The following is a 52,233-nucleotide window of genomic DNA, read 5'->3' as shown; positions in this document are numbered from 1 at the left end:
CCTTCTCTTAGCTCTAGGTGTTCTATATTAATATATTAGTAGTTATTTTAAATTATATAATATCTAGTTAATAAAGGTAATATACTTATAGTAGTATACTACTTACTTCTTATATATATACAAGAAAGGTATAGTCTTCTTTATTCTATTATACACAGGAGAAAGTAGTATAAGTAGTTATCCTAAAGAGTAGTTCTTTAGCCCTCTTATAGTTAGGCACTATATAAACTAGATCTTTATATAAATTATAACTTATCTTAGTACAAAGGGTTATAATAAGGAGTAGTTCTTTAGCTCTTCTATAGTTAGATATTATATAAACTAACTCTTTATATAATATAGCTTAACTCTTTACTCTTACTAATCTATAATTACTATATAACTACTAATTAGTATTAAATAGGCTTTATATATATATATACTTAGTAAAACATAGAGGTAAATTAACTTCTTATTAGGTAACTAAAATAGGTCTACTTTACTATTATTATATAAAGTAGTTATATACTGCTTAAGTATAACTTAAGTTATTCTAGCTAACTAAAAGTATAATCCCCTCTTAATATAACTAAGGGCTAAATAACTAGTCTATACCCTTTAACCTTAAATTATAAACTATTTATAGTTAATTAACTAGGTGTTATATAATTATTAGTATTAATATTCTAATAGTTTATTATAATCTCTTAGTTAAAAAAGCTAGTTAGTAAATATATAAAGTAGACACCTTCTTAGACTTAGTAATCTACTTAAGCAGTAACTAGCTATATTTTAAAGATTATATATACTAGAATAATATTACTAAATATATTACTAGACCTAACTAGAGTATATAACTCTTAATTAGCTAAATCTATAACTTTAGGTAAGTAGTTATATTTTAGTAGCTACTTAAGGATTATAAGATAATAGCTATAGGCACTTAACTAGGTAGGGCTTAATAGTAGGTATTAGTGTATTATAAGACTTAAGCTTATAAAGCCTAGACAATAGGGGCTCTACTACTAGAAAACTAGATAGTAAGGTAGAGCGCTAGAGGCTTAGTAATCTATTACTAAGACCTATAGCTATTACTATAAATCCTATTATAATTACTTTTCTCCCCTTTAGACTTTGTCCTAAAGTTATTATATAACATCCTTTAAAGAAATAATAATAATATATAGTTATAGTCCTCTTCTTTGTTTAGAATAACCTTATAGACCTTTTTTATTACTTCTACTAAAGAGCCTTATTATTCTAGAATATAGTAACCTTATTATTATTATCTAGTTAGGTGTACTTTATATTTTTATTTAGTAATATATTAGTAAATAGTTACTAGGTTATAATTTACTAAATAAAATAGTTATATAAAGGTAAATATAATATAGCTAGTTATCTAGCTTATTTTCTTTTTACTTAGTAGTTACCTAAGTAAAAAGTTTTCTTTTACTAGTCTTTTATTTACTTTTCTTTTTTTTTCTTTTACTTAGTAACCTTTTAGTAAATTTTTATTATTATAAATCTATAATTTTTTACTATTATAATATCTTATAAGCTTTATTTTTTTTATCTTTAACTTTATTTTTTATTTATATTTTTTTTCTTTTACTAAGCCTTTACTAACTAATTACTTAAATATTAGTTATTTCTTATATATAGATAGTTATTAAGATAAAGTATAATCCTTATAAAGGTTTTAAGGATCTAAAAGGTAGTACTTTTTATATCTATTACTTTTCTAGTATATATTATAATATTACTAGCCTTATTTATATTACTAGCTATTATATTACTAAGTGTATTCTTTACTAAGTTAATAAAAAGAAGTGTTCTATAGTAAGTTATTTTTTATTAGTAAGCTTTTACTAAACGCTAATGTTTTCTTTAATAAGTCCCTTAGGAGCTCTATAGTATAGCCTAGTACTATTAGAATATAATAATTTATTACTACTGCCTAGAAGAGAAAGGTACCCTTAGTAGTATTAACTAAGGCTATATTTTACTAGCTTTTACCTACTATTTTACTACTTAAGAGTATATTACTAACTATATTATTAACCCTTTAGTAGGTAGTTATAAGGTCTACCTTAAGTAGGCTACCTTTTAGGAGCTTACTTTTAACTATAAGTATATTACTTTTTTAGTCTAGGTTTAGGTAAATTTAATAGTCCTTTAGTAATTATTTTATAACTAATTAATTTTAGCTTAAACTCTTTAATATCTTTAATAAGGATAAGATATATAACTACCTTTACTTATTTTAGTTAGCCTACTTATATAATAATACTTATATATTTACTTTATAAGTAGCTACTAATAACCTTAAGGAGTATAATTTAGTTATCTAGAAAGGTAATAAGCCTAAGTGTCTAGACTAGTTCCCTTAGTTTAAGAAGTTTTATAAGCTAGTTACTAAGTACTTAGTAAATAATATCCTAGCTTATATTATTACTATCTATAGTATTACCCTATTAGTTATAGTTATTAGACTATAACTTCTTATAAGACCTATACCTTAGAGACTACTTATATTTTATTAAAGAGACAAGTATATATTTAAGTTAAGCCTAATACTTTTAACTTTTCTTTAAGTATTATAGTAATATTACTATATTAGTAACTAGTTAGTAAACTACCTTACTTATAGTGCCTTTTACTAAATTAATACTAACTTTACTATAGTTACTTATAATACTATAGCTTTAACTAGCTTAGTTACCTTTTTTTACTAAGTAGTTAGTAGCCTTAGAACCCTCTATAGTCTCCTTAAAGCTACTAAGGCTAAGGCTAAGGCTTTTAGTAAAGACTAGGATAACTAAGAGTTTATATAAGCTTTTAGTAAGCTATAGATCTTTATTAATAATCCTATTACTACTAGTTCCTTTAGCCTTACTATTAGTAAAGGCTTAGTAAAGCCTTCTACTTTAGCTTAGCTTACTACTAATGCCTAGGCTACCCTTAATAGCTTTTTTACTAGCCCTTAAGGTAACCTTACTACTTCTATATATAATAAGTTTACTAAACACTTAGTAAATAATTATACTTTTATTAGCCTTAAAGGTAAAGCTATTACTAAGGCTAAAGGTAAAATAGTTATCTTTAACCTTATTACTAATATAAAGTAGGCTACCTATAATAAGTATATTAATCTTTATACTAATACCTTCTAGGCTACTTATAAAGCTAGTGTTCTCTTTATTAATCTTATAACCTTAATACTTAAGTATAAATCTATTACTAACCTCTTAGTAATAGTTTTATACTATTAATTCTTTATTTTAGATATTTATAGAGTATTTAGGTTAAATAAAATAGTTTTTAGATAGGTTTTACTAATAGATATATATTTAGTAAATAGTTACTAATAATATCCTAGTTATTTTATTTTTAGTAAACTTTTTCTTTTATTTCTTATACCTTTTAACTACTTCCTTTACCTTCTCTAGGTAGCTTAGTAGTTCTTATATATTATATTTTATAGGCTATTTAGCCTATTTTACTAGGTAATAAAGATTATCTTTGCTACCTTAGTAGCTAATAATCTTTTTTACTTCTTATATATTATCTTCTAGTTCTAATTTAAGAAGTCTTATTAAGTCTTTAGTAAGTAGTTACTAATCTCCCCCTATAGTTCTAGAAAGAAGACTAAGAATATATTATATAGGCACTAGTACTACTCTAGAAGATACACTTAGTATACCTAGCTACTAATTCTCTCTATAATAGCTACCTTAATATAGTATAGTACTAGCTTTTTATTCTTAAAGTATATATTCTTTATTAAAAGCCTAATAACCTTTCTATAATAAAACTTCTTATATAGGTGCCTTTTATTATAATAAGTAGCTTATAATTTAGTAGCCTTTGCCTATACCTTAGTTATTTACCTTTTTATTTAGTAATTCTCTTAATCTACTTTTCTACCTCTTGTATAGTAACCTTGTTACTAGGTATATACTTTATACTCCTAGGGTAGTACTTATATAGTACTATAAAGAGAGATACCTTAGTAGTAAAGTATTAGCTATTATTATAAGTAAACTTAGCCTTATTTAGCTATACTACCTATTTATTTAGTAACCTATTAGTATATAGCTATAAATACTTTTTTAATATTTAATAGGTCTATTTTATTTACTTATTAGTCTATAGGTAATATATAGTAAATAGTTAGTAATATATTACTTTTTTTTTATAAACTTTTCTAGAAAAGGCTTATAAATAGCTTTCCTTATTACTTATAATCCCCTTAGGTGTCCTAAATCTATACTTTACCCTCTTATAGAGGATTTTTACTATTTATACTACTTTAGTATCTTTTAAGTAAATATAAATATTATAAACTTAGTTATTTAATATAAGATAACTAGTATATAGTTATACTTAGTACTATTATTATAAGCACTTAGTAATAGCCTTATAATAAAGTCTATAAAAATCTCTTAGAATAGGTGTAATAGTAATAGTAGTAACTATAACTACCTATATAGCTTATACCTAAGGACTATAATACTAAGATAATACTTATATCTCTTAATATACTATTATATATCTTTTATAATTTTTTCTTAATAAAACTTTTTATAATAAGCTTAAGGGTCTTAGTAGCCTCTATATAACTTACCCTAGGGTTATTATAGTGTTAATAAAAGATCTTTACCTTTAGTAATTCTACCTATAATATTACTAGTTTTTTTTAAAGAATAAGGTACTTTTTTATTAATAGTATATACTTTTAACCTACTAGCTATACTATATACTTTTACTAATTATAATAAGTAAAACTTATTTTTAGCCTATAGTCTTCTAATAAGCTTTTTTATCTTAGTTATAAGGTCTAGTGTATATACTATTTTACTAGTTATAAGTTCTTTATAACTTAGTATAGGATATATTATTCTAGTATAATAACCTTAGCTTCTTTAGGTTCCTTAGTTACCTAGGTAACTCCTACTAAGTGTTCTTTAATTACCTTTTTACTTTTTAGCCTTAGGTAGTAATAGTAGTAATTATTACTAAATAGTTAAGGTACCTTATAGCCTACTACTAACTTAAAAGAAAAGATTCCTTATCCTAAGAACTATCTACTTTATAGCTAGGATTATTTAATAAAGCCTTTACTGCCTAAATATATATAGTTATAGTTTTACTTTTTTCTTTAAGGCCTATAATCCTTTAGTATATATTAAGTAGTAGCTTACTAATAAGCTATAGCTTTTTTACTAGTGTTAGTAGAATATCTATATATAGTACTTTTCCCTTTATATAGTCTAGCCTTTAAAATAGTCTATCTACTAGATTTATTTTTCTTAGTCTATACTCTAGGTTAAAGTTAAACACTAATAATTTATATACCTAGTAAGTAAGCTTTCTCTAAAGGTCTTATATAGGTGTACTAATAACGCCCTTTAACGCTTAGTAATCTATTAGGAATAAGAACTTCTTTAATAGCCCCTAAAGATAATAGGCCTAATGCTCTAATCCTTTTATAATAGCTAGTAGCTTTTACTACCTTATAGCCTATTATTACTTTATTTTACTAAGCTTTTATAACTAGTAAATAACTAGTTACTACTACTTCTTTACTTACTAAAAAGAATAGCTATAATAGCCTTAATTAATATATTTATTTTTATATATATAGCCTATTATAGGTTCTAATATATTAGTATAGTTACTAATAAGAAGGTAACCTTTAGTTAATTAAAGGCTATATTAGCCTTCTTTATTTATTTAAATATATAAAGAGCACTTATATACTCTTTTAATAAGGATATTATAGGTATAGTAATACCTATATACCTTAGTATAAACTTATAATAAAAATTATAGAACCCTAGGAATACTTAGATATCTTTTATAGACTCTAGTGCCTTCTAGTTAGTAATTATTTATACTTAGGACTTATTTATCTTAATCTTATCTAAGGTAATTATATACCCTAGGAATTTAACCCTCTGTTAATAAAATAAACACTTAGATAGCTTTATAAATAGTCTAAATATTTAAAGCCTTTAGAAGACTTTCTTAAGGTCCTTAGTGTATTACTTCCTTATAGTAGAGTAAATTATAAGGTTATCTATATATATAATATAATATATATTAAGTAGCTTACTAAGCGCCTAGTAAATAAACGCCTAGAATATTATAGGTATATTTATTAAGCTAAAGGGTATAACTATATATTTAAAGTAACTATATTTAGTCTAGAATACTGTTTTTTAATAGTCTTTTTTTTAATATTAATATAGTAATATATATTATAGATATTTACTTTTAAGATCTATTTTACTTTCTAAAGCTTATCTAATAGCTTACTAATTAATAGTAATGGATACTAATTCTTTATAGTAACCTTATTAAGGCTTTAATAATCTATATAAAGGCATATAGTACTATCTTTTTTTAGTATAAATAATATAGGTACTTTAGCCTTACTAGTAGATATAGTAATATATTTATTTACTAAGTTCTTAGTAAGATATTAGTAAAGCTTCTTTAGCTATTTTTTATTTAATAAATAGATTAGCCTAAATAGTAGCTTCTTCTTTAGCTTTAGGTTAATTATATATTCTGCCTTATTATAGACCTATAGTCCTATTACTAAACCTTTGTTAAAGGTTACTACTTTACTTTTAAGCTTCTTTAGAAGAATATTTACTAGTTTTATCTCTACTAGTTTACTAACCTTATAGAAAATATAAAGTATATATACTTACTTTTTATTTTTAACTATATTATAAGTAATTACCTTAGGCTTAGTAATAAAGATTACCTTATAATACTACTTATTAGTAGTTATATTAATCTAGATGCCTTTTTAGCCTATAGACTATCTAGATATAAGGATATTAAGTAGGTCTTTTCTTTTATCTATTTTAATAACTAGTTAGTAAATCTTTTATAGTTAACCTTAATTATTAATTAAAAAGAAGGTTAACTAATAAGCTTTTTTTTAACCTATTAGTTCTTTTATAAATACCTTAAGGGTTAGTATCTTTACTTTAGTTAGCTTAAGGCCTAGGTACTTTACTAGTCTACTACTAATAAGGTCTACCTTAGAGTATATATCTATTAATACTTTTATAACCTTCTTAATATCCCTTTATAGGATAATTACTATACTAGTTATAGTTACCTTAATAGGTACCTTTATTATCTAAGGTATAAGTAAGTTAAGTATATTACTTATACTTACTTGTTTTCTATAGGATTAAGCTTTTAAATTCTTAGGCCTATTATAATATACTATACTATAGTAGCTCCTTAGTCTAGTTAGTAATTAAATAGCCTACTATTATTATACTATTAAACTTTTTTTTAAGTATATAGTTATAAAATACTTCTTTTAGTTATAGATAAAATAGTGCTTAAACTTTAGCTAGCTTTTAGTAACTAACTACTATATAACTAACTACTACACTAGTTACCTTCTAGCTAGTAGTATATTATATTTACTAGCTTTTAGTCCTTAGGGCCTCTTTCTTTTAATCCTTTATTAAGGCATAGGCCTCTATAGGTGCTTATTAGTGTTCTAAGAGTACTTCTTATTATCTTTCTATAACCTTTTACTAAATTTCTAGTCCTTTAGTAACTATAATTAATTAACTTTATAGGCTATATTCTTTATATAGAGAATAAGTATCTTTTACTAGATTATTTTATTTTATAATAAGTAAAGTAACCTAAAGAAGTATTAGTAGGCCTTAGCCTTTAAGTCCTCTATATCTTTTATACTAAGGTTATAGTGTATTACTAACTACTTAGTAAAGTACTATAATAAGGTCTAGCTATTATATATTTATATTCTTTAAAGCTTTTACTAGTAGCCTTACTCCTAGGCCTCTAGGTTAATATACTTTTAGTAAATAAACACTAAGAAGTTATCTTAGACTAAGGGTTTAGTAAGCCTTTTCTTATAGTTATACTATTATATCTATAATAATAAAGATACCTTTAATAAGGCCTATTTAACTTATTACTTTATAGTACTCTTTAAATAAAGCCTATTAGCTACTTTTATAGTATTAATTTAATCTACTACTTAGGCACTTATAGATTCTTTTCCTAGAAGTCTATAGTTATAGAATAAAGGTTTCTTATATTCTTTTTTACTAGGTTACTACACTAGTTAGTTAGTAAGCTTTTATAGAAGGCACTTATAATACCTTTATTTTTCTTAGTGTTCCTTAACTATAGTCTTTATAGTTTCTTAGAAGTATAATATTATTACCTATATAAAATCTAGAACCTTTTAACTTTATATAATTATACTAATACTTTAACTACTTTATAACTATTTATTAATAAAGGTATTATTACTAACTATTAGTAAGTCTAGTATATCTAGGCCTTATAATAGTAACCTTCCTTATACTTCTTCTTTATTAGGTCCTTATATAAACTTTTCTAATAATAGTAGTTAGTTTTTACCCTTAATTAGGTATATTAGGTACTTAGCTATAAATAACTATAGCTTATTTATACTAGTAGTATATTAATAATAGGTTAATAAGTAATTAGTATATCTACTGTTATTTTAATTTATTTTACTTATACTAGTTACTTAAGAGAGATAAAAGCTTAAGAATTATAAGATAATAGCTATAGGCACTTAACTAGGTAAGGCTTAATAGTAGGTATTAGTGTATTATAAGACTTAAGCTTATAGAGCCTAGATAATAAGGGCTTTACTACTAGAAAACTAGATAGTAAGGTAAAGCACTAAAGGCTTAGTAATCTATTACTAAGACCTATAGCTATTACTATAAATCCTATTATAAGGATAATTATATATAGCTAGCTACTAAAGTAGCTAATCTAGCACCTAGATTTATTAGTGTTCTATATCTTAGATAAGCTAATATTATACTTATAAAAAGTAGCCTAGTACTAGGTAAAGAAGTCCTTTATTAAGGCTAAGTCTAACTTAGCCCCCTTTTAGTATAACTTAACTAGTTTAATAGTGCCTTTTTTCTAAAGCTCTAGATAGTTAGTAAGCTAGCTTTAGATAAAGTGCTTAGAGACTAGTAGTTAACCTTAAATACTATAGAGGTAGTTAGCTATTTCTTTAACCTAGAGTAGTAGGGCTAAAAAGCTAGATTTATAAAGCTATATAATAAAGGCACTAAGAGCTATATCTTTAGCCTCTATAAGCAACTAGGGCTAGCTAGGCTTATCTAGGCTAACGCAGAGGTTATAGCCTTCCTAAAAGGCCTAGAGGTACTTCTAAATTACTATATAAAATATACTATAATCCTAGGTAGCCTAGCGTATAAAGGGTATATTAGTTACTAGTTTACCTACCTATTAGTAAGTTACCTATTAATAAGTAATATATAGTATTTTAGCTACCTTTTTAGTAGTAGTTATATTCTTATTATATTAGTAGGGTATATTAAAAGGTTAAAGTAAGGTAAGTAGTTTAGTTACTATTAATATTTATTAATAATATATCTAAATAATTACTTGTTTTTAGTAAGAATATAATAAAAAGTAGGACTAGGTTAAGACAAGTAGTAACCCTATTTTCCTAGTAGTAACCTTATTTTTTTGCCCCCTCTGTAAGGAGGGGGTGTTTAGCTTTGACGAAGGCTGACTAATACCCTTGGGTAGCTGTCTTTGGTTAATTATTTGTTGGAGAAATTGCTGTACTAGTCTGCGCATCTGACTACAAAGAGCCATCAAGCGTCAATACAAGCAAGTATGTCACTGGCCCCACTCAGCGTTACGGATTAGTCTCAGACTTCGGACCGTCTGAATTTCTCGGTACATGTAGCCGGGCCCTGCCAGTGAAGGTTTGGTGGCCGCAAGACTACCAGATAAAGAGACAAAGGCGCCGACGGAATGCAAGGCTGTAATGATTAGTTATCCCATGCCTGCCATCTTGCGTAGGCCAAGGTGAGATATTCCATGTTGGCCCATTGTAAGAGGGCTTGAAACGCCGTTGCAGCCCCGTCCTCGTCTGGACTCTGCGACGATTGCCATCATTGTCACATCCCAGCAGCGGGACAGAGTGGTTGCCCTACGCTCAAAATCTTTGCGATTATGTCTCATTAATTCTGTACGTATCCAGTAAATGGCATTCGAAGCGAACGGAATATCCCCAAGGAGGTAATTCGGCATTGTAATCAATACGAATACCTATCTCGAACCGATCATTCTGAGCATACCTCTCTATCCCCAAGAATCATTTTACCCCACGATAATATCCGTCCCGAATGATGGCCAGAGCTACAGAGACGATATGTTCTTAATTGAGGGAACACCGTGGTCCGAAGCATGCCTGGAGCCCGCAGGAAACAGGCGTAAGGGAAGCCCCCTCAACCCAATTTTTCAACTTTGGAAGGAGCAGACATAGCAGCAGGCGCACACATACAATTCTGTGTAAAGGAACAGAGTTATGGTTCCTGAAGCTTATTGTTGTTTGACACAGCGGGTCGCTGTATTCTCCCAGTCTAGCGTCGAAAACGTTTGCACGCACGTTTCCTAAAACCCTGCTGTTTATCCTTCCACGCACGATTTGATACTCTGGGAAGAATATCTTCTATTAGTGCGAAAAAAGTCTATGGCAGAAGAGGAAAGACATAAAGAACGCGTACTCGTGTATAACCTTAAAATGTTTGATCTAGGAGTAAACCTCAGACTTTCCTGTGCTCTTTTTGTCTAAGTTCTTACTCAAACTTTGATTTGAACTTCGAGTCTTATGCCCCCCTCTAACCAGTTATTTCTCCCTCGACCCACCAGATCTCTCTCATGCTTATTCTCCATTCACAGTGCTGGACACATTATTTGACCTAACTCATATGAAAATTCTCCTTTTCCCTCTAATATTCTTTTTTCCCCTCCCTTCAACCATACAGCAATCATGTCTACTCCAATGAGAGCTTTGTTAGTCGCTGCACTGCTGACGATGGCCCAAGCCCAAGGTGTCATCCTCAAAGCACAGGGCCCTGCCGGTCCTGCGAGCCCTGGGATGTCAGGTACGGCCATGAGATAAACGGCTAATAGATGATGTAATGCTCACCCATAATAAACAGTCAACCAGAACCAGGCCGATGCAAATATCATTAATAGGAAAGAAATCGTTTCCAACGTCGTTAACGAATGCGGTAGAACCATACGCCAGGGAAACATTGACATTGGAGAGGAGACTGAGAACCACCTGGGAAATCAGACCGTCACGCAGGTCACGGCTGGGGCCACGGTTGATGTGATTATTGCCCAGGTCAGCGTCGACGGAGCCGGGCCATACACCTGCGACCTCGACTTAACTAGCAACTCAAATGGTGCATCAGGACAGACTAATCTTACGATTCTGGAATCTAAGCCACACAACGGACTAATCACGCTCAAAGTCAAGATGCCCACTGATATGGCTTGTGTAGGAGGTATGTCACACAGTCTAACATTTTCCTTGATTCCAAATTCTAACTTATTTGAATTATAGCATCAACTGGAAATGTTTGTACTGTCCGCTGCTTTAATAATAACGCAAAAGGCCCCTTCGGTGGCTGCTTCGCTGTTCAGCAGACCGACACAACACCTAAGGAAAACACACCAAGCAACATTCCAACCGCTGCCACACTTCAAGGTGTTGTCACCCAGGTACAGAAGGATATAGTTGACTTTCCTGCTGCTGTCAAATCCAACCAAGAGGCTGCGACACAGGACGATCAGGGTCTCACCGCCGTTAAGGAACTTCTTGCCAACTCAAACCAAAAGGCTGCCGGCCCGGCTGCCGCCGCTATTAAAGCCGGCAACAGCAACAACAACAACAACGGAAATGGAAACACCAATAATGCCGGCAATGCCAACACCGGCAGGCCTAGGGGCAAGGCTGGCGCTAAGGGCAAGGGTGCAGCGGGTTTTACTGCCTTGCTAGGTGGTGCTGGTGGCGGAGGCGGTAACCGCCAGAGCCCCCAACAAGCGAATAATAAGCGGGAGCAGCTCCTGAGCTCCCGTTTCGCAAGGAGGAACATCTTTGGCCGTGTTGAGTAAGGCAGCAAAGAGGGGGTCGAGGAAGCTCTAGTCATCTAAAACCCATCATTCCTACCTACAACTAGAGCGTCCAAGATAAGAAATATCAAACTTGTTACGGCTTATAGCCTTGTATTGTTTCTATTAAGCTTCTATAAGTAATATGCTCACTTGCTCTGTTACTTTACTAATAAACAGTATCAATAGTAAATGTTTGTCCAAGGATATCTATAGTCCTTTCTTGAGCGTGTTATTTATAAATGGACTATAATTTAGCGTTTTAATGTTCTCAGAACAATTAATGCTTCAGGCTGGATGATATGCTCGACGCAAATACAATTTGACTTCCATTGCCTCACATAGAGAAAGGCAAAGTCGTAGTACTAACGTCGTTCAGTCAATCATACAGTTAAGTCAGGATGTCTGGCTCATATGTTATACTCCATGCAGTGAACCTGTATCGTAGCCTAATATACCGCCCACTGCCATCAATTTACTTGTATATCACTCTCTTTGGCAGTTGTACCGCAATTACATCTTTCCCGGACGCAATTCGTACCCCTCATTTCCCGACTCGTTGTTTCGCTCCTTTCGTGAGAACGTCTCATCAATATAAACGTATGACTCGAAGCCCTTGAGTCTGTATTTGGCGGCAAGCGGGCCGAGCTCAATGAGTCCGGCAATGATTATGCCTATGCTGACCTCGACGGCGGACCAAGTGAAAACAGGGGCTGCGTCGTCTGTAATTCCAGGTTAAATTTCGAACGACCGATTGGGAAGGACGTCACATACAGAGCTGATCTTGGGACCTCGTAAGTTTGACGAGAGCCACGAGACGGATAATGTTTGCAATGGTTGCCCTGCTTTTGGTGAGTAGGGATAAGAGTGGAAACCAAAGAATGGACTCACAGTATTCCCAGCCCGAATATGCCATAAATGTATAGTTTTAGTCTCGAGTTCAGACCTCTACCTCTCATCATGATCCAGGGCGATATCAGCAACATTGCATCCAACATCGCCGTTACAATGCACAGCGCATATCCCAAGTACAGCTGGCCTTGGAGTGGTAGGCATTCCCCCTTGGCTGTCGGATCCAGCATCCTCCATGCATAATCAACTGGCTTACACTGAACGAGCAAATAGATGATAAAAACAGCGCTGATGAGTACATCCATAGCAATGGAAACCCAGAAAATGATAGTGAGAACCCTGGAGCGTGAAAGATGAATAAAGGTAAGAGCGATACTCCCTTTCATGGCGGAGGTGAGAACTACGTAAATTATCTCTAGAAAAAAAATCACCTTCAGCGAGAGCGCGAGTCCAGGGATAGTGGCTTGTAAAATATGGCCACCAATGCCGCCCTGAACTCCCAGAACAAGAAGAGCGTAAAGGGCTCCGTATGCGCCCTAGAGAAAGATTTTCAGTCAGATTGAGCAAAAAAAGAAAAAAAAAAGTAAACAAAAAGAAGCAAAAGAAACCGATATGGAATTTACGAACCAATGCAATCAAAAGCAACGCATCATTGACCTGGAATGCTTTCGTGACGAACGTCCGAGTGTATATGCGGGCACCGACAGAAATGGTGTTGAGGACCAGAAGGATGGCTCCTACCGCAATCATTTCCATACCCGCACTGGTGATCGCCATTGTGATAGCTGTGGAATAGAATGTATAAGGAGGAAATCTGCAAACGGAACGGAAACAACGGTGCTCAATATACACGAATGCCTAGTTTTTGTACAAGCCCTCAAAATTCGATGTGGGCGCTAGACCACCTAAATAAGCTGGATGCGAACGATAATGTCTTTGCTACAACTTAGATTGATTAACGTCTAGGATCCGACATAAATTCACCGCAAATCCATGCGATTGGCACATTGTAATTTTGTGTAAAAGTTTAGACAAATGTCTTACAGTTTCGTGGGTCGTTTTAAAAGCTTAAAACAGGAAACGAGTACGAAGCTTGGGATTCTTGTCCAGGTGCAGCTGGGATGGGCCGGCTACCTAAAACCTTCATCCATCCTTTTTCAGTCAATCACACAGACATACCGTATCCTCTGACTTAACTGAAAAACCGCATAGACCATACGCTAGACCCCTTATAGAAAGCGGTCAATCTATTTCTACACACACCCACCCATGTAACCCTAACCCTTGCCGCCTAACTTGCTGCTGACGTAAATGACTCCCTGTATTTGCCACATCTAGATCCCTATTTCTGCCACCACGCCAGCCCCTTTTCAGCAGCCCGCGGTCTGTGCGGATTTTCAGTTAAGTCAGAGGATACGGTACTTCGATCCGATGACATCATTAATAGCAGTAGGTAATCGAAAAGGCGGCCGCTGCATACGACCAATGCAGTGTCAACCAGGGAACATGCAGGATATACGGGCCGTTGTGATACTGTTGTAAGTCTTGTGTCGTTACCCACGTGGCGACCCCATGGCACTTCCAATTCGACCTTACTCTCATCGCAGCCACCAGAACTATGGTTGGCAATGTCAACGAGTATCAAGAGATACGTCCTATCTAATCAAGTCTGGATTCCAACTTGATCCGCCTGAAGCGGCTTTCATAGTTTTGATTTGAATACTCGTTGGGCCCCGAAAGGCAGCTTCAGCTGGACAGGAGGGATAACTGGCACTTGTTCATGAGCTGATTAATTCTGCCAAGTGAAACTTTGTTTGCAATGTGTACTTCTGTCACACTCGTGTTTGGCCCCTCACTTCACTGCCTTCCTCTATTAGCCTTTTAAACCATGTCAAAGTTACTACGAAGATCTACCAAACTTAGTAACGCGTAAGTCACCGTATCCACTGCTTTCATTCGAAATCTGCACTGGCCACGGGCTGCTGAAAATGGGCTAGCGTGCTATCAGAAACAGGGGTCTAGAAGGGCAAAAGCAGGGGTTAGTTATGTACGTAAAAGTAGGAGGTTAAGAGGCAAGAACAGTATATAAACCGGGTTAACTTACTAAAATAACTTAGTTGCTATACATTGCGTAGACTTTTTCCCCATTGTTTTCTTGCGTGATAGCAGTGTAGCTAATCCAGTATTTAGGTCAATTTCACTTAGCAGCTAGTGGGTGAGTATTGCGAATATTGTAATTAGTTGATAGGTGAGTAAGCAGGTTGACTGCCTCAACAGTAGGCTTAGTGTATGCCCAGTGCGGTTCTCAAATAAACTGTGGATACGGTAGTTGACATTTTCAGAGATGTGTGTGTCTGTATGTTATCTTTTAGGATATCTATCTACTTACCTTAAAATATATTGTGGGACGGCAAGCAGCAGCAGCAAAAGTGAGGCAATATCCGTTGATATTGATGATAGTGGTGATGTGTTTCGGCTGAGAAAGTCGGCTGCCCAAGGTGGGCAGAGGCTGGCCAAAAGGAGGGAGGAGATGGGTCACGTGATCCAGTGGGGTCCTCCGTCAACATATATCATGATGATATTCTAGACTACGGCGCGGACAGGAGCCGGCCTTTACCTGTTATCAATGAGATTTAGGTCGTATAAGAATAAGACAGAGATATCGTCTCCCGACTCGAGCGGATCGCGATGACCCAGACATTCCACCCAGCAATATAGCACAAAGCGGACCGTTCAATACACGTTCATAAGGAAAGGGGATAAATGATCCAGGGTGAAATTAGTACCCCAGCTTCCACTGCCGCATGTCACAAACCTAACCACAACAATAAAGGACTCTGATCTAAAAGGAGCAAAGTATGTTCACAGTCAAATTGCCGCCATAGATCTTGTTGTAATATAAGCCGTAATTACGCAGTGGCAATTACAGACCCACTTTTGTTATCACAGTTATAAGCCCGCTCTACTCTAGACCTCTATGTGCTTAACAGTATACGCATCTGCTATATTAGAGACCTCCGTAATCCTGAGGGCCTGGGTTCAAGCTCTGTTCAGGGCAGTTAAAAACACTACCTATACTTTAGCAAGATGTACCTAAATAGAAGGTTATATATCAAAGAGTGTTCTATATTACTAGCCTTTTAATAATAAATATATTAAAAACCTAGGGGGGTGTATTATAATATAAGCTGTAATTACGTAGTGGCAATTATAGATCCACTTTTGTTATCACAGATCTTAAGTAAAACTTTTTTTAAGCGTTTTGATACCTAATGGTCTCTAGACCTTATAGACAGATTTACTTACGTTGCCGCGTTATCTCGAGCCGCGGGGCTCAGTGCCATAGCCTTGCCACAACATTTAAAGGAGACATTCTTGTCGTAGTTCTTACCAATGCTTCAGACAGACAAAATTTGCAGCGTCATTAGGATTCTCAGGAAGTATGCTATATCAAGATATTTTTCACAAGTTAGGGCACACAGCTCAGCATAGGATTACAATGTGTAACGTGCTTGAAGCTAAGAAATAATATCTGATGTGCTAGGTCTATAGAAATATTGTTCTGTTGTGCCATCACGTGACACCGCACATGACTCTCAGCATTCACAGAGCTCAACACCATGAAGCTCTTTGTGACAATTAGTATGCTACAAGCTCCCACGCCCCCTATATTCCAACAACGCGCTATACATGAACAATCTCCTCGGTACAGAAATCTTTTTCCTATCAGACTTCTTCTGCTATTCGCTTGCTTCTCCTCTACACATATCCTTCTTCCCCGTAGATTGTGAAACGATGGCGCAAGAGCACGAGACATCAGCAAGCACTAAAAAGGCTTGGTCGGCTCGATTTCAAGTAACAACCTCTACAAGGCCATTGTGGCGTTAGATATAATGGCTAATGGTTCATCTCGACGGATACATGGTACTAGGCAAGAACTGGGAAATTGCTGCAAAAGGACTAGCGAGGCGTGCTCGTGGGTCTCCTCATCGCTAATGCCTAGCGACTGCGATTGGAAATACGAAGGTAGGCGCGGAAACTGTACGTATAAAAAAGAACAGCGTCATTGCTCCCACGTGATTGACTATGGCCCGAAGCAAGACTACACGAAACATGTCATGGTACCCTGGTGAGGCGGCAGGTCTCAAACGGCGCCGCTGCAGAACCTATAAAATGTGTCTGGTGTTGGATGAGACACTAGCACTTAGGTCTGTGGACAACGAGTTTTCATATTGCAGCTTACACTATTTCAATCTACTTGCAGACGATGAATCATGGCAGACATGTACCTAAAGGCTGACATTGTCGGAAATAATCTCAGATTAATCAGCTTGAGTATACCCTAGTAACGATCAAGAGCGGTCATTTTCAGTGTAAGCCATACACTTGAAAATTGCCATATCCATCTACGTTTTAAGTTCGAGGGTCGCTTAAAAACCTGATAGAAGTTTTCTCCTCCAGCATAGTTGACGAGTTTGAAAAATACTTCTTCAGCCCACGGCGTAAGTACAAATTTAACCAAACACGACAAATAAGAAAATAAGGGGGGACAAGCTTATTATTTGTAAGAGTTTGTGTAGACTGATTTGGGCGAACAACAGACAGAGGTAATTCTTTAACCCGAGACATCGATAAATATCTACTCTCCTTCACCAACGCCTATGTTTATCTCACCACACATAAGATTTGTAATGAAGAACATTCATTAGATTGAGTTGATCATTACAATAGTCGCTAAAGGGTCAAAAAGCACACTCTTGTTGCAATTGGGGCACATGCTGATTTGCTGTTAGTCTCTGCCCCACATCGGGAATGACCAGCATAAAGAGAAGTTGCTCAGCGATCGCATTAAATGGTTAAAAGGAAGGTGGTATTGTACTTTAGGCTAGCAGCCAGTAGAGCAATGCTTTTTTTGCCTTCCAGTGAAATGCCTGGTACGGTTCAAAAGATGATTCACCCACTGGCTGATAGCGATTTGCGTTATGCCCTCTTTGGCAGGTGGCATGAAAGCCCCTGCCACACTAGCAATAATGACTCGTATTTACGTTGGCAGTTTAGCCAGTTGCCAGAAGTAGCCCCTGCGACCGTGACAACAGATTTTAGTAGATATTACGAGAACGCCATGAACGAAGACACGTTCTTCTATTTTGTGCAGACAGCGAAGTGTTTTGATCGTTCGCATCATCGCCTCCGCCCGCCAGTTCACCATGAAGTACTCTCTCATCGCGTCTCTGGTTATTCAGAGCAGCGTTGTGCTTGCAGAACTACTGCCTGTATATCTCCAAGCACCAACACCATCGCACTTCAGGTAAGATTACCTTCCATAGAAAATGAAACAATGACTGACCTTACGCAGGGATATAGTTCGCAACGATACATACGACTTCGGCTGCAGAGCTGTTGCTAAACCAAGCGAAGATGGCAGCCACTACAGACTTCATGCTTGGCTGACTGAGGAGCACATAGAGTATCTGTCCAAGGAGTACGAGTTGGTGCCGGATATCTCGATTCACAAGAGGGATTTGTACAAGAGGGCCACTGCTCCAATTGGCACTGGCGACCGCTTTAGCGCTGGAAGCATTTCGCCGGTTGGCCTTGGAACACAACCTTCCGGGAAGACTATCGCCAGTATCATGAACGTCGCTGAGATTAAGTCAGCCGCCGATGCCCTTGTCAAGAACTACGGAATCGGTTCAATCACTCTGCCCTCGAATACTTTTAACGGCGCTTCTCAGTACGCTTACTACGCCGGGGCTGGAACCGACAAGTCAAAGTACCATTTGTACTTCAGTGCTGGAGTGCATGCCCGCGAGCGGGGTGGTCCGGACAACATCATCTACTGGGTCTCGGATTTGCTCGCTGCAAATAAGTCTGGAAGTGGTCTGACCTACGGCAGGAAGACCTACACCAATGCCCAAGTGAAGAGCGTTCTTGCTGCCGGTATCGTCTTCTTCCCGCTTGTGAACCCGGACGGCGTAGCCTACGACCAATCTTCTGGGTCTTACTGGCGAAAGAATCGAAACACAAAATCTGGTTCCAGTGGTAACTCCATCGGTGTCGATATCAATCGCAACTTTGACTTTCTTTGGAGCTTTAAAAAGTACTTCGACGCTTCTGAGGCACCTGCATCCACTTCGCCGAGCTCAGAGACCTTCTACGGTACTGCTGCTGCCTCGGAGCCCGAGACCAAGAACCTTGTCTCCGTCTATGACTCGTTTCCTAATATCAGGTGGTTCATGGACATTCATTCCGCCGTCGGCGATCTTCTCTACAGTTGGGGCGATGACGACGATCAAACGACGATCTCTACTATGAACTTCCGCAACTCTGCTTATGATGGGAAACGTGGCCCTGTGGGCGACTCTGCGTACAAGGAGTACATTCCGGCTGCCGACCTCACCAACATTAGGGCTGTGGCCAGTGCCACTATCGATGCCATGAAGGCAGTTGGTGGCCGTTCATACTCGTCTTCTCAAGCCGTTGGCCTTTATCCTACGTCTGGTGCCAGTGACGACTACGCCTTTTCCCGCTTCTGGGCCAAACCTGGTGTCAACAAAGTTTATGCATATACATTGGAGTTTGGTCCTTCCGGTAACTTTTATCCAACTCTGGCCGAGTTCAACACAAACATTCTGGACACAAATGCAGGATTCATGGACTGGGCATTGGCTGCGATTAGCGTTGGTATAAATTAACGATTGCGAGCTGCTATACTGCAGACATGATCCTAGGCTGAGTGATAAAACCAAGGCAGCAAGGGTGCTACCTATAACACGAACTATCCGTTATAGACGATTCTGGGGCAACTTTTTTGATAGATACATGTGTATACCTAATCAGATTAAGATATGTACGGGCACAGTTAAGTGTTATAATCAATTGCACAGAAATCCAATCGGAACACTGTAATAATTGAGTGGAAGGATTCATCAACCATAGTGTATGGGGGATAAAGTCATGATTTTCGGGTTTGATCTCGTGACGCAAAGCCCTCACTTGATAGCGGGTAAGAACAACGAAGGTTCATTTGGGTGTATGTCGTTCTGGCGTTTAGCTTCTATAAGAACGGGCTTTACTCGGCGGACGATTCAACGGCGTTCTATTACACCTACCACGAACAGAGGAACAGTCATTTTTATATTTGTTTAACTAAATCAAATCAAATCAATCTCTGCCTCAGCATGCAAAAGGCCGTAGTGTCCTAATCATACGACCACTATAATCGCATACTCTGTTAACCGTGTTAGCCGCGCTAGCCTGTGTCCAATGGTCCCTGGATTGGTTTTCGTCATAGTTGCAGATGAATGCAGCTAACAAGCATAAGTGCTATGGTACCTGCAAGTTGTGGATTCTTCAAAAAAGACCTTTAGAAACATTCCGACGTCGGCCATTTCAGAACGGCCGTGGGCCCACTACCAGTTGTATATAACGTGTGAAGCCAGCCAGCAGGAATGAAACAGCACTCCTCACTCGTGAGTGCCATAAAAACACCCCTCTCGAGGTGAGCATGCGTATCGACAAAGGCTTTCTGGCTGCTGAATACGGCAAGGTTACGTGGTGTCGGAGGGTAGAGTCCGATCAGCTTCTCACCACCACCAGCGGTCCCGATAATAGTTGCACTCCCAAGATCTGTCGGATATGTTAGCTCCGGCTCAGTCAAGGTAGAAGTCGATGCCAGATGCTATTCTTACCCATTTGGAGGTCAATGTAGGAGTACCTGGGTGTCACGTCTGTCAGAGTCAAAAGGTTGGCGGCATTACAGGGTAGAGGCGCGGCCCTTAGTATGTCAGGAATGCGTAGCAGCTGCAGTTTGCTCGGGATGCTCATGATGCACGCTGTGTGACGAGGGTCTGGTTGATCGAGTTGACGCAGAACAGACCAATAGTTGGGTTTGTCTGCAAGCGAGCGCTGCTCCCCTCTGTGGAAGGTTTGGGTCCCCTCCATGTTCAAGAGCAGGTCATTCATGTAAGAGTCCTCGTCCGGGGGGCGGCCTTGGTACCAGCAATCTCGGGATGGCAGCAGGAACGGAATAGCCGCAGGCCCACCAATCCTTGGGTGCCGAGGCGGACCTGGACGAACGATACAGCCTGCTCGATGGATGGCAATGGCAAATGCGGCGGCGACGGGTGCCAGGGGCCCTTCCCGTGTGAGCAGAAAGTCGGCCAGGAGCGTACGCGTCGACGCTCTGACAGGCGCATTGCGAAGAATTCCGTGGATTGGGGACGTGGACGCAACAAGAGGTTCGGCAAGCGAGACATGAGGTGATGAAGGCGTAGTTGATGTTGAGGAGGTATGTATGCGCGCCGGTTGATCTGCCTGCTCCCCGGATCCGGCGAGGCCTAGCGGTTGTGGTTCCTCCCAGATGGCCGCTGCAGTCGTGTGCATTACTTGGTCAGCGGGTTGCATCATGGCGATGCCCTAACATCCCAGAAAATGGGAAAACACATACCGAGGCCGGCCGATTCGATGTCTGACTGTCGGCTGATGATGAGATCGGTGAGCTCTGTTCTCTGACCCTTGGTCATTTTGCCGATTTGCGTGAGGCCCAGAGCGGCTGCGCAGAGCACAACAAGATCCCTGCCGCCTATCTGTTCGATATCACGTAAGAATGCTTGACAGACTCTGTGTCGAAAGTAGGAGCTGGTCCTAGTCTGGGGATCGATGAGGCCGAGGTTCTGAGACAAGGATGCAAAAGCTGCCGTGATCCGTTTATGCTCCTCGGGCGTGAACCTACCGCGCCGCCGGTAGATGCTGCCGCAGCTCAGAAGCTGTTGGAGACATTTTTGGGGCGACATGTTGAGGGAATGCGGGCGGTGGTGGTTAGGAGTGTATGAGAATGGGTGGGAGTTGAAGAGAGTTGATGAGAGTCAGAGAGAGTCGGAGAGAGTCGATGAGAGTCAGAGAGAGTCGATGAGAGTGAGCGAGATTGAATGAGAGTGGAGAGGAACGCGTGCCCGTGACGCGTAAGGTTTTCGGATGTGATAATCAATTATCCGAGACGGAGATAGTGGGGCGCCAGATAAGATTGCTCCGAGCTGCCCAAGCTCTTTTGATTGGTCAATGCCATTGCCCACACTTCAACAAGAATCAGATCTACCTACCTACTGAGGACTGGCTATAGCAAAGGACTAAGAGAATTACAGGTAAACATCGTGCTCTTGGCGTAGCTCGATGAATCAGGGGGAGGGTTGACAATTAACACCATATAAATTTGTCTCCCTCGTGATGCCATCTCTCTGATATGCCACTTGGGACGAAGCAAAACTTGTACATTCTCTACCAGTGTTGCGACTTGTCAGGATCAATCGGTAGGGCTTGCCGTACTTAACATGCCAATTATCCGTACCTAGATAGTCTCAATCTGTATTCCGTAAGCAGTAGTGGAAGACCAAGCTAAGTGGTTAAACATGGTCTTCCTGGTTGTCATTGTCAGTACGGATACAACCTGAACTAGGTACCTTCCCCACATCTTTTAAAAAGAACCTAGTTTGCGTTCGGATGAACGACCGTCTTAGCATAGCGGCACGGACCTGGCAGGAGCCTGGATTGAGGGAAATTGTAGCGAAGATTCGGTCTAAGCCGAACGTTCTTGACTCGAACACCCATGAATCACCCTGAAACTCTCCCCCTTAATGATCACAACCGAGATTCGGCGAAGGCCGAGCGAAGATTCTCACGCAGTCAAGATCTAGACTTTGATAGAAGGAATTGACTAGCGGTACCAGAGTGTATCTGGTCGAAATACGTTTGATTGGCGGTTACTGTCAGTTTCATGTCCGTCCTGCGGCTTAGACAATTCATGCACTGAAACACGGTAAACATAAAAGACACTAAATTACTTAAGTATAAGAATAACTCTATTTTCTCTATGTTGCAGCTTATCCACTTGGAGAACATAAGCCCTTTACACTAAGGGTACCTATCTATTACTTTCTCCTATAGTCTGCGACTATTCCCCTCTATTTCCATCAACATTGCTGTTTTGTAAACAGTTCTTTAGACGTCTCTTTTACAAAGACTAAATCTTTCTGTCCTTTTATGTCTTCTTCATTCCAACTTACCCTACTTTACAATGCGTATCCCTGAAATAATTCTTATTGTGCTAGCTGCTAGCCTCACCGCTGCAGGTAAGCCTTCACCGAATACCACTTAAGCCTACAGGATAAACTGACACAAGACCCTTATTTAGCACCTCTGGAAATGAGTGGCACTGGTTTGACAGGCACTGTGCTTGACAGCCGCACACCCAACCCAAGCATTACAGACGGATTTCAGTCAATCGGAGAGGGGTTTAAGGACATTGGACAAAGTGTCGGAGATGGTGTCAAAGGCGCTGCAGACAAAGTCGGAGATGGTGTCAAAGGCGCTGCAGACAAAGTCGGAGATGGTGTTAAAGACGCTGCAGACAAAGTCGGAGATGGTGTTAAAGACGCAGCAAAGGATACAGCAAAGGTTGCTAAAGAGGCTGCAGCTGGCATAAAGGGTGGGGCAGAGGGCGCAGCCAACGTAGCGGGAGCCATTGTAAAGGGCACAGTAGATGGCGCCAAGCAGGGAGCGGCAAATGCTGCTTAGGTTACCAGTCACTATTATATATGAATGGTTGCCAGCTGAAGCCTACTCCAAACATTGTCTCTTTGGACTACTGTAGAGATTGCTAGATTAGGGAATAGTCTGAAGGGTATACCCCGCAAAGTATTGCTTCCCTTGTGCTGACTTTGAAGTTGCCTACAAACAGCTGACCTTTCTATGAACTTTTAAAGTCAATGATTGCCTGTAGGCGAATTCCTGGCAATCTGACCATTGGCTGCTATTAACACTCGCATAGAATAATCTAACTGAATTAGTATGCGTTCTACTCGTAGGTAGCACTTTGCTCGTGATATTGGTTCTTTGACCTTGAGAGGCTTTTTCCTTTATTCTTGTCTCATGTGTGGCACAGTGACTTCCGCGATGATTTTCCAGCAGCGAGAGAGGATTTTACTTAGTTTGCTTTGAATGATTGAAAGAGGAGCCTAAGTGTTGGAACCTTGGCGCCAATAACATCATATGCAGCCCAGGTGCAAGTTGTAGAACTAGTGGTGTACTTGCTGATTGGCTGGAACACTGGGTCTGACGGAGGCCTGTGAGAGGCTCGTGTGAATCTGGCGGTGAGATGACTTTTTGGCAACTATCCACATCGTGTGGTTGGAGAATATCCACCTGACACGTCGACCATTGGGCATGAATGCATTTACGTGGCGACATCCAAATTAAGAGATAAGACAACTTTTTCAAATGGCAAACATGCCACAGGAAGGCATCGTAAAACGAACACCCAACAAGCAAACCTAGAAGAGAGGTGCTGCATCCTGACAGAAAGCAGGATCAAGAATCATGGCAGGCATTGATGACGGGTCCAGTCTGCATCTGAAAGATGCCAAAAACACCGTCCCGAGCGAGCATACAACTTCGGCTGGTGTGCGACAATGGCTTCTCCGGCACCTCGAGAACCGTAACGTGGAGCTTCCGAACGGGCCTGTCGGTTTCGTCTGTCACTGGAATGGTGTTGAGCTGCACTCGCTTCACCCGAATCACCTCTTCGGGTCACTCATCTCCCAAGGTGTTGTTCCGCAGACAGCCCACCACGTCGTGGGAGACGTAATGGAATGTCTACAGGTAATGCACTCCTCAGCCCGACCAGGACCCAGGACCACCGAAATCCCTATTAATTACATTAAGCAGGAATATCGGGCCAAGCGTTCCTTCTCCTTGGCCGCTGATCAGGCATGGGCCCAATCCTCTGAATCGGAACTCGGGCCACGGCTGGGGGATGAAGAGGAGCAGGATGAACGGCGCATACTTCTTGGGGGCGAAGGAGATGGGGAGACGTTCTCAAGGGGGTCTGGGTCGCCGCAGAGTTGGTATTATTCACTGGCCGGTTCTCGAGGTGGCTGGCTTGCGGCGGCTGGCGTCTCCATTCTTACCGGCATTGGCGTCATAGCATGGTGGGTGGCTGGCAGTTCTACTCAGGAGCGGGAAACCGGAAAACATGAATTTTTAGTAAAAGGCAGGCAATGTAGCACTTCAGCAAGCAGTTAAAGTACACAGGTTAAAGATATGATGGTTTATTCTTCGTAAGGCCGGCGAGCCGCGGTTTTTGAACAGGTAGTTACAAGTTAATTAAGGTAATGGAAGTAAAGGATTCCTAGCATTCACCCGACAGAAGATTAAGTGGCTCCATGCGGTAGGTTGCAAGACCATCCCAAACGGAAAATCAAAGTTCATCCGAATGTCATCGGCATCTAAGCGTCAGATGGAGTTTTGACTGTCCCCTACCTGCTCAACTGACAAACCCCAAGTCATCTTTCGTCGATGAATTGACCATCTAGTGAGCTCAGAAACAATCAGGAGCTTGATGAGTTGCTCAAGGATGTCTCTGCTTGAATTTGAGAGACAGCTTTCAAGACTAGGTTTCAGCGTCTTACTACAAAAGCATGGGATTCTTGACTATTTGACTAGCCTCAACCAACTTTAGATAGCTGTATTGTTTATAAAGCCTGTTAATATCCTCTCAATCGGTGGCTTCTGAACCAGCTTTGGTCGCGAGGTCTTTCAAAATCATGGCGCTCATCGCCAGAACATGGAGAGCTAAGTCTACAGCATGTGTACCGAAGCCATGATCTCGATCGTGCGGCATGCTGCGCATGGCTTCCTTGAAATTTGGCTGAACCAGGGGATGAATGTTGATTAGAAAATTGGACCTTTGGGACAGGGATGTGTCTAGATCTATGCCTTGTGGAATAGTGAGATTTCGGCGCGAGGTAGGTGGCGCAGATGAGGACAAGAGAACGACAAACGTAGTCTGATAACAAAGGCAAAGTCTAGCTGCTATCTTATAATGAAATGGACTTCTCTACTGTTATGTTTATGACCTATGGACACCTAGTGATGTGTTGTAGGCACTATAGCCAAGGGTAAACACTGGGATTAAGCAAACTCTTGGGTTAAGCAAATAACGCATATCCCTAGTCAAAGGCGAAGCCGCTAGGCAAAGGCAAGACAGCTAGTACACTACCTAAGACAGAAGCTTATGTAAAGAGGGGCTGTCCTAGTCTCTACCTCTGCAAGAACGCTGGCTTCTTGGGCTTCTACTATCGCTATATGACTCCTTAGGGCCAGCGCAGTACGTTTTAAGGCTTACAGTTTTCAGCTTGCAAGACTTATTATAAACAAATACTGACTTTAGCTAAGAGACTATTATTGATTGTTTCCCCTCTGGAAACTGTGGTGTTCCTTTAGCTGGAGCTAACTGGGGTAACTAGGTACAATAACAAGGTAAAGAGCTATAACTGTGCTACTGTTTAAGCTACTTAAGAGCTATTAGCAACTATTAGATACTTCCTCTTATTACTTTTATTATAATAAAGTTAGGTATCCGGAACCATAAGAACGTCTAGATTAGGTCTCCTACACTTAGCTATTATCCTCTTGCGTCGCATATCCCCCATTAGACTAGCTATTAGAGATAGCTTCTTTCTTTTCCCTCTTTTATGTATGATTAATACACACTCTTGACTATTTGTTAACTTTAAGATAATACTAATACTATTGTAATAAAAATAACTACTTTACCTTACTTCTATAAAACCCCTCCTTGCGCAAACCATTACTACTACTACCACTGCTACTATTACCACTTATTTCCTTAGGCTTGCTGCCTACCTGTATGTAACTTCCGGCCTTGCTGGATAATTAGGATACGCTGGACTTATCTGGACTATCTATATTGCTGGCATCTGTATTTCTTGCCTGCTAGATATGCTCTATAGTGGCGAAGGTGCTGTTAGGCGATAGGGGGACTGTTTTCCTCTTGCGTGACTGTTGGTCTTCTAACTGAGCCTTTAACGCGTTAAATTGCCTCTCTAGAAGGGCCAGTCTAGATGCCTGCTCATCATACCTCTTTGGCACCTTTCTGAATAGGTGACAAATAGTATAGGTATTAAACCTATCCTTGCCTAGCTGGGTTAACTGGTGTAATTGATGCCGCAGATCAGCAGACCGATGAGGGGTTGACCATGGGACGATAGATACGGCTTTATGCCACCATTGGCTGCTGGGCTGGCTTCTGGGCTGGCTGGATGATGCCTTGGATACCAAGGGGTTGGATAGAGGCCGCCTCATAGCAACTGGCCATAATCCAGCTGTCCTCCAGCCACTTCTTATGTTTAGACTTGTTATAGAAGCCTCTCGGGCCTTGAAATAACACTCTAAGAATGCCCTTTTCCCAGCTATATTTGAATCTGTAACCCAGTCATCTAGACATCCAACCTCCCTGCGATAGGCCTGCTTCAATGGGCTGAAGATAGCCACATCTAGAGGCTGGATCACGGCAGAGGAGTGCGGCGGCAGAAATAACAGATAGATGTTATGCTGCCAGCATTTCCACATGAAGTCAATCGATATATGGGTATAGTGCCCATCTAGAACCAGCAGTCTAGCAGCCTCTGGCTGGCTGGGCATAGTCCCTGGGATGAAGACCTTCTCCGGCCACTAGAGGGCAGTCTTCTCAGTCGTCCAGCCATTATCAATATGGGCAAAGTGCCATCTATCATATCTAGATAGGATGGATGGGAACCACTGGTCTTGGAGTGTCTTGCCCTTATATATAATTAAAGGGGGCAAGAAGGTCCCGAGAAATATCCTAATGAAGGAAGGGGTCCTTGAGGACATCAAAAAACCTAGGTACAACCTTGGCCCGATAGTCTCTGACCGAGTCATTCAGGCGGTTTGGATTGATCTGTCTGTCCCAAATGAGTGAGCAAGGATTCGAAACCATTTACTACTAATGCTCTATGCAGCGAGCGGGGGAAGCATTGGCGCTCTTTTTGTTAGCGGTCTCCTATACAAGGTAAGGTTTCCCGACCTGTCACGTTCATGAGATGCTCATGATCTGGTCGCCTCGCTAGTCGAGAAGTAGTGTCATGATCTCCTTGCCTTTCTCTTCGTTTTCCGCTGCCGCCTTAATCACCTACTCAGTGATAGTGATCTGGTCGCCTTGCTGGTCGAGAAGAGGACTAGAACCAGCAGCGCATACGTGCCTATACTCGAGAAGACTAGTGATTCAACGATTTGCCCCAAATATCCCTTTCGAAAACCCCATTTGAATGTCCGCCTGGCATCAACACCGTAGTAGTAGAGCCTGCTAAGGAGTGTCCCAAGAGGGGCAAGTGCCTCAATACTAAGTGACCAGTGATCCTGGCGATATGTTACTATCTCACCGTCTACAAGACTACATGGTTGCTGCTGACTATACATCAGTGGATTGACGCTGGCACCTGTCTATCTTACGTTGGCTAGACAGCAAGTGATGACTAGGAGCCGCGCGAAGTGTTTTGTTGAAGACATCATCGAGAGCTTCAAAGACTAATGGTGTAAACTTTGTGGTAAAAGCCCTGGACTCAGACACGGAATGGTTAAATACAACATCAGCCTCAGTAGACTAACGGGCCCCGCAAAAGAGTTTCGCCCTTGGATATAAAGGAACAGATCTTAAAAAGGGCGCTGGTGTTATTTTCAATAAGAATGCTGGCATGACACGGCCCTGGGAGCTACAGATCAAGAAACAATCGGACAAGAAATACATATTAATAAAAGTCTTTCACATTTCCCGTCTACCTATTACCTTCCGCATAGCATACGCAACACAATCTATCTCGACTTCCGCTTCCTCTATTTCACTCCTGGTCCATGGCTCGGCACGGATGGTCGGATCCGTTTCCTTCCCTCCCACCTATGACCTCGCGGTGTCAAAGGATAGGAACTAGCCCTTACAGGCCATCCGTGGGTCGGCCTCCCTCAGTCAGGGTGTGCCTCAGCAAGACCAAAAAAGGCTAAAAGTGTAACCACAAACCCTAAGAAGGTGAAACCCGTAAGTAGCGACAACCAGTTCCCCCGTAGGTTCAGCCACATAGAAGGAGTCGCTTGTTGTGTTGCTTCTGAGTCGAGGAGAATGCGGACGACATTATAGTGCCCATTCTGTCCTGCAATAGAACACCCCATCTTGCACACTCACTCTGGTGCACGTTGGTCAGCTTGTGCTGTGATTAGGCTAGCTGTTTTCCGGAGGATCGAATCTGTACGACGTAAGAGCTTACTCGTCCGTGAGGCAGGTAAGGATAGATTCGCACAGGACACAGGCAGCGGCTGCCAATTACAGACTAGGCTTAGCCTAAGTCAGCTTCTTGAAGCCCTACGACTAGGGTTAATTGGCGGAGAGGATTTGGCTCTAATTTCGCTTCCCAGGGTGTGTGGGGAAAAGCCTCAAGCTAAAGCCTTATGCCCCTGCCTAGCGGTACGTCACTCGTACCAGGGATTACGGGTACTCTTCGGTGACCCCTTATGCCGTTGCAGGCAAAAGTTATACGGTATCACCCTGCCATGTACTAGACCCACATATTCATGCATCTACCATACTAAACCAGGCCTAGGCAGAATCTAGGTACTTCTCAACCTGATTGAAGCAGGAGAGATGCACAGAAAATACTGGAGTATACGGATCACTGCACAAAAGTTTTGCTGGAGCTCTCCAGATTTATCGCATGGTCCGTGGGTTGATACATGTGGGGGAGGAGGGGGGGGGGGTATAACTTACCCATCATACGTCGTAAACCTTCATATACCTAGTAGTACTTCGTACGTGTATCCGTACTCCGTACGTATACTCCGTACTCCCGACCCGTTTGAGTTAGTGTAACGTCGTAGCGAATCTAACCGTACGACGTACGCCTAGTGCTAGACGAGAGCTGCATGTGTTTGCCAGGTACGTACCTACCGAAAGTAGATGCCGGCTAATTAGGCTACATGAGAGATGCATCCAACACATGTTGGCGCACAAAATTGCTCAAGGATGCGTTATCTTACTGCCACAGCAAACATTCCATGCTCCTTTATCCACTTTTCTTTGTCTTCCATACTTATCTATCCATCGCCTGTGTGCTACTTCTGTCTGAGAGAGGAAACTTCCATCTTAACATTGCACATTTCACCGTTTCTTGCTTCATCTCAGCAGCACTCTTTGACCTTTACTGGCCACGTTAATTCCGGCGTATCATGGCGGTAAAACCGAGGAACGACGTCGCGAATGGTGTGGCGATGGCGATGGCGACCAAAAAGGATACGACCAAGACCGCCAAAGTAGCCACCTTGGCTGAAGGCGCCTCGGACGAGTTCGAGTTCGGCGGTTCCTTTGGCACCCTGAGCTTGATGATCGGTTTCCCCTTGATCATGTGGTACATGTGGATCGGCGCGGAATATTACGAGGGTCGACTTCCTCTGCCAGAACCCGGCCAGTCCTGGTCCGATTTTGGCCTTCACCTCGCCCGTCTCGTCCGTGAGGGAGCCTACCCGACGGCCAAGGCCTGGGTTGCCTACTGGGTCTTCTTCATCGGCGAGGCTCTCATGTACTGCTACATGCCAGGTGTGATGAATTACGGTCGTCCGCTGCATCATGAAGGCGGCAAGAAACTACCTTACTACTGTTCAGCATTCACCAGCTTCTACGCAACGCTTGTTATTGCAGCTACGTTGCACATAACAAAGGTTTTTCCCTTGTATACTCTCATTGACGAATTCGGCTCCATTATGACAGTTGCTATCCTGTCTGGCTTCTTAAACAGCTTTATCGTATACTTCCAAGCAACTCTCCGTGGACGTACGCATAGAGTTACCGGGTATCCTATTTACGACTTTTTTATGGGTGTTGAGCTGAATCCTCGCATTGGTATTCTTGACTTCAAGATGTTTTACGAGGTCCGGATCCCATGGTTCATCCTTTTTCTTATCACCTGCTCTGTAGGTGCTCGGCAGTATGAAATATATGGCTATATATCAAAAGAAGTGGTCTTCTTAGGCTTTGCGCATTATTTGTACACCAACGCTTGCGCCAAGGCTGAGCAGATGATTATCACAAGCTGGTAAGTAGTTGTTGAAAGCAACAAGCGAGAGCCTTGGGCTAGGCTAATTATTGCATAGGGATATGTACTTTGAACAGCTTGGTTTCCTACTTACCTTCTGGAACATGGCCGGCGTGCCCTTCACCTACTGCCACTGCGCCTTGTACTTGGCTTATCACGACCCTTCTGAGTACTCTTGGAACCCCTATGCCCTGGCAGCATTTACTGTTACCTACGTCTTCTTTTACTGGATGTGGGATAGCGCCAATGGCCAAAAGAACGCGTTCCGGCACCAGGAGAAGGGTCAGCTCGTCAAGCGCAAGACGTTCCCCCAGGTGCCTTGGCAGGCTATCGAGAACCCCAAAGTCATCGAGACTGATGCTGGTGACCGTATCATGGTGGATGGTTGGTTCGCAATTATCCGCAAGCCGAATTATGTGCCCGACATGTTCTTCTCTTTCGCCTGGGGTATGATTACTGGTTTCAAGTAAGTTGTTGCTTGGTCTGCTGGACACATCAACAAAGACCGCTAACAAGATTTGAAAAAAGGAGCCCTTTCCCGTGGTTTTACTTCGTCTTCTTCATGGTCATGATCATCCACCGCACCAACAGAGACATCAACCGGTGCCGAAGGAAGTATGGCGAGGCCTGGAAGCGCTACGAGAAGGACGTGCCCTACCTTTTCATCCCCGTGAGTTGAAGGAACTGCTTTGACCCGATGACTTGCTAACACTTGCACAGTACCTCATATAATGAGCTCTAGAAGGGGGCACGAGCTTCAGGAGATGACTAGCTGGATATCAATTCATGTGATGGCCATAGTCTACAGCCAAGCTCGATTGAGATGGCTGTAGTCTTCTTGCGCAAACATGAGCTTTGCAGTCTGTGCTGGGTTGGAGGATTTGTGCTTAACATCAGAATTTCGCTCTACCAGCGTCACTGCATCATAAACTCCAGGGTCCCCGTTTCAATCTTGAAGGGTTTGTGAGTTACACGTTGGGGTGTGGGGGGGTACAAAGGTGTGTGTGTTTTATTTAACGCCTGGTACGTCCCTATGTGCAAAGGGCGCCTAAAATCCAGTCTCGTCTACTGGCTACAGGTGACATCTGTGGTCGTCCGACTATTCCAGGCTTAAGGAAATCTTTAAATAACTTCTTCGGTCGCCGTGAAGTGCCTGATGGCTCTTCGACGGTGGGTTCACTCGGTCAGCCCGGGTGCTTTACGGCGCCTGGGGTTTTCCGCGTCCTCGCCAAACAGTACGAGTTTGTACGTCTTACATATAAGGACAAAGGGAATGACTGCACAAAAGTTAAGGTGTGTGGGTGTACAACTGGGAGAATGCAAAGGTAGGGGGGGCTCGAATTACCGAGAGCAAAACTTCTATCAACTGCCATATTGTTCAATTGTCTGGTCTTCCCGGTTAATAGTAAAAAGCACATGCTCCCCGAACCAAACGGGATCACGACTGAGTTGGGGGGCACCATGCGTGAAGATGCCTCCGAGGGTAATACGCTGCGATACACTCGCGCCACTCCATGTCCTCGGCCGTTGTCCCATCGATGGACAGGTCAAAACGCCTAATCATCGTCGCGAAGGCGATGTACAGCTCTGCCCAGGCCAGGTTGATCCCGAAGCACATACGCGGGCCTCTGCTGAAGGCAACAAGCCATTGGTCCAGATCCTGCTTCGCTCCGTCAAGCCACCGCTCCGGCTTGAACTCCAGGACGTCGTCACCCCAGACCTCACCAGCCATGTGGACGTGGAGAATTGCCATGCCGACGGCGGTGCCACCGGGGATATCTTTGCCCGCGATGACGGCTCCGGCCGGCGGCACAACCCGAGTCAGTGATACGCCCGAGGGAATGAAGCGCAGCGCCTCCTTGATTGTCGACGTCAGCAGCGGGAGCCTCTCCAGGTCGCGCAGCGCTGGTGGCGGGCTCGTCTCGGGGTGGGGCCAGACGGTGGCGAGCTCGTCCTTTAGCCGACGGAGCAGTTCCGGACGGCGCATGGTGTGCCAGTGGCCCATGAGTAGCGTGTCTGCAACAGTGTTGGCGCCCGCGAAGATGAGGGTGAAGCCCTCGTCATGCAGCGCCGTCATGTCCGGTATGGCGCGGCTGCGATAGGCCTTAGGGTCGAGCATGCGGTGGAAGATGGTCTGGTGCGGTACGTCGTCGAGCTTGGAGGGGCACTGCAGCACCGCGTGAAGCTGGCTCTGGATGAGGTCGCGGACCTGGTAGAGGCGCGGGGCGAGGCGGGCGGCGTTGGGGATGACTTTCATGGCGAACGCGGGCGGCACGGCGTAGATGAGGTTGCGGACGAAGGGGAAGTTTTTGAGGATGGGCAGCATGCGCAGGCTGGCGTCCATGGCGAGAATCAAGGGATCCGCGAAGCCGGGGGCATCGACGGCATTGACGCAGTTGCCAAACGTGAAGCACATTATGGTGTCGAGGGTGTAGGAGCGGAACGCGTATAGAAGGTCGATGGAGCTCTTTGCCGCGTCGGTGGCGGTTATGGAGGAGGCTAGGCGGTTGGCCTGTGGATGGGGGCCGGGTGGCCCTGCTGGTTAGAACGGGCTGGAGCGACTTACTATTGCACTAGGCACTCACATTTCGCCAGACGAGATGCTCGAGGTCCTGGATGGCTTTCTTGGAAAACATTGGTAGAAGGACCTCCCTTCGTTCCTTTGCTTGGGCGTACTTGAGGAACACAAACGACCCGGTCTTGACGCCGGGCGTACTGTAGAGGCCTGGATCCTTATCCCATCTCTTGCTACCGTGATAGATATCGTGGAATGCAGATGCTTTTCCAAAGTGAAGCTGTCCAAGATATACAGTAAGCGGTTTGTCACGGGTGTCTTGATGGGAACAACTCACCTCGTTTGGGGCGACGCGAACAATATCACCTGCAACCAAGCATGTCGTGTCAGCCCATGTTGACACCTTCTCATCAGGGGCTCATACCGTATTTCTTATGAAGATCAAAGAGCTCCTGGGCCAAAGTCTCCTTCAGAACGACCTCTTTCCAGGCCTTCCATCCCGAGGTTGCCCCCGCTAGAAAAGGACCAGGGAAGTTTCGTAGTGGATGGAAAAAGATATTGTACAGAACCTGACAAAGACCGACAAGTGCTGCAACGCCGATTGCCGCAAAGAGGAATGATACCATTGTCCCGGGTGGTTTTCTCACTACTTGTAAATACGTGGATGGATCACAAGATGACTTGAGGAGCTCGATAACGGGGGCCAAGTGCGTAGGATGAGGAGGGAAGGCCGTTGATACAAGAGCTTTATCGTCTAGGCTCTAGTAGCTGGACATGTAAACTCACTCGGGCGAGTAGCCCCTGGCTGGTCTTGAACCCGGCCGCTTCTGACCATCATCATTCCATCAGTGGCCCAGTCTTCAACTGCCACAGCTGGTGATGTAGGCAGCTAGCCTGCCCCTCTTCATGCTATTCCTACCATAAGCCTTGGGTTACTTTGGGATGTAAATGCTTGTCTGTACAGGATGCAGCATTGTGGGTCCGATACACGACCCACGAGAACTCCCTCATTGTTGCGGTTTCTGATGCATACCAAGAATAGACAGATAACAATAAGAATGCCATTTCGGTCTAGAGCCGAACTTGAGCGCAAACAAGTTAGTATTTACCGGCTCTGGCGTTTCCGTTTCCCCCCTAGCCATCTCTTTGGTCTTTCAACAACTCAACATCAACGGACCTCCGACCACCCAGCCAGCATCTCTCAGCTTCTCACGCTTATCATGGAGTTCCAACTGATGGCGAAATTCTTGGCGTCTCTTGTTGCGGCGTGGGTGTTCGCGCGTGTGCTCGCACGCCGGAACTACCCGCAAGATGCATCAGTCACACCGGGAAGCCCCCCTCCCGTGCTCTATTCTTGGATCCCGTACATTGGGCACATCTATCATATCGCAACCAAGGGATCCAACCTATACTTCTCGTCACTATGGTGAGTAAAATGCTAGCTACCGCAGTGTACTGTGTATCCTTTCCGCCCTAGGCTCACACCGATGCCTTCAGCGCGGCCCAACGCTCGCCGATAGCAACCATAAAGCTGCCCGGCCAGGATATTCACCTACTGCATCCCTTGGATACCGCCAGTATCAAGGCATTCACCAGCATGCGGTGCTTGAGTTTGATGTCCGTGTTTCACGTGGCTGTTGGGCCCGCCATGGGTCTCGTGCCGGCCAGCGAGAAGTTTCTCACGGACCCGGACACCGGCATCTTCAAGCGGGAGCTGTCGAAGCTGTTCAACGGCGAGCTCAGGAACCTGCAGAATCTCAAGGCGTACGCGTCCCAGCTAGACGGAGAGGTCGAAGAGCATTGGAAAGAAAGCGGAACGGGTCAGGACCCGGCAAGCCGAGCACGGGTTGGAGCTTGGGTCTTCGACCTACTCTCCTATTCGATGGGCTCTGTCTTCTGGGGTCGGGCGGGACCCTTCCAAAAGCAAGACTTCCGGACGCACCTAAGGTGGGTGTCACATCCCGAAAACCCCAAAAGGCGGATGGTGTGACTCAGACTAACCCCCCCTTGCCAAAGATTGTTCATCCAAAGTCTAGAGGACTTGCGCAATCCAATCCCGTGGCTGATACCGTCGGAGCTCGTCTTGGCGCGGGCGTATGTGCGTAACAAAATCGACGACGCCGTGAGAGAGGAGGCCTACGGCGAGCTTGGCGCACAGAAAACCACTCTTTTCGGTCATCTCGCTAGGATCTACGAGTCCCTGGAAGTCCCCCGCGAAGGATTTACCGACTGCCACTTGGTGGCCATCGTGGGGCTCATGTCCAACGTGATCAACCTCATTACACGGGCCTTCTGTAACATTGTGGGCGACCCGGAGCTCATGAAGATGATCGTGGCTGAGCTGGATGCTTTGGCGGAAGACAAATCGCCCTCGTCCTCCTCCAACCTGGTGATTGACGTCGATCGCATCCGAAGCTCCTGTCCGCTGCTCGTGGCCACGTGGTACGAGCTGCTGCGCACGATTGGGGACGCGCCCGTCACGCGAGGCGTGTACGAGGACGCCCTCTTCGCCGGCAAGTACCAGCTCAAGAAGGGCTCCATCGTGATGACCCCTATCCACCTCCACAATTTCGACAAGGCCATCTGGGGGAGCGACGCTGACGTGTTCCGGCCGAGCCGGTTTCTTGGAGAGAAAGGGCAGCCGGACAAGGAGCTCGTCAAGCACCTCAACGTCTTTGGGCTGCCTGGCATGCACCAGTGCCCAGGGCGCTACCTCGCGCTGAACATGACGCTCGGGTTGGTGGCCAAGACTCTGCTGGCATTTGAAATCAGGCCTGCCAGCGGCGACGAGCTCGAGGCCGGGGTGTTACCGAAGCACAAAGAGACCATGCTGGGCTTACCGGCGATGCGCCGTGACCCCGAGGTCACTGTAAAGCGTCGGGAGGGCGTGGAGTCAGTGCGTGTCATTTTCGACCACGTGCAGCCTGGGATTTGAGCAGCCCACTATTGCCGTATCTACTCACTCAGCTATCTGCTCGCTCAATTCGGCCGAGCAGCTAGCGGTTAACTTGGCAATGTTGAGCAGAGTAAGCGGTTACAAGTGGTGGGTCAACAATAATAGTGGTGGATAAGGAGATGATGGTAGTAGGGGATCGCAGACCACCTTCCATTTTAGGCCTAGTCGGATCGGTGGTCACTAGCTGTTTCAGGCTATCTCGGATAATTATGGGGTCCGAGTTAAGCGAGTGACAGAACACCTACCGTATCCTCTCAGTAAATTCGCCTATAGCTAATTGACAAGCTAACGGCAAGGGGTATTGCGGCTGCTGTGAGAGGTATAGTGTGCTAGCAGAAACAGGGATCTAGATATAGCAAAAGCAGGGGTTAGTCATATACATTAGCAGCAAGTTAAGTAGCAAAGGCTAGTAAACAGACTTATAGTTAACATTAGATTTTCTCTCTTCCTCTTACTCTAGATCTCCTATAGCCTTATTAAACTATTTTTAATAGGTTACTAGACATCTTTAGCTAGAGATATATACTTTTAGTAGTTATTATTTATATTAACATTAGATATCTCTTCTTATATTAATTTTTTTTTATATAAGTATTATAGTTAAAGTTATCTTAATTATCTTATAATATCTTTTTATTTAATATATCCTTAATCTAAATTTTATTAATATTACTTTTATCTAGGTTACTACTAATCTTATACTAAAGAAAAAATTACTAGACTATTTTACTTTTCTTAGCTAAGTAATAAGTAGCTATTATAATAGTATAAGTAACTATTATATATTTTATTAATATAGACTACTTAATAGGCTAGCTAGGCTAACTAGGCTAGCTAGGTTAAATAAGTTAAATAGGTTAAAGTAGCTAAATAAGCTAGCTAGGCTAGTAGGCAGTAGCTTACTTTATTTACTATATATACTTATTAGTTACCTTAGATAACTACTACTTAAAAGGCTTATTAATAGTAATATCTAGAGGTTAAAAAAAAAAGGTTATACTTAGTAGTATAAGGCTAAGTATTATATAGTTAAATTAAAGTTATAATAGTATAGTAGGCGTCTTATAAAAAGTAGTAATATTTATAACTAATAAGTATTTTTACTTTATTATAAAAAAAAAAATTTATTTATTAGCTACTACTTAAGAAAATACTTATTATTATAGACTATATTATTATATTTAACTATTATTTTTTTACTATATAAGTTATCTTTATATATATTAAGTTAGCTACTAAGGCTAGTAGGCTTACTATAAAAAATAAGCTTTAGTAGTAGCTATTAGACCTTATTAGTAAAAATATAGAGAATAAAAGTAGCTTACTACTTACTTTAGCTACTATAGTTAGTCTTACTAGCTATAGTATAGGCCCCTTAGGCTACCTAAGTTAAGCTATTAAGGTACTTAAAAAGGATAAAGGTCTTATTAAAGTTAATAATATAGTTAAGTAAAAATTAAAGCCTATTAATAGGCTAATAGGTAAATAAAGGCTAACTAACCTATTAGTTAAAGTAAAAAAAGTTAGTAATAATAGTAAAGTATTTAGTAAATAGCTTTAAGGCTTACTTTATAATCTAGTAGTATAAAATATTCTATTATATAATAAAACTACTAAACTAACCTATAGAAAATTAAAAAAGGTAAGTAGGTAGGTTACTAGTAATAAAAGTATTAAGATAGTTAGCTATAAAAAGGGCTTAGGCCTCTTACTTAAACTATCTAGTTATAATAACCTTATTACTAGCTTATTATTATTAAAAGTAACTATATAAGTTAGCTTTTATTACTAGCTATTTTAAGTAATAATTATATACTAATAGGCTAATAATTATATACTATTAGTTATACTAATCTTTAATAGTTCTTATAAGTATCTTAAAGTAGTTAGTAGCCTCTTAAAAGGTTAAGTAGTAGAGGCTATTAGTAAAGTTAAGAGGGGTATTACTAGGCTATTAGTAATATTACTAGCTAAGAGAAAGTAAGTAATAGTAGTACTTAAGGTATAGTAGTATATTAACTTACTTTTACTGCCTATATAACCTTTTAACTTATTAAGTAGTTTTTTTTAGTGTATATTATTACTTAATAATAGGGGTAGGCTTTTTACTTATCTTCTTATGTAATAGTAGTAAAATATTTAGGTTAATTTTACTTAGCAGTAGGTAGTTAGGTATTATAAATATTATAGTAGGTTAGTAGGTAGGTTAGTAGGTTAGCAAAGTTAACTGTAGTAGATAAGCTAGCTAGCTAGTAAGCAAGTAGGCAAGTAGGCAAGTAGGCAAGTAGGTAGATAAGTAAATAGGCTAACTACTTTCCTAAATAGGCTTAGCGCTATATGCGGCCACTTTCCCCCTTGCCGTTAGCTCGTCAATTAGCTATAGGCGAATTTACTAAGAGGATACAGTACCGTATCCTCTAAGCAAATTGGCCAACCGCGAATTCTCAGGCTAACGGCAAAGGGGAGAGTGGCCGCTCACAGCGCTAAACCTATCATAGAAAACAGTTAACCTACCTACCTATTTACCTACCGGTACTTGCCTACTTGCCCTTTATTTACTGTTCTTACGCCTTAACTTCCTGCTGACGTAAATGACTGTCCCCTGCTTTTGCCTTTCTAGATCCCTGTTTCTGTCAGCACGCTAGCCCTTGTCTGGTGGCCGCGATACTCTTTGCCGTTGGCCTGAAAATTAGCGGTTGGCCAATTTGCTCAGAGGATACGGTACCTAATCAGCCGCACTTTAGAATTTAGCCTGTAAAGTCGTGTCCACCCCTGGAAGGTACGGGTACGTACCAATGGGTCATAAAATCAGGACCTGACAGTCAGCACTGAGGGGGTGTTTTCCCTTCTGCATCATCATTAGCAACGATCAAATTGACCTTTTGTTTTGGTCCAATTCAATCAGCACCGATTTTCTACCCCTAGCCAGATGTGTGGATCTTGCCACCGGTCAATGTGAAGGCTGCCTAATAAAGTGGGGAGATGCGGGAAGAACCGTCGCCTCAAGAGGCAATTGTAATACGCGTAGTAAGAGCCTCCTCGGGCCACAGTTAATGTATCCGGACAAGGGCGGGCTGGTGATGGACGATGAGCAGATGGCCTAGTTGGGAATACGTCGTAGTGGAGGATGCTTTGACCCCTGCACTACTCTGGGTGCAAGGCAGACATACCAAGTATTATTAATCGTCGTACGTGACCTACCCAAATGCGTGTCCCACGAGTCATTCCGTATCCGGGACGCCGGCTTACACACGCTCCACATGTAAGCGCAACACGGAGCAAGATCCATACATGTCCCCGCTTGCCCGCATCCGGAGGATGAGTTCGGTGACGACCGGCACACGTTCCACAGGTAATCACAACACGCAGCAATATTTATACATGCCCCCGCATCATCCCGATGATGGATTCGGTGCCACCTCCCCAACTTGGTCATTGCAGCTCTTGTGATGGTGGCTGGGTGCAGGGCTGTGCATCCTTCGCAGGAAAACAAGGTATTGTCAACGTAGCTCGCGATTACGAAGTATTCTGCGCAAGGTTGTTCCGTTGCAGTCGGCCCGAAGCCGTGGCGTGTGGAGGGTTTCTGGCAAGAAATAACCTGCAAAGTCTTCTTGTTTACGCCAAGGTCTCATACTCTCATAGTATCATGGTTCGCGAAATGTTCTGCGTCTAAGCTGTCGTGTCATCCAACCATCGCGCGAACAATGGCGCTCATCCTCACCACCATCGTTTCTCTGGGGGTTTTGTTTCTATCTACTGCCGCATATCGGTTCATATCAAACGTCGTAGCCGCAAAGAGCACCGGTCTCCCGGTCCTCGTATACCCAGTAGACCCAAACAACCTCTTCTGGATTCTGGTGTCAGTCCCCTTGCGCCCGTGGCTGAAGCGGAATATCCCCACGCGTGTCTGGAAGCGCTTGGTGCTCACCATATACGGATGGGAGTTTTACGAAAGGCGTCGCCCATTCGATGAATATGGAGCCGTAAAGGGCGGGCACAGAACCTTGGTGGTCGCCAGCGCTGGGGGTGTTGAGCTCTGGACCGCCGACCCCGTTGTCGCCACCGAGGTACTGAGACGTACCGGCGACTTCCACATGCCGGCTTTGACCGGCCTGTTCCTGGGACATTTTGGCCCTAACGTACTCACTACGAACGGTGAGAGATGGGCGAGGCAGCGCAAGGTCGTGGCAGCCGTCATCAACGACCGCATTTCCAAGGCCATCTTCGACTCAGCCATCCGCCAGACGGAAGGCATGCTCGGGGAGTTATTCTCAATCGAGGGCACAGAAAAGAGCCAGACAAACGTTGCCGAATCCACGGCCTTATTTGACAATATAAAGAGGATCACTATCCACGTCCTCAGTGAGGCAGGCATGGGCGCGGTTGCGCCGTGGCGGCACCAAAGAAGCGAGAGGCCCAAGCCTGGATTCCAGATGACCTACATCCAGGCCTGCAAAGTAGTCATGGAGCATTGCACTGGTGCCATCGTCATCCCCAACCCCGTGCTCCTGAACTGGCCGTCGTGGCTACCCGGTCATCAGAGAATGAGGCAGCTGGGAATCGGCAAGCGCGAATTCCCGATCCACACCGAGTCCCTGCTCGACGAGGAACGCCGACGCATCTCAAATGGACATGCCATGGGCCCCGAGGGCAGGGCTACGATTATGAATCACCTATTGCGAGCTTCCGCGACGCAGGGCGACGCGCGCGACGGCCTGACCCAGGAGGAGCTCAAGGGGAATTTGTTCCTCTTCACCGCAGCCGGTTTCGAGACAACGGCCAACACTCTTACCTACGCCCTCGTCTTGCTCGCGAGGTATCCGGAATGGCAGGATTGGCTCTTCGGCGAGGTTGACAGCCTGATGAGCCTCGCGGAAGAAGGCCTGGAACCCGACTACGCTGCCGTGTTTCCAAAAGTTAGGCGCATCATGGCCGTCATGCTTGAGACGCTACGCCTCTTCACGCCCACGGTCCACGTGATTCGGACGAGTCCGACGGCGCAGAAGTTGGACGTGTCAAACGGCACCATTCTGCTACCGGCCAGTGCCACTGTACTCATAGACAACATCGCGTTGCACATGGATCCCAAAGCATGGCGCGATAACAACCACGAGTCCGACCCAGCCTTCGTACAGGAGAGCACCGGCGGCGAAACTGTTCCCGACGAATGCCGTTTCCGCCCCTCGCGTTGGATCGACAACACCGGCAAGGCCGGAAGGACACTAGTTCAACCTCCGAAAGGCTATTTTATTCCGTGGGGGTACGGTCCTCGTGTCTGCCCCGGACAGAAGATGGGACAAGTCGAATTCGCGGCAGTCATGCTGAAGCTGCTTCATCATCACCGCCTTCAGGCCGTTGCGCTGCCTGGAGAGGACAAGAGAGCTATGGAGCAGAGATTGGACGGTATGATGCAAAACAGCGTTCCCAAGATGACTTTAGTCATGGACGGTGTATACGATGTAGGCGAGAGTGGCGGCTTACGTATGCGGATCATGAAGCGGGACTGAAGCGACGAGATCTCATAAGCAATTCTCGATGATACAAAAGACAATTATATTGAGGAATGTAAGAAAACATAGTTACGGAAATACACTATCTTATACGACAGACACTTTACTCTCATACTCCTTTTAGCTTCATATTTGCTGGAACAGCGATTACACATGACCGCACGACATCCAATGATCCATGACATCTAGTATAAAGCGAACAGACTGGATACTCGGCCCTTAGCTGCTTAAGTAGCGGAACAGAGTTTCTAAGTATGTGAAATGCTAACTATCATTTCTAGATAGACTTGATGGAAACCACTACGCCCTGGAGTAACTCACCCTCGAATATCACAAGTAGACATGGCGAATTATATTTCAAGTGAGGTGATTATCACGTATCACGTTGGCTTTCGCAACCTTTTGATAACGTTCCAGGCATCACCAAGGCAGGTCTCACAAGTATCGGAAGGAACTGCAAAAGTACCCAGCTTGACTTTTTTACTGATCGGCACTATAGAACGAAGAAGTTGCAGTATATCTCGTAAGGGAGCAAGGAGATCAACTGCAGAAAGTCTTCGTGATGGATAAGTCAAAGCACCCACTTTCTGATCACCCCCACATTACAATCACCCAAAAACATCACTATTATAATAACTACTACCTTATTTAATTAACTACTAACATTATCTAAATACTATAATAATATAACTTTTAGCCTTACTAGGTAATTTAGATATACTAGATTTATCTATATTACTTTTAACCTTACTTACCTTTATCTAGGCTTATAATACCTTTTTAATTATTATAAACTTTATATTAGTATTTATATAAATAGCCTTTTATTTTTTAAATATACTATTAGTAACCTAGGCTTTTAGAAGGCTAATTTTTTACTAAGTAATAGCTAGCTTATAGGACTTTTCTTAGAAGCCTTTTTTAACTTTTTTAAATAGTTAGTATTATATAATAATATTTTATTTTAGTTAGCTAAAGAGCTATAGTTAGTCTCTAAAGTCTTTTATTTTCTTTAGTATAGACTACTTTACTATAGATAAGGCTAATACTTATTCTTTTATATTATAAGTATTCTAGGCTATATAGGTATCTTTAGTAGCTACTTTAAGTAGTATTAATAGTATTATTAATAATAATATTACTTTTTAAACTAGTAGCCTATTTATAAGTAGCTTTATAGTACTAATAGGCTATAACTTAGTATATTTTTAGCTACTTTTAATATTACTAATAGTTAGACTAGCTAAATAAGCCTTTTAATAGTAAAAAAAAAAGTTTTTTTTACTTATAATAGTAAAGTTAATTTACTAACTAAAATATTTAAGCTTTTTTTAATATACTACTTTAATAAGGCTAAAGACTAACTAGTTAAGTAGCTAAAGAATATAAAAAGTATATAATAATAAAAATAATAAATAAATATTATTAGTATAATATATTTATATAAAATCTATTATTATATAGCTTTTATACTTATCTAAGATAAGTAGTTTAGCCTAATTAGGTTAAAAAGGCTTAGTCTAAAAAAAAAGACCTTTTATAACTATTTAATAATAGTATTATTAGTAGTTTATTTATTCTTTATTACTATAAACTTTTATTTATTATATAAGGTAAAATTAAAAAAGAACTACTATTACTAGACTATTTTACTTTTATATATAACTAAAAAATAAATAAGAATACTTTTAGTAAATATATACTTAATAATAAATACCTAGGCTTATAATTTAGGCTACTTTTTTATTATTATCTTTATTATAGCCTTATTTAGTACTAGCTTATTATTACTTTTACCCTTAAGAATACTAGTCTTATCTATATTATATTTATTAGCTAGTTTAATAGCTTAAATATAAAGTATAGTAAAATATTTAAACTAGTCTTTAATAACCTTAGTAAATACTTTATTAATATACTTTAAATTAATAAATTAACTTCTTTAGACCTTAATAAATAAGTTCTTTTAAATAAAGCTATTTATTTACCTTTTACCTAAAGGTTAAGTATCTCTTATAGTATAAAGAATATAATAAGTAAAGTCCTTTAGTTATTAATAGGTTAATAATAGCCTAAGGTTAACCTAGGTAGTTACTTAACTAGCTAGGCTAGCCTTCTAAGTAGCTAGTAGTTACTAGAGGTTCTTAAAGGTATTAGCTTTCTTTTAAGTACTAAATAAATAGTTCTAGAGGGTAGTAAATAAGATACTATAGGTCTTAAATACTTAGTATATACTACTACTAGTAGTAATAGTATTTATTACTTAAGTAATTTTTAACTTAGTATATTTAACTATAAGGTAATAAAGAATAGATACTAAAAAAATAAAGTTATTTAGATAAAAACTATAAAAGTAGTAATAATATATATATAGTGGTTAGTAGTAGCTAGGGGTAGATATAAGGTGGATATGTATGATTGCAATGTGGGGGTGATTAGAAAGTAGGTGCTTTGACTTATGGTTTAAATAGGCAATTGGAACACTCTAGGGCTGGGACCAAGGCCTTACGCCGCCACACCAATATAGTACCAATAAGTCCCCTAGACGGGATCCTGAGTTTTCTAATAGGGTATAGTTGTATATAATACTTGACGGGACTGAACTTGATTATATGCCAAAGGACAATAGAAAAGGCTTCGAACGACAGAGCCAGAGTAGGTTCTATTATGTGACGCATGTGAGAGACTTTGACTCCATAGGCATCAAAGGTGTTGGTCAGTCTTACTTGGGTAAACTTCCTGGAAAAATGAAAATTGGTGACTTTCTAGCTGGGACCATCGCTCATGTTAAGAATTTCACCACGAACAAAAGTAACCGAATGGACAAGCTGCCATTAGTCCAGTTTTGCCCCGAATATGACTGCTGCGTATCATTCACTCTTTCTTGTAGTCATACATCCGTTTTTCACCGCAACATATCAGCCAAAGTTATAACATGAAAAGGCAGGAGCCCACCAACCTATCTAGCTAGGCCCAGTTCACGTGCGACGGTCGGAAGTCATTACTCTTCCATTCAGATGCTTCTGCTCATATGCCAGATATGGAAGGCACCTGGGCTGTCCACGCACCTGCGATGATGAACGATTTACCACAAGCGTTGTCCATGCTAAGGCAAGAAACAGAGTATACTCACATTTCATGGGTATCAACCTTGCCAAGAGCCGACAAAAGCTCAATGTGAGACATTCAGGAGGAGCCTGTGAAGATCCAAGCCCCGCAGGGTGACTCGTACTGGATTTATCAGCAGCTGCGGGAGCGATGTCGAGGAGGAGCAATGTCGAGGCCAGCATCGCTTAAGCTTGAGGTTGACGGTGGATCTGAAACTGCACAAGCCTGCCCCCAGCCTGCAGGGTCAAGTAGTTGCGCCTCTTGATGTTACGGCCAGTTTAGATTCACAGCTACTTCTTGATTTGCAAGGGATGAATCGTGACGGCCGGGGCATCAACCGAGAGCAACGAGTGACATGACGGACCTACTACGCCTCAGGCCAGAATAAGGGGCGGAGCGTGAGGCCAGTCGGCGCTGGCCACGACACCAGTGGCGTCATTCGGTCTGTACTACACAGAGCTACAGGTCCGGTTGATCGATTTTGTGGATCGTCTGTCTCATGGCCTCGGCGTTGAGTCCGGGCTGAGTTGCGTAACTTTTGGCACATGACGAGTGCGACTGTCTATTGAAAGGACCAGCAAAACGCGAACGGTTGGAATATGACCTAGTGGAATGAGAAGAGATTGACATTTTCTTGTGATAACCGCCAGAAAAGAGTGAAGAATATGGAGTACCAGCAAGAAGAGGGAAGAAAAAGAAGCACGCTGTTGTATATTTTCAGCTGAAATAGCTGATGTCATGATGTACCAAGGCCTGAGAGAGGGGAGACAACCAAGCCCCTAAACTCTTTTCATTACGTCGTCTCATGTCGCCCTTTGCCTCTGTTTTCTGCGTATTCATATCCACAACATATTTTCCATAGTCTCAAGCGGTAACTCTTTTCGTGGTTCCTGCGCTAGGCCTCTATCCACATGAGCAACACCGCGCTTGGGTTTTTACTTTCAGGCATTATGGACCGACTTGACCTGTTTATTTCCATGGCTTAAAGCGCCACTGAGTACCAACTGAGATCTTCGTGCCTTGTAGCTCATCTCGGTAGGAATACTGATATACATACTCTACAGCCTCTGCGGTAGTAGTCCTTGAAACAATTGTGCAAGGTTTAACAGCACTAATCAAACGAGGAGCCACGGATGGATTCAGATTGATGGGAACGCAGTATGTAATGGATGTTCATTTCCTAGTAGAGACTAAATACTTGAAGAGATTCAAAGGTGGATTTCAAATGTCGTATGTACTTCGAAAGAAAATGTAACACAGCTTGAGCAGTACTGACAGCCGTCGCGGTTAGCTGTTTAAGACCTGACCAGCGTAAGACCATAGGTCGACAGGATCTCATTGACCGGCTGGAAGTAGGTCGTGCCGCCGGAACTGCAGTCACCCGAGCCTCCGGAGGTGACACCCTGGGCTTGAGCGCCGGAGTAGAAAGAGCCGCCGGAGTCACCAGGCTCGGCGCACACACTGGTGCGAGTGAGACCTGTGACACGTCCTTCGGCGTAGTTGACCGTCGCGCTGAGGGCCCCAACTGTGCCGCAGTAGACACCAGTGGTGGAGCCGGAGCGGCAGATGCTGGATCCGACGCCGGCTGCAGTGCTACCGGACACAGGCAGGGTGCCCCGGCTGTAGCCGTTAATGGTGCCACTGAGAGTGTTTCCGCTGCTACTGCGGATGAAGGACATATCGGCGCTGCCTGGAAAGACCGAGCCCGCAAAGCTTCCGAGCGCCGCACCGCTGCTAGTGGTGGCAGAAGAACCTACGGTCCCGCAGTGGCCAGCTGAAACAAAGCCCGTCGTGACCGAGAAGCCAATAGAGCACCTAGCCGATCGGTTGATGTAGTAAGCGTCGCCGCCACGGATTGTCGCGAAGGTGGTCGGCATCTCTTCAACAGTTCGCACCTCGAAGTCGGATGCAGCGAGTCCGACTTGGGTGGCCAGCGACTCGGCATGAGCGACACTACCGGCGAGTGCCTCCAGGATGAGCTTGTTGGAAGCAACGTCAACGTAGTACGATGCAATGCCAGAGTCAGCCGAGCTCGTGTCGCGGGCCTTGGATTGGCTGATATCCAGGTTGTCAATTGCCACCTTAGCCTGTTCGAGCTTGGAGAGGCTGTTAGACACGATGGCTGGCGTAGCGCCGGCAGCGGTCACCTCAGCGGCCAGGCCCTCATCAGTGACACCGACATTAAGAGTGGTGCCGTCCGCGGAGATCCAAGCACCGGCGAACGAGTCGCCCGTCGAGGTGCGCAGCTGTTCGATGATGTCGGTGGCACCGTGCTCGAAGGCAACGCGAGCAGTGGCAGCCTCGGCGTCCAATCCAAGGTCACGCTTCATGGCGGCCAAGATCTTAGGGTGAAGGCTGGTCGCAGCCTGCGTCGGAGCACCGTAAGCAACGGGCAGGATGACTGCCAGGAGAGCAAGGTATCTAGAGAGCTCCATGTCTGACTTTCGGAAGATAACACGGGAGAAAAAGAGGCCTTATTGTTGTGAGTAAAAGATGGGATGTAACTTGAGGCTGTGATGCTGCTGGCTGTGAAATGATATGCTGGATGAGAATGTGCACACTTATTTATACTTGGCATCTTGCTTAGCATCACGCTCATATTGTCGCTGTCCAAAATGGAGTCACGCCTTACACCAGTCGTTGCCAAGTTCCTCCTTCCTAATACGCCTTAATTACCTTGTGATGTTACAACCGCAATTCATAGCATCAGTACTGCCTTCCTCAAAAGGCACTTCAAAAGACATCTGCTATGTAATGTGACAGCAGTATCTGGAGGGCAGTCCTGAAAAGGCATCTTTGAGGCTCCCTACCCCGCGATCCAGTGGCATAGAGCCAAGTAGGAAGGAGTAAGAGAACGGACAGATATCTGATAGGAGCTTTCGATAGATAAGGTGCTGCGATTCCCGGTCGGCATATCGCGGTCGATAAATCACACGTCCTGCATTCCCGTGTCCTTGGCAATATGATAGGCCAGGTCTATTACATTGGATTTTCACCGGCGGTATATCCTATTCGGGCAAGCCGACAGTGAAATGTATGCCAGGTCTCCGGCAGATAACAACAGCAGCAACATGTGTCAAGTCAACATTAGTTATTGTTGAAATAAGGTTCTACGCTTTCAATAGAAGTTCAAGTCTCTAATCCGCTAGCTGTCAGCGGTCATACAGTGCAATGCCCACTTTGTAAGCAGCTGATAATAGCAATCAGGGCTGTTTTAGTGGGCCGGGAAATGATGAAATGAGAGCAGAAAGGATAGATTGGAATACCGACAAGTGGCTCGACACTTGTAGGTCTCTGGTTTACTTGGCTCGTTTTCTAGGAAGGTAGTACAATCATTGTAGTGCTGGGCGATGTTATGTTGGCAAACGGGCCCGAGAGCGTATCAGCAAGGCAAGGCCAAGCCATATCAACTGAAGTGCAAGCTCTATATGGAAGGTCAAGAAACGGTGAAAGTATGAAGAAAAAAACGTTTCTCGGTATTTGATTTCTCCACCTCTTATCCAACGGCATCTTTGCCAAGATCAATAGAGCGTTATCGGTAATTAGTGGGCTACACTAAATATTTTGAAAGCCAATCAAAGGCGTCACTCACTGGGCATTTGTAGAAGGCGGTCTCGCTTCCTTTAGGCGTTAACTTGTACAATGTGATAGGCTGTAGCAGTCGATCTGCTAAGCGTTGTAACCTTCCTATCTCTTGGCACAATGCACACTACAGGCAACATTCTTCGTGTGTTCAAACCTGGCGGCCCTGGAAACTTGAATCCTGAAAAATAGTTACTAAGGCAAATATATCCCTTTAAGTGCAAGCAGACCTCACTAACCCTAATATAGATCCCCCTCTACTTTTACCCCTTACTTTTAGAGATATATAATAATAAATTATTTTAGAATATTATTTTATTAGTAACTACTACTAATTTTAATATTATTACTAATATTATTATTAAAATTATAATATCTTCTAATTTAGATACCTTTATCTATAGTATTATCTATATAGAGGTACTACTAGAGGACCTTACTATTACCTACCTAGATAACTACTGCCTAGAGTAGTATAATAATATAATAATTTAGCCTAATAAGCCTCTAGTAGACCTAGGCCCTCTAGGCTCCTTTATCTTTTTTAAAGTACTAGACTAGTAGCCTAAGGTCTATAGGTTATTTAATATTAATACTTTAATTAACTTTTTCTTTTATTATATACCTTTATAGTTAATTTAATAGTAAGTTAACTAAATAAATATAGTATTATTATTTAAGGCTAGCCTTTATTAATAAAGATTATAAGTATATTAGTAAAAGGATACTTTTACTAATAAAATTTACTTTTTTTTAAGTATTTTAATTTATATAAGTATATACTTTAAATCTTAAATATTAAGATATTAGTTAACTTAATAATAAAAAAAAGACCTTATATATTTATTTATATACTTTATAACTAAGAACTACTTTTAGTAACTTTATACTTAGCTTTAGTTATTTAACTTTTTTAAGTTCTTAGCCTAAAACTAGCTAGTAGACTAAAAAAAGGCCTAGATATTAAATATATACTAGAAAGTTAACTAATAGTTAGCTTATATCTAGGTAACTAAAGACTTTTTTTATATAGCTAGCTTTAATTTTATTATTAATAAAGTAATAGTCTAATTTATAGGCTAAAGCTAAAAAATAATAACTATTTTAATAAAGCTAATTTTAACTAGCTTTAAAGTATAGGTCTTTACTTAATCTAGGTACTTACTTTAGTAGCTTTAGTATATATATAAAAAAAGGCTATATAGGCTTTTTACTAAAGCACTAAACCTAGTAGGCCTAGTAAATTAGGTAGCTTAGCTAATACTAATATAGTAAGTAGTTATAGCCTTTTTTACCTTATTACTAATAGCTATATATTATATATTTTTAAATAACTTTTTTACTTTAGTTAGGCTTTTCTAGGCCTTTTAAAGCTAGTAAGTTAAAGCCTTTAGTATATACTAAAAGAATAGTAGTATTAATATTATACTTATTACTAAAAAAAGTAAAAAAGGCTAAAGTATTCTATAAGACTAAATATACTATATTTTTACTACTAATAGCCTAGTATATATTTATAAACTACTTTAGTATATAAATATATATATTAACTAGTTTATTTTTATATAAGTTAACTAAATTAACTAAAAAAATAATACCTTTATACTTTTTTTTACTATAGTATATTAAAGTAACTAAGCTAAAAGTATAGTCTAAAGCTACTACTAGCTAGCTAGTAAAATAGTAGTAAAGTAGACTACTTAAGAGGTTTTTAGCCTAGATATTTAAAAAGACCTTCTAGTCCTTTAGCTAATAAATAACTATAATTATACTATAAATAAAATAAATATTAGTAACTATATAAAGGTCTTATATTACTTTAACTACTATATATATTAAGAATCTTAGTAAGCTATTACTTAGACTTTTTTATTTAAAGTTATTATTATTAATACCTTTTATCTTTAGCTAAAAAAAAAGCCTAAAGTAACTAAAGGTTATATACTAATATTAATAGTAATAACTACTTTTTTTTTAGCTTATTTAATAGTTTAAAGTATTAGTAAAAGGTTACTAGGTTTTATAACTTTAGTAATAGTCTTATAAATAAAAGACTAATCTTTTATTATTAGACTACTAATAAGAATTATAAAAAAAGGCTTTATTTTACTTCTAGTATAATATATAGTAATAAAAGGCTCTTAAGTAAATATTTAGTAACTAGTAATAAAAAACCTAGTAAAGTTACTTAAATTATAATATATCTTTATATAAAAATAAATATTATTAGTACTTTTAGTATAAGTAAAATACTATATAAATAAAAGTACTTTAAAACTATTAGCTTTTAGTATTAATTACTATAGTCTAATTTACTTTTACCTTTTATTAAAGTTAGTAAGGTCTACTTATACTTAAAGGGCTATTTCTTTAAGTATAAGTAGACCTTATTAACCTTAATATAGATCCCTTTTTACTTTTACTTTTTATTTTTAAAGATATATAATAATATATTATTTTAAAATATTATATTATTAATAACTACTACTAATTTTAATATTATTACTAATATTATTATTAAAATTATAATATCTTCTAATTTAGATACCTTTATTTATAGTACTATTTATATAAAGGTACTACTAAAGGACCTTACTATTACTTACCTAAATAACTACTACCTAAAGTAGTATAATAATATAATAATCTAGCCTAATAAGCCTCTAGTAGACCTAGGCCCTCTAGGCTCTTTTATCTTTTTTAAAGTACTAGACTAGTAGCCTAAGGTCTATAAGTTATCTAATATTAATATCTTAATTAACCTTTTTTTTATTATATACCTTTATAGTTAATTTAATAATAAGTTAATTAAATAAATATAGTACTATTATTTAAGACTAGCTTTTATTAATAAAAGTTATAAGTATATTAGTAAAAAAATACTTTTACTAATAAGATTTACTTTTTCTTAAGTATTTTAATTTATATAAGTATATACCTTAAATCTTAAATATTAAAATATTAGTTAACTTAATAATAAAAAGAAACCTTATATATTTATTTATATACTTTATAACTAAAGACTACTTTTAGTAACTTTATACTTAGCTTTAGTTATTTAACTTTTTTAAGTTCTTAGCCTAGAACTAGCTAGTAGAGTAAAAAAAGGCCTAGATACTAAATATATACTAGAAAGTTAACTAATAGTTAGCTTATATCTAAGTAACTAAAGACTTCTTTTATATAGCTAGCTTTAATTTTACTATTAATAAGATAATAGTTTAATTTATAAGCTAAAGCTAAAAAATAATAACTATCTTAATAAAGCTAATTTTAACTAGCTTTAAGGTATAGGTCTTTACTTAATCTAGGTACTTACTTTAGTAGCTTTAGTATATATATAAAGAAAGGCTATATAGGCTTTTTACTAAAGTATTAAACCTAGTAGGCCTAGTAAATTAGGTAGCCTAGCTAACGCTAATATAATAAGTAGTTATAGCCTTTTTTATTTTACTACTAGTAGCTATATATTATATATAAAAATAACACTATTAATTATATAGTAGTAACTAATACCTTATATTACTGTATAATATACCTCCTTAGATTATAAAAGGCTTTTTATAGTCTAACTACTGTTATAGACTTACTGCTTTTTTAGTTTTACTACTATTATAGTCTTGCTAGTAATCTACTTACTAAGCTAATAGGGGTGGTTTTTTATAGTTTCTACCTTAGGGGGAAATTGTAACCCCTAGGGTCTATAATGCTTAGACACTAGCTAGGGGCTATACTATTAAGGTATATAGCATAAACTAGGCTTATAACTATTATATA

The 52,233-nt window shown here is 40.9% G+C and overlaps 14 protein-coding genes across 14 annotated transcripts; 7 read left to right on the top strand and 7 right to left on the bottom strand.

Moving 5' to 3' along the window:
- Nucleotides 1-10,852: 10,852 nt before the first annotated feature.
- LY79DRAFT_654224 (uncharacterized protein) lies at nucleotides 10,853-12,133 on the top strand (the record flags this gene model as incomplete). The annotated part of the gene is made up of 3 exons (XM_060562640.1): nucleotides 10,853-10,967; nucleotides 11,025-11,375; nucleotides 11,435-12,133. 3 exons carry the CDS (start codon nucleotides 10,853-10,855, stop codon nucleotides 11,983-11,985), a joined length of 1,017 nt encoding a protein of 338 aa, XP_060407186.1. The 3' UTR covers nucleotides 11,986-12,133.
- A 362-nt stretch (nucleotides 12,134-12,495) lies between these two features.
- Nucleotides 12,496-13,611, bottom strand: LY79DRAFT_529768 (uncharacterized protein; the record flags this gene model as incomplete). The annotated part of the gene is made up of 4 exons (XM_060556143.1): nucleotides 12,496-12,704; nucleotides 12,757-12,824; nucleotides 12,874-13,370; nucleotides 13,462-13,611. 4 exons carry the CDS (start codon nucleotides 13,609-13,611, stop codon nucleotides 12,496-12,498), a joined length of 924 nt encoding a protein of 307 aa, XP_060407185.1.
- A 639-nt stretch (nucleotides 13,612-14,250) lies between these two features.
- On the bottom strand, nucleotides 14,251-14,490 carry LY79DRAFT_573104 (uncharacterized protein). Its single transcript, XM_060559439.1, has one exon. The coding sequence runs from the start codon at nucleotides 14,434-14,436 to the stop codon at nucleotides 14,275-14,277; it is 162 nt and encodes a 53-aa protein (XP_060407184.1). The 5' UTR covers nucleotides 14,437-14,490; the 3' UTR covers nucleotides 14,251-14,274.
- A 3,551-nt stretch (nucleotides 14,491-18,041) lies between these two features.
- LY79DRAFT_675068 (zinc carboxypeptidase) lies at nucleotides 18,042-19,529 on the top strand (the record flags this gene model as incomplete). The annotated part of the gene is made up of 2 exons (XM_060564393.1): nucleotides 18,042-18,142; nucleotides 18,191-19,529. 2 exons carry the CDS (start codon nucleotides 18,042-18,044, stop codon nucleotides 19,527-19,529), a joined length of 1,440 nt encoding a protein of 479 aa, XP_060407183.1.
- A 433-nt stretch (nucleotides 19,530-19,962) lies between these two features.
- On the bottom strand, nucleotides 19,963-21,751 carry LY79DRAFT_573101 (uncharacterized protein). Its single transcript, XM_060559438.1, has 3 exons — nucleotides 21,284-21,751; nucleotides 20,526-21,203; nucleotides 19,963-20,463 (listed from the first exon to the last, which is right to left on the bottom strand). Exons 1-3 carry the CDS (start codon nucleotides 21,627-21,629, stop codon nucleotides 20,201-20,203), a joined length of 1,287 nt encoding a protein of 428 aa, XP_060407182.1. The 5' UTR covers nucleotides 21,630-21,751; the 3' UTR covers nucleotides 19,963-20,200.
- Nucleotides 21,752-22,742: 991 nt separating this feature from the next.
- Nucleotides 22,743-23,351, bottom strand: LY79DRAFT_573098 (uncharacterized protein). Its single transcript, XM_060559437.1, has 2 exons — nucleotides 23,024-23,351; nucleotides 22,743-22,961 (listed from the first exon to the last, which is right to left on the bottom strand). Exon 1 carries the CDS (start codon nucleotides 23,310-23,312, stop codon nucleotides 23,106-23,108), a length of 207 nt encoding a protein of 68 aa, XP_060407181.1. The 5' UTR covers nucleotides 23,313-23,351; the 3' UTR covers nucleotides 22,743-22,961; nucleotides 23,024-23,105.
- A 659-nt stretch (nucleotides 23,352-24,010) lies between these two features.
- On the top strand, nucleotides 24,011-25,386 carry LY79DRAFT_573097 (uncharacterized protein). Its single transcript, XM_060559436.1, has 2 exons — nucleotides 24,011-24,489; nucleotides 24,556-25,386. Exons 1-2 carry the CDS (start codon nucleotides 24,208-24,210, stop codon nucleotides 24,910-24,912), a joined length of 639 nt encoding a protein of 212 aa, XP_060407180.1. The 5' UTR covers nucleotides 24,011-24,207; the 3' UTR covers nucleotides 24,913-25,386.
- A 4,536-nt stretch (nucleotides 25,387-29,922) lies between these two features.
- On the top strand, nucleotides 29,923-31,517 carry LY79DRAFT_675066 (ergosterol biosynthesis ERG4/ERG24 family protein; the record flags this gene model as incomplete). Its single annotated transcript, XM_060564392.1, has 4 exons — nucleotides 29,923-30,785; nucleotides 30,844-31,251; nucleotides 31,314-31,455; nucleotides 31,506-31,517. The coding sequence occupies 4 exons, from the start codon at nucleotides 29,923-29,925 to the stop codon at nucleotides 31,515-31,517; spliced, it is 1,425 nt and encodes a 474-aa protein (XP_060407179.1).
- Nucleotides 31,518-32,223: 706 nt separating this feature from the next.
- LY79DRAFT_675065 (cytochrome P450) lies at nucleotides 32,224-33,926 on the bottom strand (the record flags this gene model as incomplete). Its single annotated transcript, XM_060564391.1, has 4 exons — nucleotides 32,224-33,297; nucleotides 33,371-33,580; nucleotides 33,638-33,666; nucleotides 33,725-33,926. 4 exons carry the CDS (start codon nucleotides 33,924-33,926, stop codon nucleotides 32,224-32,226), a joined length of 1,515 nt encoding a protein of 504 aa, XP_060407178.1.
- Nucleotides 33,927-34,097: 171 nt separating this feature from the next.
- Nucleotides 34,098-34,814, top strand: LY79DRAFT_120900 (uncharacterized protein). Its single transcript, XM_060550779.1, has one exon. It carries the CDS (start codon nucleotides 34,266-34,268, stop codon nucleotides 34,728-34,730), a length of 465 nt encoding a protein of 154 aa, XP_060407177.1. The 5' UTR covers nucleotides 34,098-34,265; the 3' UTR covers nucleotides 34,731-34,814.
- Nucleotides 34,815-34,897: 83 nt separating this feature from the next.
- LY79DRAFT_585124 (cytochrome P450) lies at nucleotides 34,898-38,621 on the top strand (the record flags this gene model as incomplete). The annotated part of the gene is made up of 9 exons (XM_060560470.1): nucleotides 34,898-35,247; nucleotides 35,317-36,192; nucleotides 36,224-36,326; nucleotides 37,730-37,737; nucleotides 37,886-37,898; nucleotides 38,227-38,236; nucleotides 38,351-38,352; nucleotides 38,450-38,457; nucleotides 38,582-38,621. 9 exons carry the CDS (start codon nucleotides 34,898-34,900, stop codon nucleotides 38,619-38,621), a joined length of 1,410 nt encoding a protein of 469 aa, XP_060407176.1.
- A 1,054-nt stretch (nucleotides 38,622-39,675) lies between these two features.
- LY79DRAFT_573091 (cytochrome P450) lies at nucleotides 39,676-41,878 on the top strand. The gene has a single exon (XM_060559435.1). It carries the CDS (start codon nucleotides 39,961-39,963, stop codon nucleotides 41,761-41,763), a length of 1,803 nt encoding a protein of 600 aa, XP_060407175.1. The 5' UTR covers nucleotides 39,676-39,960; the 3' UTR covers nucleotides 41,764-41,878.
- Nucleotides 41,879-44,687: 2,809 nt separating this feature from the next.
- Nucleotides 44,688-45,168, bottom strand: LY79DRAFT_573089 (uncharacterized protein). Its single transcript, XM_060559434.1, has one exon. The coding sequence runs from the start codon at nucleotides 45,054-45,056 to the stop codon at nucleotides 44,745-44,747; it is 312 nt and encodes a 103-aa protein (XP_060407174.1). The 5' UTR covers nucleotides 45,057-45,168; the 3' UTR covers nucleotides 44,688-44,744.
- An 877-nt stretch (nucleotides 45,169-46,045) lies between these two features.
- LY79DRAFT_644608 (trypsin) lies at nucleotides 46,046-47,700 on the bottom strand. Its single transcript, XM_060562426.1, has 2 exons — nucleotides 47,507-47,700; nucleotides 46,046-47,434 (listed from the first exon to the last, which is right to left on the bottom strand). Exon 2 carries the CDS (start codon nucleotides 47,307-47,309, stop codon nucleotides 46,170-46,172), a length of 1,140 nt encoding a protein of 379 aa, XP_060407173.1. The 5' UTR covers nucleotides 47,310-47,434; nucleotides 47,507-47,700; the 3' UTR covers nucleotides 46,046-46,169.
- Nucleotides 47,701-52,233: the final 4,533 nt, after the last annotated feature.

The sequence above is a fragment of the Colletotrichum navitas genome (assembly GCF_030913465.1).
Source record: "Colletotrichum navitas strain CBS 125086 chromosome Unknown LY79scaffold_177, whole genome shotgun sequence".
Classification (NCBI taxonomy): Eukaryota; Fungi; Ascomycota; class Sordariomycetes; order Glomerellales; family Glomerellaceae; genus Colletotrichum; species Colletotrichum navitas.
This window is presented reverse-complemented; position numbering and strand designations above follow the sequence as displayed.

Bases quoted from the DNA above. Each gene is read 5' to 3' on its own strand.
- LY79DRAFT_573104 (XM_060559439.1), bottom strand. From the start codon at position 14,436: ATGAGAGTAAGGTCGAATTGGAAGTGCCATGGGGTCGCCACGTGGGTA.
- LY79DRAFT_573101 (XM_060559438.1), bottom strand. From the start codon at position 21,629: ATGTCGCCCCAAAAATGTCTCCAACAGCTTCTGAGCTGCGGCAGCATC. The intron at 21,204-21,283 runs GTATGTGTTTTC...ACACGACTGCAG, and splicing joins CATCGAATCGGCCGGCCTCG to CGGCCATCTGGGAGGAACCA. The intron at 20,464-20,525 runs GTAAGAATAGCA...CATATCCGACAG, and splicing joins CTACATTGACCTCCAAATGG to ATCTTGGGAGTGCAACTATT.
- LY79DRAFT_573098 (XM_060559437.1), bottom strand. From the start codon at position 23,312: ATGCCAGCTGCAGCCTCTTTAGCAACCTTTGCTGTATCCTTTGCTGCG.
- LY79DRAFT_573097 (XM_060559436.1), top strand. From the start codon at position 24,208: ATGGCAGGCATTGATGACGGGTCCAGTCTGCATCTGAAAGATGCCAAA. The intron at 24,490-24,555 runs GTAATGCACTCC...TACATTAAGCAG, and splicing joins ACGTAATGGAATGTCTACAG to GAATATCGGGCCAAGCGTTC.
- LY79DRAFT_120900 (XM_060550779.1), top strand. From the start codon at position 34,266: ATGCAGCATTGTGGGTCCGATACACGACCCACGAGAACTCCCTCATTG.
- LY79DRAFT_573091 (XM_060559435.1), top strand. From the start codon at position 39,961: ATGGCGCTCATCCTCACCACCATCGTTTCTCTGGGGGTTTTGTTTCTA.
- LY79DRAFT_573089 (XM_060559434.1), bottom strand. From the start codon at position 45,056: ATGCTGGCCTCGACATTGCTCCTCCTCGACATCGCTCCCGCAGCTGCT.
- LY79DRAFT_644608 (XM_060562426.1), bottom strand. From the start codon at position 47,309: ATGGAGCTCTCTAGATACCTTGCTCTCCTGGCAGTCATCCTGCCCGTT.